General features: G+C 31.5%; 1 protein-coding gene across 1 annotated transcript; it reads left to right on the top strand.

Moving 5' to 3' along the window:
* Positions 1–9,940: 9,940 nt before the first annotated feature.
* LOC119611344 (calcium-transporting ATPase type 2C member 1-like) lies at positions 9,941–56,391 on the top strand. The gene is made up of 3 exons (XM_037966891.1): positions 9,941–11,655; positions 53,975–54,290; positions 54,356–56,391. The coding sequence occupies exons 1-3, from the start codon at positions 9,966–9,968 to the stop codon at positions 55,053–55,055; spliced, it is 2,706 nt and encodes a 901-aa protein (XP_037822819.1). The 5' UTR covers positions 9,941–9,965; the 3' UTR covers positions 55,056–56,391.
* Positions 56,392–72,089: the final 15,698 nt, after the last annotated feature.

Genomic DNA, 72,089 nt, shown 5'->3' on the forward strand with positions numbered 1-72,089 from the left:
CTGTTCTAGTTCTGTTCTGTTCTAGTTCTGTTCTAGTTCTGTTCTGTTCTGTTCTGTTCTGTTCTGTTCTGTCTGTCTGTTCTGTTCTGTTTGTTATGTTCTGTTCTAGTTCTGTTCTGTTCTGTTCGTTCTGTTCTGTTCTGTTCTGTTCTGTTCTAGTTCTGTTCTGTTCTAGTTCTGTTCTAGTTCTGTTCTAGTTCTGTTCTAGTTCGGTTCTAGTTCGGTTCTAGTTCTGTTCTAGTTCTGTTCTAGTTCTGTTCTAGTTCTGTTCTAGTTCTGTTCTAGTTCTGTTCTAGTTCTGTTCTAGTTCTGTTCTAGTTCTGTTCTGTTCTAGTTCTGTTCTAGTTCTGTTCTAGTTCTGTTCTAGTTCTGTTCTAGTTCTGTTCTAGTTCTGTTCTAGTTCTGTTCTAGTTCTGTTCTAGTTCTGTTCTAGTTCTGTTCTAGTTCTGTTCTAGTTCTGTTCTAGTTCTGTTCTAGTTCTGTTCTAGTTCTGTTCTAGTTCTGTTCTAGTTCTGTTCTAGTTCTGTTCTAGTTCTGTCCTAGTTCTGTTCTAGCTCTGTTCTAGTGCTGATCTAGTTTTGTTCTAGATCTGTTCTAGTTCTGTTCTAGTTCTGTTCTAGTTCTGTTCTAGTTCTGTTCTAGTTCTGTTCTAGTTCTGTTCTAGTTCGGTTCTAGTTCGGTACTAGTTCTGTTCTAGCTCTGTTCTAGTTCTGTTCTAGTTTTGTTCTAGTTCTGTTCTGTTCTAGTTCTGTTCTAGTTCTGTTCTAGTTCTGTTCTAGTTTTGTTCTAGTTCTGTTCTAGTTCTGTTCTAGTTCTGTCCTAGTTCTGTTCTAGCTCTGTTCTAGTGCTGTTCTAGTTTTGTTCTAGATCTGTTCTAGTTCTGTTCTAGATCTGTTCTAGATCTGTTCTAGTTCTGTTCTAGTTTTGTTCTAGATCTGTTCTAGTTCTGTTCTAGTTCTGTTCTAGTTCTGTTCTAGTTCTGTTCTAGTTTTGTTCTAATTTTGTTCTAGTTCTGTTCTAGTTCTGTTCTAGTTCTGTCCTAGTTCTGTCCTAGTTCTGTTCTAGCTCTGTTTTAGTGCTGTTCTAGTTTTGTTCTAGATCTGTTCTAGTTCTGTTCTAGTTCTGTTCTAGATCTGTTCTAGTTCTGTTCTAGTTCTGTTCTAGTTCTTTTCAAGTTCTGTTCTAGTTCTGTTCTATTCTAGTTTTGTTCTAGTTCTGCTCTAATTCTAATTTAATTATATGTAGTTCAGTTCAGTAGATTATAGACCTTCCTGCCTTCACTTTAACCAAATAGTTTAAAACAATAAGATTCTATTGAAAACCACCTTTCACTTCTTTCTTGCTTTAATAACTAATTGGCTTAAATAAGTTTAAATGTGTTTTAGTTTTCAAAGTTCTTTAATTAGTTAATTTTTGAAACACACAAGGTGGTTGTTTAGTCATTTATAGCTTTAGTTAAATATGTATAACATTCATTTCAGAAATTATAATTGATTGGTTTATATATCAATCAAACTTAATTTTATTCAATTTAAGAATATTCAAAATGCTTTATATTTCAATTAAATATTAAATTCTTTGTTTGTAACATAATATGTTTTGGATTATGTTTAAAGCAGCTATATAATTATAATATCATAGTAATAATAATAATATGTATTTATGTGATTGCTTAATATACATTTGTATGTATTTACGAGGCAAATTTACGATTTAATGCAACTGCAGTTTAGTTTTATTACAAAACTGTAACAGAAAATTAATTTAATTGCTTTTATTAGGTACAAAATATGCCTCCTATTACATTATGAATATAAAATTAATATTTACGTGTAATAAAATTATTAATAAATGAATGTTTGTTGAAAATAAAAACGCACATAAATATTAAATTGCTCGAACATTTAAAATGGTTTTTGAAGCTTTGTCAAATAACCTAGGGGTTTTAATTCTATGCAAACGACTAGTGCCAAAGGGAAGAACACAAACATAGTGATTTTAAGGAGTAAAAAGATTTTTTGTTATTAATCCACATCTAGTTCAGTTTTAGTGTAGTTCTAGGACAGTTCTAGTGCAAGCTCAGTTCTAAATCAATTCCAGATCAGTTTCAGTTCTGTTCTAGTTATGCACTAGTTCTGTTATAGATCAGTTCTGTTCAAGTTATGCACTAGTTCTGTTCTAGTTATGCACTAGTTTTGTTCTAGTCGTGTTCTAGTTCTGTTCTAGCTCTGTTCTAGTTCTGTTCTAGTTCTGTTCTAGTTCTGTTCTAGTTCTGTTCTAGTTCTGTTCTAGTTCTGTTCTAGTTCTGTTCTAGTTCTGTTCTAGTTCTGTTCTAGTTCTGTTCTAGTTCTGTTCTAGTTCTGTTCTAGTTCTGTTCTAGTTCTGTTCTAGTTCTGTTCTAGTTCTGTTCTAGTTCTGTTCTAGTTCTGTTCTAGTTCTGTTCTAGTTCTGTTCAAGTTTTGTTCTAGTTCTGTTCTAGTTCAGTTCTGTTTTACTTCTGTTCTAGTTCAGCTCTGTTCTAGCTCAGTTCTAGATGAGTTCTTGTTCAGTTCTAGTTCAGTTGTAGTTAATTTCTAGTTCTAGTTCAGTTCTAGTTTAGTTCTAGTTCAGTTCTAGTTCAGTTCTAGTTCAGTTCTAGTTCAGTTCTAGTTCAGTTCTAGTTCAGTTCTAGTTCAGTTCTAGTTCAGTTCTAGTTCAGTTCTAGTTCAGTTCTAGTTCAGTTCTAGTTCAGTGCTAGTTCAGTTCTAGTTCAGTTTTAGTTCAGCTCTAGTTGAGTTCTAGTTGAGTTCTAGTTCAGTTCTAGTTCAGTTCTAGTTCAGTTCTAGTTCAGTTCTAGTTCAGTTCTAGTTCAGTTCTAGTTCAGTTCTAGTTCAGTTCTAGTTCAGTTCTAGTTCAGTTCTAGTTCTAGTTCTGTTCTAGTTCAGTTCTAGTTCAGTTCTAGTTCAGTTCTAGTTAAGTTTAGTTCTAGTTCAGCTCTAGTTGAGTTCTAGTTCATTTCTAATTCTGTTCTAGTTCAGTTCTAGTTAAGTTCAGTTCTAGTTAAGTTCAGTTCTAGTTCAGCTCTAGATGAGTTCTAGTTCAGTTCTAGTTTAGTTCTAGTTCAGTTCTAGTTCAGTTCTAGTTCAGTTCTAGTTCAGTTCTAGTTCAGTTCTAGTTCAGTTCTAGTTCAGTTCTAGTTCAGTTCTAGTTCAGTTCTAGTTCAGTTCTAGTTCAGTTCTAGTTCAGTTCTAGTTCAGTTCTAGTTCAGTTCTAGTTCAGTTCTAGTTCAGTTCTAGTTCAGTTCTAGTTCAGTTCTAGTTCAGTTCTAGTTCACTTCCTGTTCAGTTCTAGTTTAGTTCTAGTTCAGTTCTAGTTCAGTTCTAGTTTAGTTCTAGTTCAGTTCTATTTGAGTTCTAGTTCAGTTCTAGTTCAGTTCTAGTTCAGTTCTAGTTCAGTTCTAGTTCAGTTCTAGTTCAGTTCTAGTTCAGTTCTAGTTCAGTTCTAGTTCAGTTCTAGTTCAGTTCTAGTTCAGTTCTCAGTTCTAGTTCAGTTCTAGTTCAGTTCTAGATTAGTTCTAGTTCAGTTCTAGTTCAGCTCTAGTTCAGTTCTAGTTCAGTTCTAGTTCAGTTCTAGTTCAGTTCTAGTTCAGTTCTAGTTCAGTTCTAGTTCCGTTCTAGTTCAGTTCTAGTTCTAGTTCAGTTCAAGTTCACTTCTAGTTCAGTTCTATTTCAGTTCTAGTTCAGTTCTAGTTCAGTTCTAGTTCAATTCAGCTCAGTTATATTTAAGTTCCCGTTCATTTCTATTATAGTTCTTTTCAGTTTCAATTCTTCTAGTTATCTTAAAGTTTGTGCAATTCATACATTTAGTATTCTGCCATCAAGAATCCCTTTAGGCTGTAAAATATTTTTTGTTGATTATTTAAAAAGATTTTATAACCGCTTTTAAATTGAGCATTTTAAAGATACAACAATAAATTATGAAACGATTTTTAATATCTAAATCTGTTGCACTTTTTTAAATATATTTCCTTGAGCCATTCCACACCGAGTAAATAAAATTGTATTTAAATATTTATTCATATATAAAATGTGTTTGTTTGCTAAAAGATTGTAAATTATTTATGTCAACATTAGACTTTTTACTTCAATATTTACAGAATAAAAACTTGTTAAAATCACTTGTCTCAATATTTAATCAAAATAATGAAAGATTCAAATTAAATTTTTTAATGAAAGAGTAAAAATACAACAGTTGCAGTTTATAAAAATAGAATAAGAAAAATTGAAATGCATTAAATTCAGAAGATTTCAATAAAACTTTCTAAAAGAAAATATTACCGTTTTGCTTCAGTCTACTTGGTTCGCTAAATATTTGATCAATATGACCATACTTAATGTAATATCACAAAATCGTTTCCACTAACCTGTCAGTCGACAAAATTTCAAAAACTACAAATTATACCTTTACTTTTGCTATGCTCTACTTAAAGTACATGAATTTTGTTAAAAAAAAGACTAGTCTAGTTATTAACGCATATCAAATGTTTACGAATTTATTTTTATATATTTAAACTTGTTTTATTTTATTTATAAAACAAACAGCATGAAATAACGTGAGTTTAAAATTGAAAATAAAACAAAAACTTGCTTAAATAAAATATTTATTCAAATGTTCTTTTGAATATCAATTTCAAATTGATTTAGCACAGTTGCAAACTGTTGGGTTTTAAATTTATAATGATTTAAAAGTAATTCAAAATAACATAAACACCTACTTGATACTACTGTATTAAAAATTTATGGAAATTTATGTATTTTGGATACTCGTAAATTATTCAAATATGTAATTAAAAAGACACTGAGAGAAATAATCGATCTAGTTTCATTACAGATTTAGTGCAGATTTTGCTCAGTTATTGTTTATTTTCAGTTCAGTAGTTGTTCAGTTCTAGGTCAATTATATTTTAGTTCTATGGTCTAGTATATAGTCTAGTCTATAGCCTAGTCTATAGTCTAGTCTATCGCCTAGTCTATAGTCTAGTCTATAGGCTGGTCTATAGTCTAGTGTATAGTCTAGTCTATAGCCTAGTCTATAGTCTAGTATATAGCCTAGTCTATAGTCTAGACTATAGACTAGGCAATAGTCTAGTCTATAGTTTAGTCTATAGCCTAGTCTATAGCCTAGTCTACAGTCTAGTATATGGCCTAGTCTATAGTCTAGACTATTGACTAGACTAGACTATAGCCTAGTCTATAGTCTAGTCTATAGTCTAGTCTATAGTCTAGTCTATAGTCTAGTCTATAGTCTAGTCTATAGTCTAGTCTATAGTCTAGTCTATAGTCTAGTCTATAGTCTAGTCTATAGTCTAGTCTATAGTCTAGTCTATAGTCTAGTCTATAGTCTAGTCTATAGTCTAGTCTATAGTCTAGTCTATAGTCTAGTCTATAGTCTAGTCTATAGTCTAGTCTATAGTCTAGTCTATAGTCTAGTCTATAGTCTAGTCTATAGTCTAGTCTATAGTCTAGTCTATAGTCTAGTCTATAGTCTAGTCTATAGTCTAGTCTAGTCTAGCCTAGTCTAGACTATAGACTAGACTATAGTCTAGTCTATAGTCTAGTCTATAGTCTAGTCTATAGTCTAGTCTATAGTCTAGTCTATAGTCTAGTCTATAGTCTAGTCTATAGACTAGTCTATAGTCTAGTCTATAGTCTAGTCTATAGTCTAGTCTATAGTCTAGTCTATAGTCTAGTCTATAGTCTAGTCTATAGTCTAGTCTATAGTCTAGTCTATAGTCTAGTCTATGGTCTAGTCTATAGTATAGTCTAGTCTATAGTCTAGTCTATAGTCTAGACTATAGTCTAGTCTATAGTCTAGTCTATAGTCTAGTCTATAGTCTAGTCTATAATCTAGTCTATAGTCTAGTCTATAGTCTAGTCTATAGTCTAGTCTATAGTCTAGTCTATAGTCTAGTCTATAGTCTAGTCTATAGTCTAGTTTATAGTCTATGCTATAGTCTATTCTATAGTGTAGTCTATATTCTAGTCTATAGTTTAGTCTATAATTTAGTCTATAATTTAGTCTATAGTTTAGTCTATAGCTTAGTCTATAGTTTAGGTTATAGTTTAGTCTATAGTGTAGTCTATAGTCTAGTCTATAGTCTAGTCTATAGTCTAGTCTATAGTCTAGTCTTTAGTCTAGTCTTTAGTCTAGTCTATAGTCTAGTCTAAAGTCCAGTCTACATTCTAGTTTGTAGTCTAGCCTATAGTCTGTTATATGGGTTAGTCTGTAATCTAGTATGTATCCAAGTTTATAGTTTAAACTGTAGTCTAGCCTAAAATATAGGCTGGATTATATAACTAAACAAATTAATTTCTAGTTCAGTTCTAGAAATTAATTTGTTCTATTCTATTTCTGTTCTAGTTCTGTTCTAGTTCTGTTCTAGTTCTGTTCTAGTTCTGTTCTAGTTCTGTTCTAGTTCTGTTCTAGTTCAGTTCTAGTTCTGTTCTAGTTCTGTTCTAGTTCTGTTCTGGATCTGTTCTAGTTCTTTTCGAGTTCAATTCTACTTTCTCATGTAGTTCTAGTTTAGTACTAGTTCTAATATAATTAATTCTTATTCAGTTCAATTGCTATTATTAGGGGCAGTAATTTGCAATACTTTTCATAAAATTTAAACTTCAAAAATTATGCTTTTAATTTACCTCTTTAAATGATTTCTTCATTACAAATTTAATTTATTTTTTATTACTTTACAACAGAGGAGCGCAAGATTGCCATTACATAGCACGCGTGATAGGGTAAGAAAATTCTGCTGACGCTAAGTTGATACACATACACTATAGGTTTAATTCTTCTTCTTTTTATAATGAGCAATATCAGTGGGTTTGCTCTCAACTTGAAAAACAAAATCAAATCAGTTGCTGATCAGCACTTGTCAAAGCAAGGTCTGTACGCGACGTTTTTAAAATACACACAGAAATACAACAACAAAATTTTGAGAAAGCCGAATTAATGTAGGAGAACATGAGAGAACAGTTGTTAGTTTTTTATATATAGACTTTGATATACGCTGGCTGTCAAAATCCATAATAAACATTTGACAGTTAGCATATACATTATAGTTTATAGTCATTTTATTAGTATACTTTTATTTTGAATTGAATTCTGTTCTCTGCTGCTTTACCAACACAAATAAAACTATGGTACTCTATGGTAGTATGTGTTTGAGCAACACTGCTTTACAACCACAAATAAATTTACAAATCTTTCAAATATTTTTTCTTCATTTTAACTTTTCATCAAAATCATTTGCAGTTCTATGTTGTAAAATATATTATACTCCATTTCTATAACTCTCTCACTCTCCCTAATATTATGCTACAATTATTTTCCTTAATGAAAAACCCCACAAACATATTAAAGTAATACATACATTTGGTATACAGAGACGAAAATGAAATAAAATGAATAAACAAATAAAAACTAGCCAGAATTGTAGGGAGAAAAAGTAAAGTAAAAGCTGCAAATGACAGCTTAACAAAATATCATTATTAACATTTTAGCAAACATACAAACAAACAGCAACAACATATTGCGTTGACAATTGCAAATTAGCCAAGACAACCACCAGCAAGCAAGTACCCAACAGCATCATTACCTCCATAGTCTCATGCTCATTGTTCTCATTTAAACTTAACACTTTTAAAGTTACAAATACGTTTACAATTGCTACAAAAACAACAAATGTGGTAATACTTTATATTACCACCCACTGTTTGAGTCTGCTAGGTGATGGATGTGGCAACAAAAACCATAGATACATCCATCCAACAGATGGTACAGATGGACATACAACTAGACATTCAAATGGCTCTGAAACAGATTCATTGAAGAGTTTTTTCTCTCTTATTTTTGACCAACCATTTTGCCAGTAATCATTTTCATTATCACCATAAAAAGCAAAACCAACTTGACTAAAAATAAGGGATGTGAGGTCTGATAGTCCTAAAGACCTTTAGTATGATATTAAAATATGTATATATTTAATTGTAATAAGTGAAAAAGGTGCCTAAGAGACATTTATTTAAAATAACTAAGAGACAAAATATGAACAAAACTTTAAACATGTTGAAAATGTAAATTGATTATAAAACCATAGATGTAAATTATTTTCTTTTAGAAAAAATTTGTCACTTGGAGCCCTTTTGCCCTTATCAGCACAATTGTTTATTTAGCTTTTTATTTTTATTTAAACAAAAAAACTAACAAAACTAAAGAACTCTGTATATATAGTTTTAGTATATAATGAAATGTTTTTATATGAAACTAATTAAAATAGATGATAATGTTGAACGAAGGTTAATTTTTGTATGCACTGTACTATTTTTTATATTCATTGTTTTTATAGCATTTGTAGTTTCTAGCAGCAGAAACTCCTGAGAGTATTTAGTTTTAATTAAGTCATTTTTATAATTTCCTGTATTTCTTAAAAAAAACCTTAACATGAGATTAAATAATTAGTAATAAAAACTAAAGCATAGTTTCAGGTAATATTAATATTCATTTCTGGTGGGTGTTTTTATTAAATTTAGTCACAAATTAAAAAAAAACTGAAACAGAACTAGAAAAGAATTGGAACAGAACTAGCACAGAACTAGAACAGAACCACAAAAGAACTACAAAAGAACTAGAACAGAACTAGAAAAGAATTAGAACAGAACTATAACAGCACTAGAACAGAACTAGAACAGAATCACAAAAGAACTACAAAAGAACTAGAACAGAACTAGAACAAAACTAGAACAGAACTAGAACAGAACTAGAACAGAAGTAGAACAAAACTAGAACAGAACTAGAACAGAACTAGAACAGAACTAGAACAGAACTAGAACAAAACTAGAACAGAACTACAAAGAACTAAAACAGAACTTGAAGAGAACTACAACAGAACTAGAACCAGAACTAGTTGTGAACTAGAACATAATATAATTAGAACAGAACGATATCCGTCTACCTATCTATCTACTATCTATCTATCTATCTATCTATATCTATCTATCTATCTATCTATCTATCTATCTATCTATCTATCTATCTATCTATCTATCTATCTATCTATCTATCTATCTATCTATCTATCTATCTATCTATCTATCTATCTATCTATCTATCTATCTATCTATCTATCTATCTATCTATCTATCTAGCTATCTATCTATCTATCTATCTATCTATCTATCTATCTATCTATCTATCTATCTATCTATCTATCTATCTATCTATCTATCTATCTATCTATCTATCTATCTATCTCTATCTATCTATCTATCTATCTATCTATCTATCTATCTATCTATCTATCTATCTATCTATCTATCTATCTATCTATCTATCTATCTATCTATCTATCTATCTATCTATCTATCTATCTATCTATCTATCTATCTATCTATCTATCTATCTATCTATCTATCTATCTATCTATCTATCTATCTATCTATCTATCTATCTATCTATCTATCTATCTATCTATCTATCTATCTATCTATCTATCTATCTATCTAATCTATCTATCTATCTATCTATCTATCTATCTATCTATCTATCTATCTATCTATCTATCTATCTATCTATCTATCTATCTATCTATCTATCTACTATCTATCTATTTATCTATCTATCTATCTATCTATCTATCTATCTATCTATCTATCTATCTATCTATCTATCTATCTATCTATCTATCTATCTATCTATCTGTGTTTTTTCGTTTTTTTCTAGCTGTACTTTGGCTGAAGACGGCGTTCAATCATAAGAAAGTCTGATCCATTTGTAGATTTTTTTGATCTTAAGATATTTTAGAAGAGTTGGTGCTTTTAATTCGGCTTTATATAATTTAACTATTTTAATAATTATTTTCTTAACTACATATGTTAACTGATTTTTTTTCATTACTCTCTTTCCAGACGGGTTCCACCATAACCCCTGAAATGTTATTAACCACAGCAGAATCCTCAACATTTAGTGCCTCTGAGGTGGCTGGTCGCTTACAAGTCGATGTACGCTCCGGACTCAAATGGACCGAAGCTAAATATCGCGCTAAAATTATTGGTCACAATGAACTCAATGTTATCGAAGAAGAACCTACCTGGAAGAAATATGCCGAACAATTTAAAAATCCTCTCATTTTATTACTATTGGGTTCAGCGGCCGTTTCGGTATTTATGAAACAGTTCGATGATGCTGTGAGCATAACAATCGCCATTATAATTGTGGTAACAGTAGCTTTTATACAAGAGTATAGATCAGAGAAGAGTTTAGAGGAATTAAAGAAATTAGTACCACCCGAGTGTCATTGTTTGAGAGAGGGTAGGCTGGAAACATTTCTGGCACGTGAACTGGTGCCGGGAGATGTGGTGTATCTGAATGTGGGCGATCGAGTGCCGGCCGATGTAAGGCTCTTCGATGCCATTGACTTGTCTATAGATGAGTCCAGTTTTACGGGTGAAACTGAACCGGCTAGAAAATGTACGGATTTGTTATTGAATAATACAGGGAATAAAGATCATACGAATATGAAAAATATAGCGTTTATGGGTACTTTAGTGCGTTGCGGCAATGGCAAAGGTATTGTGGTGAGTACCGGTGAAAGAAGCGAGTTTGGTGAAGTCTTCAAAATGATGCAAGCCGAAGAGGCACCCAAGACACCTTTACAAAAGTCTATGGATATTTTGGGAGCTCAATTAAGTTTCTACTCTTTTCTTATTATTGGTGTTATAATGCTATTGGGTTGGTTGCAGGGCAAACCCTTAACGGAAATGTTTAATATTTCCGTTTCCCTAGCAGTGGCAGCCATACCTGAGGGATTACCCATAGTGGTGACAGTTACCTTAGCCTTGGGGGTTATGCGCATGGCTAAACGCAATGCTATTGTTAAAAAACTACCCACAGTGGAAACTTTGGGTTGTGTTAATGTTATCTGCTCGGATAAGACAGGAACATTGACCAAAAACGAAATGACGGTGACAGTGATCATAACCTCCGATGCCTATATGGCAGATGTAACTGGAGCGGGCTATAATGATCAGGGTGAAATACATATACGCAATTGCAATAACATAGAAATGGCTAAAGCTAATATAACTAATCTCTTGGAAATTGGCGCTGTTTGCAATAATGCCTATATACAAAATGGCACCTTATTGGGACAACCTACCGAAGGTGCTCTCATTGCAGCTGCCATGAAAAATGGCATGTATGCTACCGCTGAAAACTATGTACGTATACAGGAATATCCCTTCTCATCCGATCAGAAAATGATGGCCGTTAAATGTATACACAAGTACAATAACAATAAAGAAGAAATCTATTTTGCTAAAGGCGCTCTAGATTATCTTTTGCCTCAGTGTACCAAATATCAATTTGGCACTCAAACTATGCCTTTGACTAAACAAAATGAAGCGGAATTTTTGGCCGAAGCTTATGAAATAGGACGTAAAGGTTTAAGAGTTTTAGCTTTGGCTAAGGGAAAAAATTTACAAGATCTTATATATTGCGGTTTGGTGGGCATAACAGATCCGCCAAGACCTTTGGTTAGGGAATCTATAGAGCTGTTAATGCAGAGCGGTGTGCGAGTGAAAATGGTGACTGGAGATGCTCAAGAGACAGCAATGGCAATTGGTAAGTGAATAATTTTATAAAAAAATCTTGAGACCCAGAAATATTAGACTATATTAACAATTGGATTAGACTTTTTTAGGCTCGTTTAATTTGTTACTTTTTAAATTTGTATTTTGAAAAAATTTTGAAAAATAACTTTTTCTTTTATTTAAAATAAACTGTTGAGAACAGAATCTTGAAAGTTTGGTACTTTTTATAAGAAAAAAGAGGGATTTTATTACCCTGTTTAAAGTAAGAATCATGTTTGAGCCTTTTTAAGTTAACATACTATTACAGAGTACTTTGCAAAAAAGTACTTTTCTTAAGGGATTTTAAAATTTTTTTTGTAAATGTACTTTTCTGAAAAATGTGCTTTCTTGAAAAGTACTTTTGTTATACTTTTCTAGTGCTACTTTACAAGTTCTCTTCCAAAAGTAGTTTTTCAATATTTTCCCCAAAAAAGTACTTTTTAAAATTTTTGTTAAAGTACTTTTTTGAACACTTTTTGTAAATATTATTTTCTTCAAAAATTTTCATAAAAAAGGTGCTTTTATGAAAAAAAAGTCTCAAAAAAGTACTTTCCAACATTTTCCTTAAATGACTTTATAACGCTTTTTGTAAATGTACTGAAAAATAGTACTTTTAGGGTACTTTTTCTAAAAGTATTTTTTTTTTTCACTATTTTACTAAAAATCAACGTTTCTGATACTAATTTTTAATACTAATCTTCAATACGTGTTTTTTAACCTTTTTCTACAAAAGTACTTTCTTGATACATTTCCTAAAATCATACATAATCAAATTTTCACTATCTGTCGGCATTGATTAACAGTAAGAATCATGTTTGAGCCTTTTTAAGTTAACATACTATTGCAGAGTACTTTGCGAAAAAGTACTTTTCTTAAGGGATTTTTAAAAATTTTTTTTGTAAATGTACTTTGCTGAAAAATGTGCTTTCTTGAAAAGTACTTTTGTTATACTTTTCTAGTGCTACTTTAGAACTTCTCTTCCAAAAGTAGTTTTTCAATATTTTCCAAAAAAAAAGTACTTTTTAAAATTTTCGTTAAAGTACTTTTTTGAACACTTTTTGTAAATATTATTTTCTTCAAAAATTTTCATAAAAAAGGTGCTTTTATGAAAAAAAAGTCTCAAAAAAGTACTTTCCAACATTTTCCTTAAATGACTTTATAACACTTTTTGTAAATGTACTGAAAAATAGTACTTTTAGGGTACTTTTTCTAAAAGTATTTTTTTTTTCACAATTTTACTAAAAATTAACTTTTCTGATACTAATCTTCAAAACGTGTTTTTTTAACCTTTTTCTACAAAAGTACTTTTTTGATACTTTTCCTAAAATCATACTTTTAACACTTTTTGCCTTAAATAGTACCTTCTCCGTACTTTTTCTAAAGGTGCTTATATCACTTTTTTTATTTTATAAAAAAGTACTTTTTTAACATATTATAAAGAAGTACTTTTCTAAAGCTTTACTTTATGTTTCCTAAAAATGCATTTTAGTACTTTTTCTAAAGCTATTTGGTACTTTTTCGAATAAGTTTCCAAAGTTATTGATTTCATATCAGATAGTTACTAGTTTTGACACTTTTATAAGGGATTTTTTTTATCATCAATTAGGTTTTTTGGCATTTCTTTGAAAAGTACTTTTTGGTACTTTTAGGGGAATTCCCTGTCTTTATTTGTTAGTACATTGATTTAGCTACTAAATTTAAATTTAAGAGCTTAACTTTATTTTAAGATTAAAATAAAAGATTTTCTTAAAGTTAAAAGTTTTTTAGATGGTACTTTTTATGGGACACTGGGCACTTTTTTTGGGGCACTTAAGTCAAAATTATGATTTAGTTTAAAAAAGGTTTTTAAATAACTTTTGTGCAATGTTTTGAAACTTTTTTGCTCTTTTTCTTTTTTTTTTTTTTGCATTTTTCTTGGTACTTTTTTTTTTTTGTGCTTATCTATGTCTAATTTTTCTTTCTATTGTCCTTTGTACCGTTTATATAAGAATTGTTGCTTTTGACTTTGTATGTAAATTTCCAAAAAAAACGATGGATGCAACGAACATGACATGTAACTTGATTGTTAAACATGTTGAAAATGCTAAAAGTTGACGTAAACGAAAAAGTACTTTTTCATGTACTAATACAACCAAACAACAATATATTGTAGGAGTTAAAAAGAAAACCAAAACTTTCTATTCAATCACCCATACATCCCCCCCCCCCGTCCCCCTTAAAAACAAATTCTATTCTTATCTTTTAACAGTAATGAACATCAGATTGTTGTTTTTTTTTAGTTGTTTTGCTAAATTTTTAGAGAAAAAAGTACTTTTTTATGTTTCTTTTGGTTTAAGGTTATAAGGGTTTATTTATTTCATTTATGCCACCACAAAGATTTATTACTCCCTAGAAAGCTTGAGTTATATATACAATTTTAAACTAAAACTGCTAAATTCCAAAACAAGAAAGAAACTCTAAATGTGTAGGAGTTTAGCTTAGAAGGACATGCTACTCTACCAACTCTATTTGGGGGAAACGCAAAAAAGACAGAGGGAAATTTGTAAAATATCTATTTGATATGCCCCTGATGTTGTTTGGTTGAATACAACTGACATGAAGTGAAGTTGCACTTCAAATAAATTTCTCGTTTGTATGTTTAAACAGACGGACGAAGGCATGGATGGATGGACGGACAGACAGACAGACTCCAGGCTAAAGTTGAATGTTAAAGGATATAATTCATTTTGTCTGGGCAACTAAGTGTTTTTTAGTTGCAACCATATACATATCTGCCACTTGGTTGTGCAAACACACAGAGAAAGGGAAAAAGTAAAAAAATGGTGTCCCTATACAAATACAAACAAAAATTTGCCGGAAATGCAAGAGCCAGTCAATATAGTGGGTGGTTAAACTAACAGTTTAAGCAAGCAACTTTATCGCTATAACGCAGACAACCCAATATCTCCATAAACCTGTCTGTACTGTCAGTAACTCTATGAGTAACATTGTGACTGTGGTTAATTATTTCTGCGAAGCCCCATAAAGACTTAAACTTGTACTCCAACCACTACCCCTAGAAATATAATGCTAAAGTCCCTTATCCTGTACCATACATATTCCTTATCTTGCAGTAATATACATTTTTTATTCGTACAATTTAATAATTGCTATATTGGTGTAACCCAAAAAGGTAATAAATGTTCTATAATGGTAAAATATTAAAAGTTGAAACGAAAAAAAAATTTTAAAAAATAATAACTGTTTTATCATCCTGGGACAGCAGCAGCAACATCATTTTGATCGTCCCTGCTCCATAACACAATATGTACAAGTTCAATGAGTTGGAAACATATAAGGATACACGTTTCGTTTTCTCTACTTGTTTGTGGGTAAAATTGTAATTATGATATGGTTACCCCCAAAAAAAAGAAGGAACCGAAAAAATCATATAAAATTGATATGAAATCAAGCATTACAATAAAACAAAATTTGAAAAAAGATTAAAGAAATAAATTGGTTGTATAGTTACAAGTAAAGAAATTATTAAAAATTTTAAGGAATTAAACTGATGAATTTAGTTCTGGCAAACATAGTTTTAAAAGAAAGATTTCTAGTTTCACGTTTTCTTTAAATAACCTAAAGCTTATTTGGATCTATTAGTGTCGGTCTAAGCTCTACTTAGTGCACTACATTAGCATTAGTCTTAGCTCAAACTAACGTCTTATATAAGATTTAAATGAAGCTTTACTCAGGGTCCCACATTAGCTCGAAATGCAGTTTGAGTTATAGCTCCACATAAGCTTTAATAGTGGCTCTGGATGTAGTAATAGTAAAGCTTAACTCAGAGCTTTAAATACGTTTTTAGTTTAGTTTTAATCGTTGTACTTTGTATTTTCAAGTTAAGCTTTAATTGTTTCATTAAATATAGTTCGATCTTTACATTTAGAAAATAAAGCTTAAATTTTGATTCATTTACAGCTCTAAATAAAGCTCTTTTTAGGTTCAATTGTAGTTCAAGGTAAAGACTTGTATCAGTATTAAACACAACTCAAAATATAGTCTCACATTAGCTTCAATCGTTAGGATAGTTTGAAGCTTTATTCTAAGCTTTTTATATTTACAAGTTAAACTTTAATTGTTTCCTTAAATATAGTCAGTTTTTAATATAAATTAGCTTCAATCATTGTTTTTATTAAGTTTGAAATATAGTCTAAGCTTAGTTTTAACTGTAGCTTAAAGCTTGGCTTCAATAACAGTTCTAAATAAGTCGCTATTTTCTTTCAATTGTAGCTTAAAATATGGTTTTACATTAGTATAAATCACAGCTCAACAATTATCTCACATTAGTTTTAACCGTTGTTATAAATGTATTAGCAGTTAAGCTTGCTCAAAGCTTTAATCGTAACACTTTGTATTTTTGAGCTTAGCTTTCAAAATAAAGTCCTATTTTGATTTAATCGTAGCCCAAAATATGGATTTGCAATAGCATTAATCACAGCTTTAAATATAGCTTCACATGGTCTTGGTTTAGTCTTAAAATTACCTTAAAGTATGGTCTAAGATTATCTTTGAACGAAGCTCGAAATATTAGTTTTGATTTAAAAGTAGCCCTAACTGTAACCTTAATTAAGCTCCAATTGCAGCCTGAGTTTTGCTTTTGTTGCTTTAAATAAAGATTAAGTTTGGAATATAAATAAAGCCTTAGTTTAGCATTAATCTTAGATTCATACTTTGCCCTACTTTATCCACAATTTAGCTTTAATCGTAGCTCCACATATAGACCTAGATCACCGGTAATAGGTGATTAAAATACAGTCCTAGTTTAGCTTTTATTATACCCTTAGTTTAGCTCTAATCCCACTTTATACATAACAATTCTGTTTAGGTTAAAAGTAGGTCCAAGCATAAGCTTTTATTTGTAGATCTAATTACAGGTCTATTTTAGCTTTAAAAACTGATTAACTGATTTTTCTTAGCTCTACATAAAGTCCTATCTTGGCTTTGCTTTTAATATAAGCTTAAAATAAAGTCCTAGTTTAGCTTTATTCCTATCTTGAAATGTAGACCTAGGTTTAGCTTTAAGCTTAACTCCAAGTTTAGCTTTAAGCGTAACTCTAAGTAGAATACTACTCCAGTTTCAAATGTAATCCATGTCTACTTTAGCTTTAATCATAGTTCAAAATATAATCCTAAATATGCTATAATTAAGTAAACGCTAATTAAGTTAACATTAAAGCTCTAAATGTAGCTCTAGTTTAGCTTTAATCGTTGCTTTAATTATAATATCAACTAAGCTTTAGTCCTAACTTTAAACACACTCCATGTATAGTTATAGGTTAGTTTGAAAGTCGAATGTATATTACATCAAATACATCTAACCCAGCATTTAAGCTATTAGTCACAAACCTTAAACAGCGATCTATGAAAGGTATTATCGTTCATAGAATATAGTCTATAAGCTTAGCTCAGTTTCAATCGTAAATCTTAATGAAGTCCTAGTAGCCTTATTAGCTTTGATAGTAGTCCTATAGTCCAGACTACAATATATATAGTAAATACTATAGTCTATCTATAGTACGGACTATAGTCTATCTACAGTGGTGGCCATGAGGTTAGCACATTTGGTATCTGTTAAATATAAAATCAAATATTTCCTATAGTTCTTAACTTTTTTAACAAATTCTTTTTTATGCGTAACACATGTCCTTCGAGGATCACGACACATTACATTTTGTTCCACTACTTTGTTGCAGATAGATTTCTTTCTTTCCAAAGTACATCTACCCCAAAAAAAATCTGGACATAAGTTTAGCACAAAATAAAAAAATCATTAAAAAATTAAAAATAAAGCAAAGAAACTGGATAATTTTATGTAATTTCACTTAAAATTTTATATTTTGTAGAATAGTTGCACATTTTGATAATATCATTTCTTCTCCTGGACATAATCTTCACCAGAACCCACTAGAAATTTCATGACATAAATTTTAACTTTCAGCCCATAAATAGGCAAAATTCTTAGGAATTTGTGTTTTATTTGTTGCACCATTTCGTTTAATATGTTCCCTATTGGATTGGGTTCTAGAAATTATTCTGGGGGCTGCAAACATGTCAATCTCGCTCGCTTCCAAGAAGCTCCTCTCTGTACTTTTAACATATTTTGGGTCATTGTCGACCAAAAAACGCCATTTAACTGAACTTTTGTCCACTCATTTTTTTACTAAAATATTTAAGAGTCTATTTTGATAGTCATACTGATCCATTTGTGCGTCCACCTTGCGTATAGAACCTCCACTAGCCCGGAAAACGCCTCCGAATTCGTCATATTTCACCCATTGTGTTTTATGGTTTTAAATGTACACTTTGGTTGTTGCTGCATGTTTGGAGTACAGCATAATTACATTTTTCCATCAAATTTGATCCTATTAATCTTCAACTAGTATCCTCCAATCATGCAGATAAAGCTAAAGTGTTCCAGAGAAATCATATATCACAATGGGGGGAAATTTCATGGTATTCATTGCATTTTCTTGGCATGCTGTTGGTCCTATATTGATGTTGGATGCAGAAGTGGATCCGTATGACTATCAAAATAGGATCTTAAATACTTTATTAAAAAAATCGGAGGACAAAGATGGCGTTTTTTGGTCGACATCGACCGTAAATATGCTAAAAGTGCTGAGATGAGCTGCTTGGAAGCGACCGGGATTGTCATGTTTGCAGTGCCCAGTATATTTTCTCGATTCCAATTCAATAGAGAACATATAACATAATATGGACCAACAAATAAAAGCAGAAATCACCAAGAATTTTGCCAATTTATGGGCTGAAATTTCTAGAGGGTTCTGGTGAAGATTATGTCCAGGAGGAGGAATGATATTATCAAAATCTGCAACTATTCCACAAAATATAAAATCTTAAGTGCAATAAGATAAATATAACCGGTTGTTTTGTTTTATTTTTAATATTTTAATGATTTTTTAATTTTGTGCTAAACTTATGTCCAGATTTTTTTGGGGGTAGATGTACTTTGGAAAGAAAAAAATCTACATGCAACAAAGTAGTGGAACAAAATGTAATGTGTCGTGATCCTCGAAGGACATGTGTTACGCATAAAAAAGAATTTGTTAAAAAAGTTAAGAACTATAGGAAATATTTGATTTTATATTTAACAGATACCAAATGTGCTAACCTCATGGCCACCACTGTATATTATATTCTATCTATAGCCCAGACTATAGTATATCTATAATCCAGACTATAGTCTATCTATAATCTAGGTTATAGTCTATCTATAGTCCAGACTATATTCTATCCATAGTCCAGACTATATTCTATCTATAGTCCAGACTATAGTCTATCTATAGTCCAGACTATAGTCTATCTATAGTACGGACTATAGTCTATTTGTAATCCAGACTACAGTCTATCTATAGTCCAGACTTTAGTCTATCTGTAATCCAGACTACAGTCTATCTATAGTCCAGACTATAGTCTATCTAAAGTCCAGACTATAGTCTATCTATAGTCCAGACTATAATCTATCTATAGTCCAGACTATAATCTATCTATAGTCCAGACTATAGTCTATCTATAGTCCAGACTATAGTCTATCTATAGTCCAGACTATAGTCTATCTATAGTCCAGACTATAGTCTATCTATAGTCCAGACTATAGTCTATCTATAGTCCAGACTATAGTCTATCTATAGTCCAGACTATAGTATATCTATAGTCCAGACTATAGTCTATCTATAGTCCAGACTATAGTCTATCTATAGTCCAGACTATAGTCTACCTATAGTCCAGACTATAGTCTATCTATAGTCCAGACTATAGTCTATCTATAGTCCAGACTATAGTCTATCTATAGTCCAGACTATAGTCTATCTATAGTCCAGACTATAGTCTATCTATAGTCCAGACTATAGTCTATCTATAGTCCAGACTATAGTCTATCTATAGTCCAGACTATAGTCTATCTATAGTCCAGACTATAGTCTATCTATAGTCCAGACTATAGTCTATCTATAGTCCAGACTATAGTCTATCTATAGTCCAGACTATAGTCTATCTATAGTCCAGACTATAGTCTATCTATAGTCTATGTATAGTCCAGACTATATTCTATCTATAGTCCAGACTATAGTCTATCTATAGTCCAGACTATAGTCTATCTATAGTCCAGACTATAGTCTATCTATAGTCCAGACTATAGTCTATCTATAATCCAGACTATAGTCTATGTATAGTCCAGACTATAGTCTGTCTGACTTTATTCTATCTATAAGCCAGACTCTAGTCTATCTATAGTCCACACGATAGTTTATCTATAGCCCAGATTATGAGAAAACCTTTACAATTAAAATGCTCGCAATATATGCTAATATTCCCATAATGTTGCCTACTTTTAAGCGTTACACAAACAAATATAATACTTAAAATTAATGAACAATTTTGAAATGTTACAAAAATGATAAACCTTAATTAGTACGTAATAATTATGCGCTCTATTACTTAAGCTTAAAACATATAAAACACTCTTAACGAGTAATAGTTAGAAATTAAGCTGCTTTTAATTAACTTTTTCTATTTTAGCAGTACTCAACTGAAATAGGCTAATTAAAGCATACTTTTAGGGTCTTTTTATTTTGTTGCAAATGCCAAGCTATAAAGTTAGTGTGCCATTATAATTGCCAGTATTTTAAAATCACATTAGCCACAAAATAAAAGGAGAAGATGAGAAGGAGAACACCACTAGAAATTCACAACTGGGTCACACAAACAAACAAAAAAAAAATATTGTGTAAATAAAATGCATAATTTAAGGATTGGTGTTTTTAGCTAAAATAGCAGCATACATTTGGTAGAAGTGGTAAAACTATACATATGGGATTATGGAATAAATTTGCAATAGAAATTTTTGTATATAATTTTAGTTGTTTAACAGAAAAGGGGTAATAAATATTTAAAGCATACCTAAGGGAGTATTAAATGTAGTTAAAATGTAGCATATTTTTGAAAAACAAACTTTTAAGTCTAAGTTTTTTTCAAAGGAAATGACAGAAAAACTTGTTTGTCAGACATATTTGTTAGAACATAAACTTTAGTTTACTGTAAACAGTATTAAACAAATATTAAGTATTCTTGTACGCCTTAAGCTAGGCTATAAACTTTGACAAATTAATCTACAAAGTGTTGAAAAACTTATGGAAAATAGAATGAAATTAAATGGCATGAGAAACCAAAATATACACAAAAATTATTAGATTGTGTCCTTAAGCCAGTCAAGCTGGCTGGCTGACAAAAAAAACTAAAGCATACTTTTAAGAGTAAGTTTTATATTTCTTAATTTACCCACCCAAAAACAAAAACTATAAGTTTTTAATGCAATTTATCTATTACCAACATCAGTGTTAAGTCAAATGACTTTAATAAACAACAATTTAAATAGGTTTTTGTTATTGCAATTTAAACCCTTCTTCTTTGGAATTTGTTACAATTTTCACTTTGCTAATTGTTTATCTGGAAGGTAAAAAATATTTTCTCATGCTGATACTTTTTTTTCGTTTCTTTGGCTCTAGGGGGGAAACTAGAAAAAAAATATACAATTACTTTGAATTAATTAAGCATAAAAGTGCAAAGTTGTTTGCTTCGTTTTTCCTTCTCTCTTGTGTTTCAACCTGTACGTATTTCAAACAATTTTGACTTTTTGGCCAAACAATGGGGTTAAAATTAAAGCCACTTTTCTGGTCTACTTTATGTCGATGTTGTGCATTAGTTAGTGTTAACGAAAATGCAAGGGGAAACACAACTGAGTAATTTGCTGCGAAATTATACAAAAGAAATAAACTAAGTTTTGCATAGTTTCTAGGTAAAACTTTTATTTGTTTTGGTAGTGTAGGGGGGGCGGAAACGTTTGAGTAATATGTAAATTTTGAAATGAATCGATAAAGGTTTTATTTTACAAAAAGAGATTAAAAGAACTTAAGAACATCAATAGTTTTTTAACTTTTCTTAAGAGAGGGAGTGAGAACTGTGATTAAAGCTAAACTCGGACTATAATTAGAGCAAAGCAAATTAAAGCTAAACTGGAACTAAATTTGAAACTATGATTAAACCTCAGTTAGGAACACAATCTATCTACAATCCAAACTAAATTCTATCTATTGTACAGACTATATATAGCCTGACTATATATAGCCTGACTATATATAGCCTGTCTATATTGGAGACTAGTCTGTCTAGTCTGATGATTATAGTCTGCCTATAGTGAAGACTATAGTCTGTCTATAGTGAAGTCTATAGTATGTCTATAGTGGAGGCTATAGTCTGTATATAGTAGAGACTATAGTCTGTCTATAATGCAGACTATAGTCTATGCAGACTATAGTCTGTCTGTAGTGTAGACTATAGTCTATCTATAGTGCAGACTATTGCCTGTTTATAATCTGTCTATAGTGCAGACTATAGTCTGTCTATAGTGCCGACTATAGTGTGTCTATAGTGCAGACTATAGTCTGTCTATAGTGCAGACTATAGTCTGTCTATAGTGCAGACTATAGTCTGTCTATGGTGCAGACTATTGTCTGTCTATAGTGCAGAATATAGTGTGTCTATAGTCCAGACTATAGTCTGTCTATATTTTAGGCTATATTCTGCCTATAGTCGAGACTTTAGTCTGTCTATAGTGCAGACTATAGTCTGTCTATAGTGCAGACTATAGTCTATCTATAGTGCAGACTATTGTGTGTTTATAGTCCAGACTATAGTCTGTCTATAGTGCAGACTATAGTCTATCTATAGTGCCGACTATAGTGTGTCTATAGTGCATACTTTAGTCTGTCTATAGTGCCGACTATAGTGTGTCTATAGTGCATACTTTAGTCTGTCTATAATGCAGACCATAGTCTGTCTATAGTCCAGACTATAGTCTGTCTATAGTGCCGACTATAGTGTGTCTATAGTGCATACTTTAGTCTGTCTATAATGCAGACTATAGTCTGTCTATATGGCAAACAATAGTCTGTCTATAGCGCAGACTATAGTCTGTCTATAGTACAGGCTATAGTCTGTCAAATAGTGCAGACTATAGTCTCTCTATAATGTCTATAGTGCAGAATATAGTATTTCTATAGTGCAGACTATAGTCTGTCTATAGTGCAGACTATGGTCTGTCTATAATGCAGTCTATAGTCTGTCTATAATGCAGTCTTATAGTCCAGACTTTAGTCTGTCTATAGTGCAGACTATAGTATGTCTATAGTGACGACTATAGTGTGTCTATAGTGCAGACTATAGTCTGTCTATAGTGCTGACAATAGTGTGTTTATAGTGCATACTTTAGTCTGTCTATAATGCAGACTATAGTCTGATTATAGTGCAGACTATAATCTGCCTATAGTGCAGACTATAGTCTGTCTATAGTGAAGACTATGATCTGTCTATATTGTAGACTATCTTCATTCTATAGCGCTATAGTACCGACTATAATCTGTCTATAGTGCTATGATAGTCTGTCTATAATACAGGCCATAGTCTGTCAAATAGTGCAGACTATAGTCTCTTTATAGTGCAGACTATAGTCTGTCTATAGCGCAGACTTTAGTCTGTCTATAGTGCCGACTATAGTGTGTGTATAGTGCCGACTACACTATGTCTACAGTGCATACTTTAGTCTGCCTATAATGCAGACTATAGTTCGTCTATAGCGCAGACTATAGTCTGTCTATAGCGCAAACTATGGTCTGTCTATAGTACAGGCTATAGTCTGTCAAATAGTGCAGACTATAGTCTCTCTATAATGTCTATAGTGCAGAATATAGTCTTTCTATAGTCTGTCTATAATGCAGACTATAGTCTGTCTATAGTCCAGACTATAGTCTGTCTATAGTCCAGACTATAGTCTGTCTATAGTCCAGACTATAGTCTGTCTATAGTCCAGACTATAGTCTGTCTATAGTCCAGACTATAGTCTGTCTATAGTCCAGACTATAGTCTGTCTATAGTCCAGTCTATAGTCCAGACTATAGTCTGTCTATAGTCCAGTCTATAGTCCAGACTATAGTCTGTCTATAGTCCAGACTATGATCTGTCTATATTTTAGCCTATATTCTGTCTATAGTCCAGACTATAGTCTGTCTATAGTCCAGACTATAGTCTGTCTACAATCCAGATTACAGTCTGTCTATAGCACAGCCTATAGTCTAGTCTTTCGATAGTCCAGATAATTAAAATCAAACTACTAACATTGTCCCTTATAATTCCTTTACTTCGAAGTACTGGCTGACCTAAACTTATTTTTTTAAAACATTTTCTTTTCTATTTTTAAATAACCTAAAAATAAGAAATAAATTTAACTTGACAAAATTTTCTAAAGAAAAAACATGAAGTTTTCTTCTATGAACTCAATTTTACAACAACATACTACTCTTACAAGTAGCTGCACTTTAAGTGTGTGTTAATGACTGTAAGAGATAACTAGATTTGTGTACCTTGAGTAATGTAGTAAGTAATGTGTGTATAAATTTTAATTAAAAACAAATGTTAAAAAAAAACTAAAACTTTCAGGGATTTTTTTCATACTATTAAGCAAACAATCAAAACAATGCAATGGTTTTTGGTTAGCAACAATTGTTGTTTTTAAATAAATATGGTAAATTTTGTTAAAATTTAAACAATTTTTTTATAACAATTAAAAAAAAATCAGCTTACTAATACAATTTAATGCTTTTATGCATTAAATTTTAATAAATTCATAAATCTTTTATTTATTGGTTTATGCCTAACGTTATGCTTTTAAATTTATGCCACCTCAACGATATGCTTTGGTTTTTCGGGTTAGCTAGCGGTTATGTTTAGTCAGTTGTGTGAATAAAATTTTTAAAATAAAAAAAACATAAATATAAAAATACATTTGAGGTTTTTATAAAGTGTATAAAGTAAAAAATATTTAGTTAACAATATTTCATATTTTTAGCAAATTTTTCGATTTTTTTATAATTTTAAATCTTTCTTATTCCTTTTAAATTTTAATTTATAATTTTTAGCTTTTGTTGCAGCTTTTTAAATTTGCTATAAATAACTTTCATTTATATTTGTTACTTTTGTTGACCTAAATGTATATATTTTTTAATATGTTTTGCAAATATTTTAATTTAATACTTTATGCATATGAAATTAATATTTTACCCTGGTTTAGATTTCGATTTAAATTATTCATTGAAGCCTAAATGTAGAGTTTTATATTTTCCATGTTATTTTGTGTATGCATTTGCAAGAGTAAAATTTATTTCTATTTAAATATTTGAAACGGTTGAAAGGATTATATTTATTTGATTTAAATATTAAGTAGGAATGAACTGAAATTATTATTTATATAGGTTCTTAAATAGATAGATAGATAGATAGATAGATAGATAGATAGATAGATAGATAGATAGATAGATAGATAGATAGATAGATAGATAGATAGATAGATAGATAGATAGATAGATAGATAGATAGATAGATAGATAGATAGATAGATAGATAGATAGATAGATAGATAGATAGATAGATAGACGGATAGACAGATAGATAGATAGATAGATAGATAGATAGATAGATAGATAGATAGATAGATAGATAGATAGATAGATAGATAGATAGATAGATAGATAGATAGATAGATAGATAGATAGATAGATAGATAGATAGATAGATAGATAGATAGATAGATAGATAGATAGATAGATAGATAGATAGATAGATAGATAGATAGATAGATAGATAGATAGATAGATAGATAGATAGATAGATAGATAGATAGATAGATAGATAGATAGATAGATAGATAGATAGATAGATAGATAGATAGATAGATAGATAGATAGATAGATAGATAGATAGATAGATAGATAGATAGATAGATAGATAGATAGATAGATAGATAGATAGATAGATAGATAGATAGATAGATAGATAGATAGATAGATAGATAGATAGATAGATAGATAGATAGATAGATAGATAGATAGATAGATAGATGATATATAGATAGATAGATAGATAGATAGATAGATAGATAGATAGATAGATAGATAGATAGATAGATAGATAGATAGATAGATAGATAGATAGATAGATAGATAGATAGATAGATAGATAGATAGATAGATAGATAGATAGATAGATAGATAGATAGATAGATAGATAGATAGATAGATAGATAGATAGATAGATAGATAGATAGATAGATAGATAGATAGATAGATAGATAGATAGATAGATAGAATAGATAGATAGATAGATAGATAGATAGATAGATAGATAGATAGATAGATAGATAGATAGATAGATAGATAGATAGATAGATAGATAGATAGATAGATAGATAGATAGATAGATAGATAGATAGATAGATAGATAGATAGATAGATAGATAGATAGATAGATAGATAGATAGATAGATAGATAGATAGATAGATAGATAGATAGATAGATAGATAGATAGATAGATAGATAGATAGATAGATAGATAGATAGATAGATAGATAGATAGATAGATAGATAGATAGATATATAGATAGATAGATAGATAGATAGATAGATAGATAGATAGATAGATAGATAGATAGATAGATAAACAGATAGATAGATAGATTAATTGTAGCTTAAATTGGAGTGGATAAAAATTGAATTCACATGAATCCAAAATTCAAATTGGGCATAATGAAAGCTTAATTGATTAGTATAAGAATCCGTAATATGATTTTATAATGATCAATAATTGTAGCTCAAATTGGACCATATGTGGAACAAGTACTGTAGCTCTATTTGTACTGCATATGTATCCACAAGTAGTGGTGAAATTGGAGTGTGTATAGAATTACAATTGAAGCTGGAAATGGCCTGTAGTAACTGAACTGAAAATTGACTATACAAAGGTATATGAATCAGGTGGAACTAGAACTGCAAAAATAATGATATTCTCTTAAACAAAAAACTTTTTACATCCAAGAAAATTCTTTAAAAAAAAGTTCCTAACATATCTTTTCAAAATTGTTTAACAAACATACTTTTTAATAATCATAATCCCCCAACAGTATTCATATCGTATAATTTATAACCTTTGATTGTAAAATTACTTACAACCAAACACTCCCACAACTCCCCAGATAACTCCCCATTGATTTACTAACAAATGCACAAACCTACAAAATTTATAGTTAGTTTATGCATACTAAAACATTGAAGAATTTCCAGCAAAATGCATTTTGTTATTTAAACTATCTATAAATAAGAACACACACATCTATTATATAAAATCACAAACAACTGAAAATTCTTACAACACAAATGCTTAGGAGTAAAACTACTTAAGATGAAAACCTAAGATGATGATGAGGATGATACTGATACTCAAACTGCTGCTGTGTTGCACTTTAAAAACACCTGACTGCTGTCTTGAAAAACGAAGACAAGGTAAATGTCATGGCAATGTTATCGAAGTCTAAAGCATATATCCTTGCTTATATGTATGTGTAAATGTTGATAGATATGTGAAACGGCACGTAAATACTAACATCCTTTTGGATATATATTTACAAACAATACATTCACCTTGAGTTTTGTATCGGGGGGCTTAGAATTACTACATCGAGTAGTAGTGTGTAGTAGTAGTTTTGGTAGTAAATCGACAGGAATTGTTGTAACATTCAAAGAAACGTTGAAAGACAATACAACAGGAATAGACAACAGAATGCAAGTATGCGTAGATCCTGTAGTAGTTTTGCAATGATTTTCAATGTTCGTTTATCTCAACAATGACATTTGAAACTATGAAATGATTTTTCATTTGTATGAATGATTTTGAATAGTTTGGTGAAGATGAAAGGCAAAAAAGAAGAAAAAGCATAAAATATCACCCTACATTGGTATTAAATTGTTAGATGCTAAGAGGTTGCAAAAATGTTTACACTGACAGTCTAACACAGCGCCATCTACAGTATGAACTGTTTTATCTTTTATTGCTTGCAGCTCTAAAAACTTCTCAATTTCTTTTCCTACCCTCGTATTTATAGATTTATTATTATTTAACATATTCTACTGTCATCTTTCTTTAGTTATCCTCCTGTTTTTTATGATGATTTCAATATCATTGTTAAAAAATACTTCTTAAGAAGACATTTTGCTATTTATGCGTTTGTAAAAGAAAACTTGCAAAAATTTATACATATTTTCCTGTTAAAAGATTTTTTTTTTTTAGATTTTCCCCTACTTATTTTACTCATAAACTGTGAAAAAGCCATTGAACCAACGTTGTGTTGTAAAAAAGCATCACATGTGTTAAAGTATTAAAAAAGAAACACAAATATTTATTTAAAAGTTATTGAATTATGAAGATTAAATGCATACAATAAAGCATCACATTTAGGGAGAGAAAATTTATGTTAAAATAAAAGCATACTTAAAGGGATAAGAAAATGCAAATTTGCGGAAATACTTTATTTAAACAAAAGGGAAGTGATAAAGATTAAGTTTTTATGTTTTAATTTTAGATATTTAGCTGTTCTTGTAGTAGTCGATGTTCTAGATGTAGCTGTAACACTTGATCCCATTACAATCCAATTTCAGCTTTAATTTTGGATCTCATTAAAAACAATTATTCAAATCAAACCAATCCTGGATTCCTGAAGAATCTATTCTATCTAGAAGAAGAAGAGTGAGAAGATAGAAGAGAGATGAGGAGCAGCAGGAGAGCGAGCGAGCGAGCGAGAGAGCGAGCGAGCGAGCGAGCGAGCGAGCGAGCGAGCGAGCGAGCGAGCGAGCGAGCGAGCGAGCGAGCGAGCGAGAGAGCGAGCGAGAGCGAGCGAGCGAGCGAGCGGGAGCGAGCGAGCGAGCGAGCGAGCAGCGAGCGAGCGAGCGAGCGAGCGAGCGAGCGAGCGAGCGAGCGAGAGAGCGAGCGAGCGAGCGAGCGAGCGAGCAGCGAGCGAGCGAGCGAGCGAGACGAGCGAGCGAGCGACGAGCGAGCGAGCGAGAGAGCGAGCGAGCGAGCGAGCGAGAGCGAGCGAGCGAGCGAGCGAGCGAGCGAGCGAGCGAGGAGCGAGCGGGCGCGAGCGAGCGAGAGCGAGCGAGCGAGCGCGCGAGCGAGCGAGCGAGCGAGCGAGCGAGCGAGCGAGAGCGAGCGAGCGAGGAGAGCGAGCACGAGCGAGAGAGCGAGCGAGCGAGCGAGCGAGCGAGCGAGCGAGCGAGCGAGCGAGCGAGCGAGCGAGCGAGAGCGAGCGAGCGGGAGCGAGCGAGCGAGCGAGCGAGCGAGCGAGCGAGCGAGCGAGCGAGCGAGCGAGCGAGCGAGCGAGCGAGCAGCGAGCGAGCGAGCGAGCAGCGAGCGAGCGAGCGAGCGAGCGAGCGAGCGAGCGAGCGAGCGAGCGAGGAGCGAGCGAGCGAGCGAGCGAGCGAGCGAGCGAGCGAGCGAGCGAGCGAGCGAGCGAGCGAGCGAGCGAGCGATCGAGCGAGCGGCGAGCGAGCGAGCGAGCGAGCGAGCGAGCGAGGAGCGAGCGAGCGAGCGAGCGAGCGAGGAGCGAGCGAGCGAGCGAGCGAGAGAGCGAGCGAGCGAGCGAGCGAGCGAGCGAGCGAGCGAGCGAGCGAGCGAGCGAGCGAGCGAGCGAGCGAGCGAGCGAGGAGCGAGCGAGCGAGCGAGCGAGCGAAGAGCGAGCGAGCGAGCGAGCGAGCGAGCGAGCGAGCGAGCGAGGAGAGAGCGGCGAGCGAGGAGCGAGGGGAGAGAGCGAGCGAGCGAGCGAGCGAGCGAGCGAGCGAGCGAGCGAGCGAGCGAGCGAGCGAGAGCGAGCGAGCGAGCGAGGAGCGAGCGAGCGAGCGAGCGAGCGAGCGAGCGAGGAGCGAGGAGCGAGCGAGCGAGCGAGCGAGAGCGAGCGAGCGAGCGAGGAGCGAGCGAGCGAGCGAGCGAGCGAGCGAGCGAGAGAGCGAGCGAGCGAGCGAGCGAGCGAGCGAGCGAGCGAGCGAGCGAGCAGCGCGAGCGAGCGAGCGAGCGAGCGAGCGAGCGAGCGAGCGAGCGAGAGAGCGAGGAGCGAGCGAGCGAGCGAGCGAGCGAGCGGCGAGCGATCGAGCGAGCGAGCGAGCGAGCGAGCGAGCGAGCGAGCGAGCGAGCGAGCGAGCGAGCGAGGGAGCGAGGGAGCGAGGAGCGAGCAGCGAGCGAGCGAGCGAGCGAGCGAGCGGCGAGCGAGCGAGCGAGCGAGCGAGCGAGGAGGAGCGAGCGAGCGAGCGAGCGAGCGAGCGAGCGACGAGCGAGCGAGAGCGAGCGAGCGAGCGAGCGAGCGAGCAGCGAGCGAGCGAGCGAGCGAGCGAGCGAGCGAGAGAGCGAGCGAGCGAGCGAGCGAGCGAGGAGAGCGAGCGCAGCGAGGAGCGAGCGAGCGAGCGAGCGAGCGCGCGAGAGAGCGAGCGAGCGAGCGAGCGAGCGAGAGCGAGCGATCTAGCTATCTATCTATCTATCTATCTATCTATCTATCTATCTATCTATCTATCCATCCATCTATCTATCTGTTTTTTATTTAATGTTCGTGTCATTTGATTTCAAAATCAAAGAAATCGGAACACCAACCTTGAATTTAAGTTTCTTTTTCTTACAAACAATATTAGTGTCAATATATTTCTCAATATAAATTACTCATCCATCAAAACTCTACGTCTTCCAAAGACTTCATTACTAATTATCAGAATTATTGCTAATTTTTTAATCATTCGCTTTACAATTTCAAAATATAAATTCACCAACACTGCAGACATCATTCAGGGCAACACGTCATTATCTTTACTATTCATCACGACGACGAAGTGATGAAATACACAACCCTCACTGCAGCAGTTGTCAGGAGGTCAATTATTTACTGTGTGCAGTAGCAGTGCATCACAATGAGTAACTATTATATTTTCATTTGTGGATTTTTTGCAACACAAAAAAATAGAAGAAAAAAAACAAAAAACCATGTACAATTCAATTATAATGTATTGTTGATGCAACATGTCAGTAGCTGAAACACTGCTGCCAAATGCACAGAAGAAGACAAACAGAATACAACACTAACAAATGCCAACTGTTTTTTGCAAAACAACACAGGCGTAGTTGGAAATTGCTGGCAAAGAATTGGAGTTCTTAAAGAGACACAGAAGTCCCTTTTGGAAAATGTTTGTCCCAAATATTTAACTTCTTATTTTAACTAAACTTATGTATCTTTAGGTCAGTCGAACCTTAACATTCCCTACGTAGCCTAAAATGTAGCCGCTTTACTATAAACGTCTCTGCTAGTTTTATTTTTATGCTGGTAATGAAATCACAATTAATTTATGAGGTTTTTGAGGTTAAGGGAAAATTTTTAATAGAATATTGTTGTTTGTGTTGGGGTTTTTTTTATATAATTTAAATTTTGATTTGTTTACATAATAATATTTTCCAGAAAAATAATTGTTTATTTTAGAGAATTATTTAAATCAATTAATTTTTACAATATTTAAAGATTGGTAATTAGTTTGCCAGACTAGTGGTAACCACTAATTATTGAGTTTTAATATTGGTTTTAAGTAATAGAAGGGATTTAAAGTTGAACATTATTTATACCACAATTTTAATGATAAAATTTAAATTTAAATGTTTTATAAAACACCACAAAGTTAAAATAGTCAAAGTTATGAAAAGAAAGCAAAAAATTATGTAGAACTGAACTACCACTGAACTAGAACTGAATCAGGGCTGAACTCTAAAGTAGAACTGAACTAGAACTAGAACCAAAACAGAACTGAACCACAACTGAACTAAGGTTGAGTTATAAATAAACTAGAACTGAACCAGAACTGAACTAGAACTGAACTAGAACTGAACTAGAACTGAACTAGAACTGAACTAGAACTGAACTAGAACTGAACTAGAACTGAACTAGAACTGAACTAGAACTGAACTAGAACTGAACTAGAACTGAACTAGAACTGAACTAGAACTGAACTAGAACTGAACTAGAACTGAAATAGAACTGAACTAGAACTGAACTAGAACTGAACTAGAACTGAACTAGAACTGAACTAGAACTGAACTAGAACTGAACTAGAACTGAACTAGAACTGAACTAGAACTGAACTAGAACTGAACTAGAACTGAACTAGAACTGAACTAGAACTGAACTAGAACTGAACTAGAACTGAACTAGAACTGAACTAGAACTGAACTAGAATTGAACTAGAACTGAACTAGAACTGAACTAGAACTGAACTAGAACTGAACTAAAACTGAACTGGAACTGAACTAGAACGGAAATAGAACTGAACTGAATTGAACCAGAACTGAACTAGAACTGAACTAGAACTGAACTAGAACTGAACTAGAACTAGAACTGAACTAGAACTGAACTAGAACTGAACCAGAACTGAACTAGAACTGAACTAGAACTACACTAGAACTGAAGTAGAACTGAATTAGAACTTAACTAGAACTGAACTAGAACTGAACTAGAACTGAACTAGAACAGAACTAGAACTGAACTAAAACTTTACTAGAACTGAACTAGAACTGAACTAAACTTTACTAGAACTGAGCTAGAACTGAACTAGAACTTAACTAGAATTGAACTAGAAATGGAACTAGAACTGAACTAGAACGACACTAGAACAAAACTAGAACAGAACTAGAAGTACACTAGAACTGAACTAAAACTGAATTAGAACTGAACTAAAACTGAATTAGAACTGAACTAGAACTGAATTAGAACTGAACTAGAACTGAACTAGAACTGAACTAGAACTGAACTAGAACTGAACTAGAACTGAACTGGAACTGAACTAGAACTGAACTAGAACAGAACTTGAACTTGAACTGAACTAAAACTGAAATAGAACTAGAATTTAACTAGAACTGAACTAGAACTGAAATAGTACTGAACTAGAACTTGAACTTACGTTGAACTGAACCTTGTTTGGATCTTGTTAAATTTAAAGTTTTCTTATAATTAAATATTTACATAAAAAAGCAAATTTTTCTTAAATTAAAACTTAGCTTATTTTTCATAACATTTTAAAATTTCTTAATTTTTTCCTTTCTATTATTTTTCTTAATTTGAATTATAATCTAAAAAAAAACAAAAGACAAAATTTATTCACATCTTTTTATTGTTTTAATGACATATTTTTCTGCACAATTAAATTTGAAATGTCTTTATTCTGAAAGAAAAAAAAAGAAATTCATTTCATTTACAGCTTTTCTTTCGAAAAACAAAAAAAAAAATGAAAACGAGAAAAAAATTTAGATTTAATCAACATCTGCATTCTTCTAGCAGACTATAAGACAAAAAATTTTAAACTCAAACCCTTTTTAACTGCTTTGTAAAAGAATCTAAAAGCAAAAACGGAGTCTTTTGTTAAAAAATTCTTTTTAAAAGTTTTTTTTTTTTTTGGAACTTTAATAAATACGTACCAAATTATAGTAGAAAAAACCATTTAAATAGTTTTTTACTCTTATTGTTGGTTGTTTATCCCTATATTTTTGTAGTTTTTGTATAATTTTTTTAGTTTTGACAACAACGTTAATAACAACAATGCCAAACGTAAAAAAATTTCAATGCAACAAAAGGACAATTGTTAATTCAACAACAATACAAGAGTACGTACTCTCGTCGTTTTCATCTTTAGTATAAAATAATAAAAACGAAAGAGTTAAACCAAACATACAAACAAACATTCCTCTATAGAGAATACACAAAACACAAGCACACTTTTACTTATTACTCCCACACATTAAAAAATAAAAACAGAAAGACAACGAGAGTAACTCAACAAACAAGCACACTCTCCAGCTACTTGCGCCTTTTTACATACTACACATTATTGCAAAACAAAGAATGCAGGTCAGGGATGGCAAAAAAAAAGCTATACACATACATATAAAAACAGATTTTCGCTTTAAAAATCAAGATTTTAAAAAATAATATTGAAATAAAATTAAACAAAAGTTAAAAAAATCTGTACCTGAACTAGAATTGAACTAAAACTAAACTAGAACTGAACTAGAACTGAACTAAAACTGAACTAGAACTGAACTAGAACTGAACTAGAACTGAACTAGAACTCACCTCGAACTGAACTAGAACTGAACTAGAACTGAACTAGAGATGAACTAGAACTGAACTAGAACTGAACTAAAACTGAACTAGAACTGAACTAAAACTGAATTAGAACTGAACTAGAACTAAATTAGAACTGAACTAGAACTAAACTAGAACTGAACTAGAACTAAACTAGAACTGAACTAAAACTGAACTAGAACTGAACTAGAACTGAACTAGAACTGAACTAGAACTGAACTAGAACTGAACTGAACTATAACTAAAGCAGAACTGAACTAGAACTGAACTAGAGATGAACTAGAACTGAACTAGAACTGAACTAGAACTGAGCTAGAACTGAACTAAAACTGAACTAAAACTGAACTAGAACTGAACTAAAACTGAATTAGAACTGAACTAGAACTGAACTAGAACTGAACTAGAACTGAATTAGAACTGAACTAGAACTGAACTATAACTAAAGTAGAACTGAACTAGAACTGAACTAGAACTGAACTAGAACTGAACTAGAACTGAACTAGAACTGAACTAGAACTGAACTAGAACTGAACTAGAACTGAACTAGAACTGAATTAGAACTTAACTAGAACTGAATTAGATCTGAACTAGAACTGAATTAGAACTGAACTATAACTAAAGCAGAACTGAACTAGAACTGAACTAGAACTGAACTAGAACTGAACTAGAACTGAACTAGAACTGAACTAGAACTGAAATAGAACTGAACTAGAACTGAACTAGACTGAACTAGAACTAGAACTAGACTGAACTAGACTGAACTAGAACTGAACTAGAACTGAACTAGAACTGAACTAGAACTGAACTAGAACTGAACTAGAACTGAACTAGAACTCAACTAGAACTCAACTAGAACTGAACTAGAACTGAACTAGAACTGAACTAGAACTGAACTAGAACTGAACTAGAACTGAACTAGAACTCAACTAGAACTCAACTAGAACTGAACTAGAACTGAACTAGAACTGAACTAGAACTGAACTGAACTGGAACTGAACTGGAACTGAACTAGAACTGAACTAGAACTGAACTAGAACTGAACTAGAACTGAACTAGAACTGAACTAGAACTGAACTAGAACTGAACTAGAACTGAACTAGAACTGAACTAGAACTGAACTAGAACTGAACTAGAACTGAACTAGAACTGAACTAGAACTGAACTAGAACTGAACTAAACTAGAACTGAACTAGAACTGAACTAGAACTGAACTAGAACTGAACTAGAACTGAAGTAGAACTGAACTAAAACTGAACTAGAACTATGCCGGAACTGAACTATGGCAGAACTGAACTGGAACAGAACTAGAACTGGAATTGAACTAGAACTAAACTAGAACTGAACTAGAACTGAACTAGAACTGAACTAGAACTGAACTAGAACTGAACTAGAACTGAACTAGAACTGAACTAGAACTGAACTAGAACTGAACTAGAGCTGAACTAGAGCTGAACTAGAACTGAACTAGAACTGAACTAGAACTACTAGAACTGAACTAGAACTGAACTAGAACTGAACTAGAACTGAACTAGAACTGAACTAGAACTGAACTAGAACTGAACTAGAACTGAACTAGAACTGAACTAGAACTGAACTAGAACTGAACTAGAACTGAACTAGAACTGAACTTGTAACGGACGAAATCGACTTCTACCTTCGAGAAAACTATTTGCTACCTATGGTTCCGGCTGTGCTCAGGGAAAATGGGGTGGAGAACTTGTTTTCCGAAAATAGACTACACATTACATTAATTTAAAGATATAGGTAGCTCTACAATTTCCAATATTGATACGAACTAAAACCGAATAAAACTAACACAAACAGAAAAACATACATAAAATAAATGAAAAGTTAACCATCGTGGAGTATAAGGAGAATGGGGAATAGGTATTGTTATCCCTTAAAGCTCTTAACCCAGCCCTACCTTTGCTATCTTTGCCCATTCCTATTATAAGATAACCCAATTTAATTTGTCTAGCTGAGTTTTAAATCTTTCGTGGAATTAAAACGTTAAATTTAAACATTATAAATGTTAAAGACATTTTATTTAATTATATTTAAGTTACAAAGAAAATTCATATTCAATGCAATGTTCATATCTCAAAATTGTTTGATGGATGGTAAAAACAAAAAAAAATAAACAAAGATTTAAAAATAATTGTTAAAATTTATGTTAAAGTTTTAACAGAAAATTATAGTGTAAGGTTTACAGTATATGTATAAAATAATCAAATGAATAATAGGATTTTGTGATTTAGTTTATTATGTTAACAACATGAATATGTTAGCATTTAAAATTTAATGATAACATATAGAAAAAATTATAGAATTTAAATTAATATGAAAATAGTAACAGTATGTTACTTTAACATTATTTGAAATTTTGTGTGATTATGTTTGTAAGTAAAAATGAGAAACAGAACATATTTAGATAAATAAAAGAAAATCACTCACCAATTTCGGATCCGATGATACAGCAGGCCTGTTGTCCATGGATGTAAAATGTTGGTATTTCGATGCAATCTTAAAGTTCCTTTCTCATTATGTAAAATTAGATATTATGTGTAATGTTAAGTTCAATATGAAAAATGTTAACAATATTTTTAACAGAGAAATATATAAACAAAATTCACAAAATGACAACAAAATTTAAATAAAACTAAAATTGAATTGATAAAAAAAAAAACAAATTATACAAACAAAATTGGTTATACAGAACAAAGGCATATGAGATTATAGACATTTAAGAGACATACTTCAAAGTTATTACCGATCTCTGTTGACCCATAAAGGTCATAACAGGTTAACATCAATAGTCACAAATATGAAAATATCCGTTATTAAAAAAAATAGATGTATTATAATAGATAAATCCTTCTAATATTCTCCAGAATTATCCTTTGAATAACGTGTAGGAAAATTTGATCGGATTTGACTTTGTAGGGTAAATATTCAGGTTCAAAATGAATTAAAATACAGGCATGCAGAATTAAATAAAATAATCTTCGACAAATATGAATTAATGATTTGGTCTCTGGACCAAACCAAACCCAATATGTATGATTGTCCAAATAAAGTATCAGCAAGAATTGTTAGATAATGCCTTTCCTGTTTCCTTTAACTAAAAACTGAATGTGCCTTCACTTGAAGGCGCTGATTCCCAATACTGAATGGAAAATCCCATCAAATGTAATCTGAAATTCGTAACGATATTTCTGAACAGTTAGTTAACTTAACAAAAGACTTTACAATTATCTTACCAACAACGAATTTAGATTCTTAACAATCTCGTTCCTTCCAATATTATTTCTTAAAACTTTTCAAAAATTAAAGGCAAAATCTCTATGGCAACTAATATGTTCAACAGAATGTTTTACAATGAAATTTTCCTACATTGAAATTTTTATTTTACAAATGACACTAAATTCAAAAGAGTGAAACTAAATAATATTTAGAATTTATTCAAACATATCTACCCAGAAAACATTTTGAACTATAACAGACCTCACAAAACTAATACTGCTTCGCTGAATTCCAGCAGATGAACAGGATTAGGAAAAGGTCAAAATAATTTACCAAATTGAATTAAACCCAAATATCCTTCGAGTGATAAACTCCAACATTGCCACTAACTACATCCTTTAGTTCATAATTCACGTTTCCTATTTTCCTCAACACCACTGCCTTAATTCCAACAGGTGCCAATTTCGAATTGAAGTTATCTACTTTTGAACTCTGGGTAAAGTTTCGCCTAATAACTTCCTGTCCTACATAAAAATTCTTATTTCTAGATCTCAAATTATAAATTCTCTGGTTCTTTTCATATGCTTGCTTCATTAAATTCCGAATATCATTTCTTAAAATCGAAAATCCGTCCTGTCTTTCAAGGTGTATGTCCGAATCTGCCAAAATATTTAATCTTTCCAAAAGTTTATAGTCCTGTCCGTGTGTTAACATAGTCTGTCCGAATACAATTTGGTATGGTGTTCTCCCAATCGTTTGATGTACGCTATTCCTTAGGAAACAGTTAATACTAGGAATATATTTATCCCATTCTCTTTGATCTCCTCTAATATAGGAACGCAATGCTTCATTTATTGAGCGATTAACGCGTTCGCTCGCATTTGCCTGAGGGCTGTAAACTGCAGTCAAAACATGTTGTATTCCAAATTTGGACAAAAGATTCTCGAACTCTTTGCATTTAAACTGCGTACCATTATCCGATACAAGAATTTCGGGAACTCCAAAGCAATTAAATATTTCCGTTTCCAAATATTGTATAATTAATTTAGAAGTAAATTTCCTTAAAACTTTCAAAAATGTAAATTTGGAAAAATGATCCAAAACAATCAAAATGCCAATGTTTCCATCTCTTGTCCTCGGAAAAGGTCCAATAAGGTCGACATAAAGTCGCTGGAAAGGTCTTTCGGAATTCACAATCTGTCCCATAGGTGGTCGTAAAGTAGTTGTAGGGGTCTTCGAAGTTTTGCATAACTCGCAATTTTGAATATAGTCACGTACGTCTGTCACCAATCTAGGCCAATAAAAGTATCGTCTTATCCGTTCTAAAGTCTTTGCAATTCCGCCGTGAGATGAGTTCGGAACGTCATGAGCAGCATATATTACGTCATGTCTGAGTTCAGAAGGTACTAACAATTTCCATAAGTCCGATTCGTCCGTCTGTCCAGTTGAAAATTCCGTCCGCTTATAAATATAGCCATCAACGACCTTAAAGTCAGGAACATCATCCGTTATAGAATCCCTTAATTTCGAATATTCGTCACTTTTAAACGCATTAGAATTTAAATCAATAGATGGTAAACATTCTATTTCTACAGAATCCACATAAACTTCACCCTCATGTGCTCTTGATAACACATCCGGGACAACATTATCTTTTCCTTTACGGTGTTCAATTTTAAAATTGAAACCTTGTAACTTAAGAGACCATCTTGCTAGTCTTCCGTTCAAGTCTCTTTGGCCCATAAGCCATTTCAGGCTAGCGTGGTCTGTCACTACCTTAAAATCTTGTCCCTCAATGTACGATCTAAATTTCTTAATGGCCATAACAACTGCTAAGCACTCAAGTTCAGATATGGTGTAGTTACGTTGAGCCTTATTCAATTTGTGTGACATATACGCTATGGGCTTTTCTACACCATTCTCGTCTTCTTGAGCCAAAACAGCTCCTATGCCACAAGTGCTAGCGTCACATTGTAGGATGAAAGTTTTTGAATAATCCGGATGGATAAGTAAAGGTGCTGTAGTCAATTTAATTTTCAAGTTGTCAAATGCTTTTTGTGCTAAGTCATTCCAAACAAAGGTCTTCTTCTTGGTCAAAAGTTCAGTAAGTGGAAATGTCAACGTCGAGTAGTCTTTAATGAATCTTCTGTACCAGCCGGTCATTCCAAGGAAACGTCTTAGGTGTCTTATAGATTTGGGTTGTGGAAAATCTCTGATTGCCTTTACCTTATCATCATCTACCTGTAGTGTACCATTCCCGACTATATATCCCAGATATTTAACTTTGCTTAAAGCAAAACTGCTCTTTTTAATATTAATGGTTAAACCAGCCATCCTCAACCTACATGCTACCTCGGCAAGATGTCTTAAATGTTCGTCAAAGTCCTTAGATACGATTAGTAAGTCGTCCAAATATACAAAAATATTAGTTTTTAAGTTAAACGGAATAACCATGTCCATCAGTCGGCACAACGTTTGTGGTGCGTTACATAGTCCAAACGGCATTCTTGTAAATTGATACAATGGCCGATTAGGGACTGTAAATGCTGTCTTAGGTCTCGAGGATTCCTCCAACTTGATCTGCCAAAAGGCATCTTTCAAGTCTATCTTTGAAATAAAATATACTGGAGGAAGTCTCGATATAATTCCGTCAATGTTCGGTATAGGGTACGCGTCTTTGATAGTCACAGAATTTAATTTACGACTGTCCACACACATTCTGATCTTGCCTGGTTTCACTACGACTACTGTTGGAGATGACCACGATGAGTTTGGTGCCTCCTCTATCACTCCTAAAGAAATCATTCGATCTAACTCTTGACATAATAACTTTTCAACGGCCGGTGAAATGGGGTAGTAACGCTGTTTAATTGGTTTTGCGTCCCCTGTGTCAATAACATGTTCCAACAGAGTTGTACATCCTAAACCCTCAACTTCCGAATCCGGAAACATTGACACTACCTTTCTAAGTTTCTCATTTTGTTCAAGAGTTAGCGAAATTTTATCTGGCTCTGTTTCACTACAACTAATTTCACCAATCTCTGGGCATGAAATCTTAAGGCCAAATGCAATCCAGAAATCGTAACCACAAATCAAATTTTGACAAATACTTGGTACAACTAAAAATTCAAAACGTCTTAATTGTCCTTGATAATTCACGTTCAAAGTCACTGTCCCTAGTACATGCTGTCTTTGTCCGTCCGCTGTCCGCACATTACCCAAAATTTTCTTAAAATCTGTCCAATTCTGTACATCTGTCGCTAACTTCCCTCCTATAACACTCTTGTTTGCTCCACTGTCCAAAAGAGCAAAATAGTTTTCCCCATTCACTTCCAAATTTATATAAGGTCTACTGTCTGATTCTCTCGAAACTATTGATGAAACAACGAATTTTCTGAACATTTTCAATTTATTATAAAAATCACGAATTCTCTTTGACGATCTATTTGCTTTCGTTTTATTGGTCTCATTAAATATCCTTGCCCTAACCTTTTCATAATTTGCCAACCGGATATGAAATGGACGTTGCAAAGGATGTATATTCAGTTTATTATCTACTATAGAATTTTCGCTAACACTGGATGCCCGCTCTACTTTCGTCGGACATCCTGAAGTCCGTTTCCCTGAGATCTAATTCTACATTTAGGGCAAGTAGGTTTGTAATTATCCTTAAGGCCACAACCGTAACAGAAAACACGCCTAACCTCCATACAATCCGTATACGTGTGCCCTGATTTTTCGCAATTCCAACAATTTGGAATATTCTGAATTGCACAAATATCACTATCTAAATTATCATTCAAATCCTCACAATTTTCCTGTACCAACAACTCTGTTATTCTAGCTTTTACTGGTTTTCGCTGCTCTGAATTATTCAAATCTTTCATGAATTTTTCGTGCTTACGAACTTCACGACGAAGATCCGAAACACTGGAAATATTCAGGTGTAACAATTCATGTCTTATTTCTAATTTTAAGTTGCGTATAATTGTCTCTACAAAGTCAGTCTCAGAAATAGGATTCCTCAATTTGTCACATAAAGCAGATATAATTTCGAAATAATCATCAAAATTTTCGTTCAATTTTTGCTTCCGCTTACGAATGTCATCTAAAATGTCATAATCACTATACTCGGTCTTATATTGTCTACGTAAAGCGTTTGTTAGGGAAACCCAATCCAGGTCATTGTCCTGTCTATGGTACCGCCAATACCACTCTAATGCCTTCCCTTCGAACAAAATGTGGGCGTGTTTGCACAATAGACTAAAGTCACCTCTCAATGTATTGGTAGTCAAAACATTAATACGATATACAAACTCGTCAACCGAAATCGTATCATTATGTCCCATAAACTTTATCCTCCAATTCCGAATGATGTTGAGAACTTTTTCCGCATAAAGCGGCTCTACTGAATTTTCAGGATTTGGATTAGGAGAAGTGTTTAAAGAATTATTAGGGTTGTCATTATTTAAATTATTTGAAAAATTAATGTTCCGCAACAATGTACTTAGTTGATCGGAAATCACACTAGTCATTTCTTCCCGGAAACTACTCAAAGAGTTATTAATCAATTGTCGAATTCTAGTATCATTGTCATTGTTCGTATTATGCGAAGCGTTAGTTTGAGGCCTATTTTTAGGTCGAGCTCCTGTTTGAGATCTTGTTTGTATATTTGATTCTGTCCCTAAATCAACTGTAAAGCTAACGTTAGATGGTTCGTCCATCTGTGCCAAGTTTTCCATGCTTCGTGTCAAAGGCATTATTAATTGAAATATTTATAATTAAAAAAAAATCAATAAGTATATTCAAAATTCCACTACTCGATTTAAAACAACAGCTAGCAAAAAAAAATATAAAAAAAATAGACATATACTCCACGAAAACAAAACACAACTAAACAAAATCAAAATTTAATGGTCGAATATCAATCTGGTATATTATACGTACGTCATACGTATTTATAAAATCCAAAATTGATACTCAAGCTAAAAGGATCCAAGTTATACATGTGAGTATCTAATCGATAAAAACCAAATAGATAAATCTCAAACACATATTAACTTAAACGAATAAAACAAAACAAAGTATTAGAATTTGCGAGTAAGTTATCGATAAATACCAATAACAAAAATCTCAAACAAATTTCCAACACAAAATAAATAAAATTCCCTCTATTTAGGTATAAAATTCGCCATTTCAGACAAAAGTTAAAATTCCAAAAATATCAGATCATTCAAGAAAATATAAAACCAAAAAACAAATAAATAAAAGTACCAATATCACAACAATGTTTTGAAGCTTCAGCTAGATGTAGATAGATTTTCATATTTTAAAACAGATAATTAAGAAAACAAAACGCTGAGGCCCCACGTTGGGCGCCATTTAAATATTATGTAACGGACGAAATCGACTTCTACCTTCGAGAAAACTATTTGCTACCTATGGTTCCGGCTGTGCTCAGGGAAAATGGGGTGGAGAACTTGTTTTCCGAAAATAGACTACACATTACATTAATTTAAAGATATAGGTAGCTCTACAATTTCCAATATTGATACGAACTAAAACCGAATAAAACTAACACAAACAGAAAAACATACATAAAATAAATGAAAAGTTAACCATCGTGGAGTATAAGGAGAATGGGGAATAGGTATTGTTATCCCTTAAAGCTCTTAACCCAGCCCTACCTTTGCTATCTTTGCCCATTCCTATTATAAGATAACCCAATTTAATTTGTCTAGCTGAGTTTTAAATCTTTCGTGGAATTAAAACGTTAAATTTAAAACATTATAAATGTTAAAGACATTTTATTTAATTATATTTAAGTTACAAAGAAAATTCATATTCAATGCAATGTTCATATCTCAAAATTGTTTGATGGATGGTAAAAACAAAAAAAAATAAACAAAGATTTAAAAATAATTGTTAAAATTTATGTTAAAGTTTTAACAGAAAATTATAGTGTAAGGTTTACAGTATATGTATAAAATAATCAAATGAATAATAGGATTTTGTGATTTAGTTTATTATGTTAACAACATGAATATGTTAGCATTTAAAATTTAATGATAACATATAGAAAAAATTATAGAATTTAAATTAATATGAAAAATAGTAACAGTATGTTACTTTAACATTATTTGAAATTTTGTGTGATTATGTTTGTAAGTAAAAATGAGAAACAGAACATATTTAGATAAATAAAAGAAAATCACTCACCAATTTCGGATCCGATGATACAGCAGGCCTGTTGTCCATGGATGTAAAATGTTGGTATTTCGATGCAATCTTAAAGTTCCTTTCTCATTATGTAAAATTAGATATTATGTGTAATGTTAAGTTCAATATGAAAAATGTTAACAATATTTTTAACAGAGAAATATATAAACAAAATTCACAAAATGACAACAAAATTTAAATAAAACTAAAATTGAATTGATAAAAAAAAAACAAATTATACAAACAAAATTGGTTATACAGAACAAAGGCATATGAGATTATAGACATTTAAGAGACATACTTCAAAGTTATTACCGATCTCTGTTGACCCATAAAGGTCATAACAGGTTAACATCAATAGTCACAAATATGAAAATATCCGTTATTAAAAAAAATAGATGTATTATAATAGATAAATCCTTCTAATATTCTCCAGAATTATCCTTTGAATAACGTGTAGGAAAATTTGATCGGATTTGACTTTGTAGGGTAAATATTCAGGTTCAAAATGAATTAAAATACAGGCATGCAGAATTAAATAAAATAATCTTCGACAAATATGAATTAATGATTTGGTCTCTGGACCAAACCAAACCCAATATGTATGATTGTCCAAATAAAGTATCAGCAAGAATTGTTAGATAATGCCTTTCCTGTTTCCTTTAACTAAAAACTGAATGTGCCTTCACTTGAAGGCGCTGATTCCCAATACTGAATGGAAAATCCCATCAAATGTAATCTGAAATTCGTAACGATATTTCTGAACAGTTAGTTAACTTAACAAAAGACTTTACAATTATCTTACCAACAACGAATTTAGATTCTTAACAATCTCGTTCCTTCCAATATTATTTCTTAAAACTTTTCAAAAATTAAAGGCAAAATCTCTATGGCAACTAATATGTTCAACAGAATGTTTTACAATGAAATTTTCCTACATTGAAATTTTTATTTTACAAATGACACTAAATTCAAAAGAGTGAAACTAAATAATATTTAGAATTTATTCAAACATATCTACCCAGAAAACATTTTGAACTATAACAGACCTCACAAACTAGAACTGAACTAGAACTGAACTAGAACTGAACTAGAACTGAACTAGAACTGAACTAGAACTGAGCTAGAACTGAACTAGAGCTGAACTAGGACTGAACTAGAATTGAATTAAAACTGAATTAGAACTGAACTAGATCTAAACTACAACTGAACTTAAAAGTTAATTTTCCATCCCTGTTGCCTTAGGAGCAAGTTTGCATGTAGCTTTACCCAAGTTTCTTTATGATTTGTTTTCTTCGTTCAGTTGCTTTCTTTTTTTCTAATACTTTTTTCAAAATAAATATAAAAACAATAATAAACTAGTCAAAACTATAAATGAAGAAAAAACTCTCCCACACACACTCACCACTACATAGAAAACGATCCTTTCAGTTTTTACGTTTTTTTTTTATGAGAAATAAACCTTCATTTGTTATTTTAGTTTTTGTTAAAATACACAAATAAAACAATAAACTAAAAATTGTTCCTTGGTAAGAATTCTTACTTTAGAAGAGCAAATTTGTTTTTGTTAGCTTTATTAAAAACTGTTGTTGCATTGCACTTTATGCAAGACACAAACCCTTTTGTTTTTATTTTCTGCTATAGCTGTTGATAGTCACTATATGTAGCACTACAATTACAACTACTGCTGTGCTGCTGTCATAAGTACCTAAAACTGATGGCTGTTATTAACAACACAAACTGCTGCAAAAGCAACAAGGACGACAACAATATCCAGCACACGTTATTGAGCAAAAGTACCGATGATGAGTGGTAGTAGTATTTTATTTAAAGGGCTCCAAAAAAAAAAAAAAAAAAAAAAAAAAAAACAAGCAAAAAGTATAAAAAGCTAGATTTTTTTTATGTTATCATCTACACTTTGACTGTGCTGCAGCAGTTTATTTGTAATGTGTGAGAGAAAATGAGCTGTTGTTTTATTTTTCTCATTTTTCTTCCTGGTACGCTTGCTGCTGTTTTCTTTCAATGCACTTTTTCCTTTATTTTTTGCTTAATTTATATTTTTTCAAACTTCCGATAAAAACATATACAGCATCTTAGCACGAATAGTATTTTTTGAAAAGTTCTTAGAGTAGAGTTTAGGTGGCCAGCTGAAACTGAACTAGAACTGGACTAGAACTAAACTAAAACGGAACTAGAACTAAAACGGAACTAGGACTAAACTAGAACTAAACTAGAACTGAACTAGAACTGAACTAGAACTGAACTAGAACTGAACTAGAACTGAACTAGAACTGAACTAGAACTGAACTAGAACTGAAGTAGAACTGAACTAGAACTGAACTAGAACTGAACTAGAACTGAACTAGAACTGAACTAGAACTGAACTAGAACTGAACTAGAACTGAACAAGAACGGAACTAGAACTGAGCTAGAACTGAACTAGAGCTGAACTAGCACAGAACTAGAACTGAACTAGAACTCAACTAGAACTGAACTAGAACTGAACTAGAACTGAACTAGAACTGAACTAGAACTGAACTAGAACTGAACTAGAACTGAAGTAGAACTGAACTAGAACTGAACTAGAACTGAACTAGAACTGAACTAGAACTGAACTAGAACTGAACTATAACTGAACTGAACTAGAACTAGAACTGAACAGAACTGAACTGAACTGAACTAGAACTGAACTAGAACTAGAACTAAACTAGAACTGAAATAGAACTGAAATAGAACTGAAATAGAACTGAAATAGAACTGAACTAGAACTAAACCAGAACTGAACTAGAACTGAACTAGAACTGAACTAGAACTGAACTAGAACTGAACTAGAACTGAACTAGAACTGAACTAGAACTGAACTAGAACTGAACTAGAACTGAACTAGAACTGAACTAGAACTAAACTAGAACTAAACTAGAACTGAACTAGAACTGAACTAGAACTGAACTAGAACTGAACTAGAACTAAACAGGAACTGTACGAAATCTGAATTAAATACAAGTTTTTTTTTAACTTATCATATTATACCTTGATCTCTGGTCACCTTTTCTTTGATTTCATTATAAAAACTCAAGCACTCTTCTTGTTTTATTTATTATCAAACAGAAAATACAAATTATTCTTTATTTCAAAGAATTCTTCTGTATTTAGCGTTTATTTTCATTATAGTATAAGTACGTATTTTCTATAATATATTTTCAATATATTATTTTTCTTAACAATTTTCACAATTTCATTTGCTCTCAAACAGTTTCTTCTTACATCATAAAAATTCTTTACTGATTGCAAAAATAATTACTTGTTTTTTTTTCTAACTGAGGAAAAGCAGAGAAGGATGTTTAGTTATGTGCGTTTAAGTTTTTGAGAAATTTCAAGTATTTTTTTCTTTCTTTATCAAAGAAAAAACTAAGTATGTATCTCATGTTGCAAGTTTAGCAAATCTGAAAATAATGTTCAACATAAAAACTTCAATTAAACAAGCTCATGAACTGATAAAATGAATAGTTTGAGCGTTAAAGGTTATAGGGAAAAGGTTGTTATATAAGAAAAGGACATGAGGAGTATTTTTGTTAGAAACTTTAAGAAGATATTGAAAACTAAATTTTAAAGACTTTGCTTAGAAGAACTAAACTAAAGCTCAACTATTACTGATCTAGAATGGAATTAGAACAGAACTAGATCTGAATTAGAACAGAACTAGATCTGAACTAGAACTGAACTAGAACTGAACTAGAAGAACTAGAACTGAACTAGAACTGAACTAGAAATGAACTACAACTGAACTACAACTGAACTACAACTGAACTACAACTGAACTAGAACTGAACTAGAACTGAACTAGAACTGAACTAGAACTGAACTAGAACTGAAATAGAACTGAACTAGAACTGAACTAGAACTGAACTAGAACTGAACTAGAACTGAACTAGAACTGAACTAGAACTCAACTAGAACTCAACTAGAACTGAACTAGAACTGAACTAGAACTGAACTAGAACTGAACTAGAACTGAACTAGAACTGAACTAGAACTGAACTAGAACTGAACTAGAACTGAACTAGAACTGAACTGAACTAGAACTGAACTAGAACTGAACTAGAACTGAACTAGAACTAGAACTGAACTAAAACTGAACTAGAACTGAACTAAACTGAACTAGAACTGAACTAGAACTGAACTAGAACTGAACTAGAACTGAACTAGAACTGAACTAGAACTGAACTAGAACTGAACTAGAACTAGAACTGAACTAGAACTGAACTAGACTGAAACTAGAACTGAACTAGAACTGACTAGAACTAGAACTAGAACTGAACTAGATCTGAACTAGAAACTGAACTAGAATCTGAACTAGAACTGAACTAGAACTAGAACTAGAACTAGAACAGAACTAGAACTAGAACTGAACTAGAACAGAACTAGAACAGAACTAGAACTGAACTAGAACTAGAACAGAACTAGAAACTGAACTAGAACTGAACTGGAACTGAACAGACTAGAACTAGAACTAGAACTGAACTAGAACTGAACTAGAACTGAACTAGAACTGAACTAGAACTGAACTAGAACTGAACTAGAAATGAACTAGAACTGAACTAGAACTGAACTAGACTGAACTAGAACTGAACTAGAACTGAACTAGAACTGAACTAGAACTGAACTAGAACTGAAACTAGAACTGAACTAGAACTGAACTAGAACTGAACTAGAACTGAACTAGAACTGAACTAGAACTGAACTAGAACTGAACTAGAACTGAACTAGAACTGAACTAGAACTGACTAGAACTGAACTAGAACTGAACTAGAACTGAACTAGAACTGAACTAGAACTGAACTAGAACTGAACTAGAACTGAATTAGAACTGAAATATAACTAAACTAGAACTATACTAGGACTGAACTAGAACTAAACTAGAATTTTTAATCCACTAAAAGACATGTTAAAGTATTTAACTTTTACATAAATTCCTGCAATTTTATTCTAAATATCCTAACACACGTCATCTCACAAAGTTACGTGTAACAAAAATTAACACGTAAAAAACAACATTAAAGAAATTTAGCTAGAAACATATCTTGACAAAAATTTAAAAATCTAAAAAAAAACTAAAATACAAAAACCAAAGGAAACCCCTGAGTGCCAACGAAACAGGAAATATGTATTACATCCGTTCGTGATGGCATGTTGTAGCAATAGCAGCAACAGCAATAGTTGCACCAGTAACAATTACTGCAAAAAAAAAACTGTGAAATAAAAAACTGGAAAAACATAATACGCGAATAAAAGACGGTGGTGTACCCCAAATAAAAAAAAACTCATACAATCGTATAAAATATCACGTAAATATTGTTTGTCCTCTTTTTTTAAGCTTTTATTTTTATCCTGGTAGTCTTTATGTTTATTCTGCTCCTTTTTTCCAAAACGAATTGTGTTGAAACCCAATATTTGTTATTACAGAAGCATACATGTTCTCTTTTATATATGAAATTGCTGTTGATTTTCACCTTTAACAAAAGAAATTTTTGGTTTGAAGTGTTTGCTGTAAAAATGACAAACCAAATTTAACCAATGACAACAATATGTGAGGGAATAAAAAACTTTATTAAAATTACAGGCAACTGAAAGTAGAGCTACGAAAAATGTGCTGTGTTTAAATATACATATACATATGTAGACATTCAAAAGGACATGCAAATATTGTATGAGTATTCGAGAAGGACCTCAAGCAAATACTGATAGTTCAGTAAAAAGAACTTGTAATCATTTGGAAAATTTTTTTTTTTTCTCAACGAAAACGAAGATTAAAAGTGAATTGATAAGAATTTAAATACTTAGGAATTAAAGCTATACACAGATTCTGAAATTATTATTTGATTTTTGTTTTACTTCAGTCCTAGTTCAGTTCTAGCTCAGTTCTAGTTCTGTTCTAGTTCTGTTCTAGTTCTGTTCTAGTTCTGTTCTAGTTCTGTTCTAGTTCTGCTCTAGTTCTGTTCTAGTTCTGTTCTAGTTCTGTTCTAGTTCTGTTCTAGTTCTGTTCTTGTTCTGTTAAGTTCTAGTTCAGTTCTAGTTTAGTTCAGTTCTAGTTCAGTTCAGTTCAGTTCTAGTTCAGTTCTAGTTCAGTTCTAGTTCAGTTCTAGTTCAGTTCTAGTTCAGTTCTAGTTCAGTTCTAGTTCAGTTCTAGTTCAGTTCTAGTTCAGTTCTAGTTCAGTTCTAGTTCAGTTCTAGTTCAGTTCTAGTTTAGTTCAGTTCTAGCTCAGTTCTAGTTCAGTTCTAGCTCAGTTCTAGCTCAGTTCTAGCTCAGTTCTAGCTCAGTTCAAGTTCTGTTCTGTTCTAGTTCTGTTCTAGTTCTAGTTCTGTTCTAGCTCTGTTCTGTTCTAATTCTATTCTAGTTCTGTTCTAGTTCTGTTCTAGTTCTGTTCTAGTTCTGTTCTAGTTCTGTTCTAGTTCTGTTCTAGTTCTGTTCTAGTTCTGTTCTAGTTCTGTTCTAGTTCTGTTCTAGTTCTGTTCTAGTTCTGTTCTAGTTCTGTTCTAGTTCTGTTCTAGTTCTGTTCTAGTTCTGTTCTAGTTCTGTTCTAGTTCTGTTCTAGTTCTGTTCTAGTTCTGTTCTAGTTCTGTTCTAGTTCTGTTCTAGTTCTGTTCTAGTTCTGTTCTAGTTCTGTTCTAGTTCTGTTCTAGTTCTGTTCTAGTTCTGTTCTAGTTCTGTTCTAGTTCTGTTCAAGTTCTGTTCTAGTTCTGTTCTAGGTCTATTCTAGTTCTGTTCTAATTCAGTTCCTTTTCAGGTCTAGTTTACTTCAATTATAGTAAAATGTTTGTTTTAATTTTCAAGCTTTTACATACTTCTATTTTTCCATTAAAACTTGGTCTTTATGACATATATCATTCCTCCATATTATCCCATTACCCCACTCCCTAAGTTCTCAGTTTGCCATCCACCTTTTCAATTATTAACACAATTCTCTATGATGAGAATGCTGATGATTGTCAGTCACTTTTGTGTTGTTGTGTTTTTTTGTTTTTACTTCTCTACTTTTTGTACTCAATATATTTAGAATACATATTGATGATGATGAGATACAGATACATTTATACTGGTATTGACACAGTACAAACAATAATCATCAGGGGCAAATATAAACAAAATTAAATACACACTCGATAAGCAAACAAATAAATATACATAAAGACAAACATGCATAATTGTAATAAATTTGTAACATTTTAATTGAAAATGAATTGAGTTTGATATGTGAAAAGTATGACTAAACTAAATAATAATAATATATTCAATCCAAACCCCGCTGTCACTACAATAACATTTTACTAAACACAATAATATATTGAACATAAATAAGGAAAATTTGAAACACAAACAAAAATGGGTGGCTTATAATAATTATTAAAAGGACCGGGGGCGGAAATAAATGGAAAATTTTTTTTAAACAGCAAAATGTAGATATATTTATGTTAAATTAAATACAGCTACATAAACTAAATTAACTGCGAAAAGGCTGTAAGTTTCGGAAAAAGGATACGGAAGTAATAATTAGATTTGTTGCCAAAAAAAAAGGATAACAGATATTTTTGCACACAAAAATCTAAAATTTCACAGAAACCCCACCTTTTTAGTAAGGTTTTAAAGTATAAAAATACAGATAAAATTTGTATCTATAGGGTTAGTCTCTATATATATTTTTCAATATTTTTCTCTTTTTCCTGTATTTTTTTTAATTCCTTTCTTATACCTTTATTTTGCTTTGGTAGAAATGTATATAAACCTCGTTATCCTTTTATAATGTTGTTTTACATTTTAAATTAAAGTTGTCATCATTAGTTGTTTGTAGCTGTTGCTGATGTTCACTGTTTCTGTTTGATGTCGTCTGCAAATTTCTTTCAAGTACCCTATTCTAAGGAAAACGGAAACTAAACCAACATAAAGGTTTTAAACACTCTAAAATCATTAGCCGAAATATTTACTTAAATCATTCCTAAAAACTCCTTAGTTCAAGATAAATTACAGTTCAGTTCTAGTTCAGTAATAATTCAGTTTTAGTTCATTTCTAATTCAGCTCTAGTTCAGTTCTAGTTCAGTTCTAGTTCAGTTTTAGTTCAGTTCTAGTTCAGTTCTAGTTCAGTTCTAGTTCAGTTCTAATTCAGTTCTAGTTCAGTTCTAGTTCAGTTCTACTTCAATTTTAGTTCAGTTCTAGTTCAGTTCTAGTTCAATTTTAGTTCAGTTCTAGTTCAGTTCTAGTTCAGTTCTAGTTCAGTTCTAGTTCAGTTCTAGTTCAGTTCTAGTTCAGTTCTAGTTCAGTTCTAGTTCAGTTCTAGTTCAGTTCTAGTTCAGTTCTAGTTCAGTTCTAGTTCAGTTCTAGTTCAGTTCTAGTTCAGTTCTAGTTCAGTTCTAGTTCAGTTCTAGTTCAGTTCTAGTTCAGTTCTAGTTCAGTTCTAGTTCAGTTCTAGTTCAGTTCTAGTTCAGTTCTAGTTCAGTTCTAGTTCAGTTCTAGTTCAGTTCTGGTTCGTTCTAGTTCAGTTCTAGTTCAGTTCTAGTTCAGTTCTAGTTCAGTTCTAGTTCAGTTCTAGTTCAGTTCTAGTTCAGTTCTGGTTCAGTTCTGGTTCAGTTCTGGTTCAGTTCAGTTCTAGTTCAATTCTAGTTCAGTTCTAGTTCAGTTCTAGTTTGTTCTAGTTCAGTTCTAGTTCAGTTCTAGTTCAGTTCTAGTTCAGTTCTAGTTCAGTTCTAGTTCAGTTCTATTCAGTTCTAGTTCAGTTCTAGTTCAGTTCTAGTTCAGTTCTAGTTCAGTTCTAGTTCAGTTCTAGTTCAGTTCTAGTTCAGTTCTAGTTCAGTTCTAGTTCAGTTCTAGTTCAGTCTAGTTCATTCTAGTTCAGTTCTAGTTCAGTTCTAGTTCAGTTCTAGTTCAGTTCTAGTTCTAGTTCAGTTCTAGTTCAGTTCTAGTTCAGTTCTAGTTCAGTTCTAGTTTAGTTCTAGTTTAGTTCTAGTTCAGTTCTAGTTCATTTCTAGTTTAGTTCAGTTCTAGTTAAGTTCTAGTTCAGTTTTGGTTTAGTAAGTTATATCTTTATCCTTATAAGGCCTCTTAAAGTCGTTGTTATTAAACTTTAAACTCCCAGGGTTTTCAAACCTCTTTTTTCTATATCGTACTAAAACTCCTGATGTCAATTGTTGATTTTTTTCGCTTTGTCTCCACTCGTAGCTTTTCTCCTTTAAATAATCATCCTTGCAACAACATACTTTGTAGTTTTACCATATTAATACAGTTTTTTGCATTGTAGTTCTTGGTTTTTTTTTTTGCTCATCTATCCGACTACGTAATCTTTGTGTTATGTCTTTGTTTACTTTATAATGTTTGGTTAAGTTTCCTGTATCCAGTCCCTCGAGACATCATTACTAGGTGGGTGTACACGTAAACCGTGTAACCTTAACGAACGAAATCGATTATGGTAATAAAATATTTTTCATTTTTCTTGCAGTTTTTTTTCTATTACTGTGGATGTCACAGTCAGAACAATGCTAATAGAAATCATAATGTTAGATGTATACATATATAAAGAATAGGAAAAAGGTGTAATTGAAAGTAAAGAAGGAAAAGGAAGGAAAACTAACTGAAACAAAAAGACCGAGTTTTATAAATAAAACTATTTAAAGACCTTAAATTTTTACTAAAATATAATAATTCAATTCTAAATCAATTCAGTTTTAGCTCAGTTATAGTTCAATTTTAGTTCAGTTCTATTTCAGATTTTGTTCAGTACTTGTTCAGTTTTAGTTCAGTTCTAGTTTAGTTCAGTTCTAGTTCAGTTCTAGTTCTAGTTCTAGTTCAGTTCTAGTTCAGTTCTAGTTCAGTTCTAGTTCAGTTCTAGTTCAGTTCTAGTTCAGTTCTAGTTCAGTTCTAATTCAGTTCTAGTTCAGTTCTAGTTCAGTTCTAGTTCAGTTCTAGTTCAGTTCTAGTTCAGTTCTAGTTCAGTTCTAGTTCAGTTCTAATTCAGTTCTAGTTCTGTTCTAGTTCAGTTCTAGTTCTATTTCTGTTCTAGTTTAGTTCTAGTTCAGTTCTAGTTCAGTTCTAGTTCAGTTCTAGTTCAGTTCTAGTTCAGTACTAGTTCAGTTCTAGTTCAGTTCTAGTTCAGTTCTAGTTCAGTTCTAGTTCAGTTCCAGTTCAGTTCTAGTTCAGTTCTAGTTCAGTTCTAGTTCAGTTCTAGTTCAGTTCTAGTTCAGTTCTAGTTCAGTTCTAGTTCAGTTCTAGTTAAGTTCTAGTTCAGTTCTAGTTCCAATCTAGTTCAGTTCTAGTTCAGTTCTAGTTCAATTCTAGTTCAGTTCTAGTTCAATTCTAGTTCCGTTCTAGTTCAGTTCTAGTTCAATTCTAGGTTAGTTTTAGTTCAGTTCTACTTCAGTTTCTAATTCAGTTTTAGTTCAGTTCTAGTTCATTTCTAATTAAGTTTCAGTTCAGTTCTAGTTCTCTTATTGTTCAGTTCTAGTGCAGTTTTAGTACAGTTCTAATTCATTTCAAGTTCTATTTCAGTTTTAGTTCAGTTCTAGTTTAGTTTTAGTTCAATTCTAATACAATTCTAGCTAGTTCTTGTTCAGTTCCGTTCTAGTTTATTTCCTTTCTAGTTCCGTTCAAGTTCTGCTCTAATCCAGTTTTATAGTCACATTCTATTTCAATTCTAGTTCAGTTCTGGTTCAGTTCTAGTTGTACTTCAGTTCTAATAAATTTCTTTTCTTCTTTCTCTTTTTAGCCAGTCTCATTGGTATCGATACCATACACCATCAAACACTCTCGGGTCAAGAAATGGATCAAATGAACGAACATCAATTAGACAAAGTCGCCAATAATGTGAGTGTATTCTATCGTGTATCACCCAGACATAAATTGGCAATTGTAAAGTCATTGCAAAGGACTGGAAATATAGTGGGCATGACTGGTGATGGTGTAAATGATGGAGTGGCCTTGAAGAAAGCCGATATTGGTATAGCCATGGGTAAAAATGGTACTGATGTGTGTAAAGAAGCGGCCGACATGATATTGGTCAATGATGATTTTCACACTATAATGTAAGTAGAGGTAGGGACTTAAAGTAAGGATTTTTTATAATGTGTTCTCTTTTTTGTGATTTTAGAGCTGCTATAGAGGAAGGCAAAGCTATATTCTATAATATACGCAACTTTGTAAGATTTCAATTGAGTACTTCTATTGCTGCCCTTTCCCTTATAGCCTTGGCCACCCTAATGGGCATAGCTAATCCTTTAAATGCCATGCAGATACTATGGATCAATATTATAATGGATGGACCACCAGCCCAAAGTTTAGGTGTGGAACCCGTAGATCATGATGTCTTAAAGCAGAAACCACGTAATGTTAAACAACCCATGATTACCAAATCGGTGATAGTTAATGTTTTACTAAGTGCCAGCATTATTATCTTGGGCACCTTGTGGGTATTCCAAAGAGAAATGGTGGATGGTTCTTTGGGTAAGACAAAGCGTGACACAACTATGACCTTTACCTGTTTTGTATTCTTCGATATGTTTAATGCTCTCTCCTGCCGCTCACAAACTAAAAGTGTTTTCACTATAGGCCTAACTTCTAATAAAATGTTCCTATTGGCTGTGGGCTTTTCCATAATTGGCCAAATGTTGGTCATCTATTTCCCCCCTTTACAAATGGTATTTCAAACTGAGGCCTTATCGGCCTATGATATATTATTTTTACTCTCGCTTACCTCGTCAGTGCTAATTGTGGCCGAGATTAAGAAATGGTTCGAAAGGACAATGGAACGTAAAATGTATAAAACACGTTCCGAGTTGGATTTCGTATGACAAAACGAAAGCGCTGGAAGATTGTTGAATAAAAAATCTAATTAAATTTCTTTAGACTAAAATAATACAAATAAAAACAAGTAATAAAACGTATTTAAATAAAATTTAAACATAATTAAACAATTTTGAGTTCTTGATAAGAAAATAGGAGGAGTTTTTTTTTTACAAAACAAAAGAAAATTTTGAAAAAAATGAGCGAGCAAGCAAAGGAACATACGTGAAAGCAAATGAGTGAGTGAGCAAGCAAGCAGAGAGCATTTATTTAATAAAAATCTATTCAGTTCATTTGTTAAGTTATTGTTTTTATAATAATTTGTTGTTTTTATAAAAAGACCAAATAGTAAAAGAGATGAAAAACAAACGCAAAAACCCGAGAGAGCATAAATTATGTTTGTTTAAATGTAAATTTTTTTTTCTTATAAATTCTATTTGTTTAAATTTAATTTAATGTACTAATAACTAATTTAAGGCAAACTTATTTTAAAACAAAATTTTCTGGGTTTGCAACATCTTTGTAATTTATTTATTAAGTTAATGTGAAAAAAAGAGAGCAATGTTTTTTTTTAATAATTTGCCTTTTTGTTTCTTTGTTTATTATACTTAAATTTATTTAATTTTTTTATTTATATTTCTCTTTTTTTCAGTTTTTAAGTTTAATTTTTAAGTAGACCATTTTTTGTTTAATTTAAATTATTTGCTTTAATTATAAAGAAAGTAATAAAAAAACCTAAATTTAAAGGCAGTTTTGTAATAGCAGTTACTTGACATTTTAAGATCTACTTCTTGAGATTTATAAAATCTCGTTTTCTAAAAATCATTTTAAGGTTTATAATAAAAATCAACGTTTTCTGGACTTACCTTTTAAAGGGATTCGGCTTTTTCATAAAACCTGCAACGAAAGGAAAATAAAAAAAATTAAAAAATATTTAAAGGAAAAGTTTTTCTAGAAGTTGGTCCAAACTAGATCTAGTTTTTATAGAAAACAATGTTCCGTAGAAGAGCAAGTTTTTATAGAAAACTTTGGCTCCATACTAGAGCAAAGTGTAGAGGAAGTTTTTTTTAAGTAAAACTTGCTCTCGACTAGAGGAAGTTTTTGTCGAAAATGTTACTCTAGATTACAGGAAGTTTTTATAGGAAATGTTGCTCCAGACTAGAGGATGTTTTTATAAGAAATGAGAGGAAGTTTTTATACGTAAACTTGCTCTGGACTAGAGAAAGTTTTTATAGAAAAACTTGCTCTAGTCTTGAGGAAGTTTTTATAGGAAAACTTGCTCTAAACTAGAGGCAGTTTTTATAGGAAAACTTGGTTAGAGGCTAGAGGCAGTTTTTATAGGAAAACTTGCTCTAGACTAGAGGAGGTTTTAATAGGAAAACTTGCTCTAGACTAGAGAAGGTTTTTATAGGAAAATTTGCTCTAGACTAGAGGAAGTTTTTATAGGAAAACTTGCTCTAGACTAGAGGAAGTTTTTATAGGAAAACTTGCTCTAGACTAGAGGAAGTTTTTATAGGAAAACTTGCTTTAGACCAGAGGAAGTTTTTATAGGAAAACTTGCTTTAGACTAGAGGAAGTTTTTATAGGAAAACTTGCTCTAGACTAGAGGAAGATTTTATAGGAAAACTTGCTCTAGACTAGAGCAGGTTTTTATTGGAAAACTTGCTCTAGACTAGAGGAAGTTTTCATAGAAAAAGTTGCTCTAGTTTTCAGCAAGTTTTTTTTTTTGCTCTAATCCAGAGCAAGTTTTTTATAGAAAAAGTTGCTCTAGTCTAGAGCAAGTTTTTTATAAAAAAAGTTGCTCTAGTCTAGAGCAACTTTTTTATCGAAAAAGTTGCTCTTGTCTAGAGCAAGTTTTTATAGAAAAAGTTGCTCTAATCTAGAGCAAGTTTTTATAGAAAAAGTTGTTCTAGTTTAGAGCAAGTTTTTATAGAAAAAGTTGCTCTAGTCTAGAGCAAGGTTTTATAGAAATTTGCTCTAGTTTAAAGCAAGTTTTTATAGAAAAGGTTACTCTAGTCTAGATCAAGTTTTTATAGAAAAAGCTGCTCTCTAGTCTAGAGCAAGTTTTTATAGAAAAAGTTGCTCTAGTCTAGAGCAAGTTTTTATAGAAAAAGTTGCTCTAGTCTAGAGCAAGTTTTTATAGAAAAAGTTGCTCTAGTCTAGAGCAAGTTTTTATAGAAAAAGTTGCTCTAGTCTAGAGCAAGTTTTTAAGAAAAAAGTTTTTTAAAGAAAAAGTTGCTCTAGTCTAGAACAAGTTTTTATAGAAAAGTTGCTCTTGTCTAGAGCTAGTTAGAAAAAGTTGTTCTAGTCTAGAGCAAGTTTTTATAGAAAAAGTTGCTTTAGTCTACAGCAAGTTTTTATAGAAAAAGTTGCTTTAGTCTACAGCAAGTTTTTATAGAAAAAGTTGCTCTAGTCTAGAGCAAGTTTTTTATAGAAAAAGTTGCTCTAGTCTAGAGCAAGTCTTTTATAGAAAAAGTTGCTCTAGTCAAGAGCAAGTCTTTTATAGAAAAAGTTGCTCTAGTCTAGAGCAAGTTTTTATAGAAAAAGTTGCTCTAGTCTAGAGCAAGTTTTTTATAGAAAAAGTTGCTCTAGTCTAGAGCAAGTTTTTTATAGAAAAAGTTGCTCTAGTCTAGAGCAATTTTTTTATAGAAAAAGTTGCTCTAGTCTAGAGCAAGTTTTTTATAGAAAAAGTTGCTCTAGTCTAGAGCAAGTTTTTAATAGGAAAAGTTGCTCTAATCTAGAACAAGTTGCTCTAGTCGAGAGCAAGTTTTTATAGAAAAAGTTGCTCTAGTTTAGAGCAAGTTTTTAAAGAAAAAGTTGCTATAGTTTAGATCAAGTATTTATAGAAAAAGTTGCTCTAGTCTACAGCAATTTGTTATAGAAAAAGTTGTTCTAGTCTAGAGCAGGTTTTAATAGAAAAAGTTGCTCTAGTCTAGAGAAAGTTTTTATAGAAAAAGTTACTCTTGTCTAGATCAAGTTCTTATAGAAAAAGCTGCTCTCTAGTCTAGAGCAAGTTTTTATAGAAGAAGTTGCTCTATTCTAGAGCAAGTTTTTATAGAAAAGGTTGCTCTAGTTTAGAACAAGTTTTTATAGAAAAAGTGGCTCTAGTTTAGAGCAAGTTTTTATAGAAAAATATGCTGTAGTTTAGACTAAGTTTTTATAGAACAAGTTTTTGTAGAAAAAGTTGCTCTAGTGTAGAGCAAGTTTTTATAGAAAAAGTTGCTCTAGTCTAGAGCAAGTTTTTATAGAAAAAGTTGCTCTAGTCTAGAGCAAGTTTTTATAGAAAAAGTTGCTCTAGTTTAGATCGAGTTTTTATAGAAAAAGTTGCTCTAGTTTAGAGCGAGTTTTTATAGAAAAAGTTGCTCTAGTCTAGAGCAAGTTTTTATGGAAAAAGTTGCTCTAGTTTAGAGCAAGTTTTTTAAAGAAAAAGTTGCTCTAGTCTAGAGCAAGTTTTTATGGAAAAAGTTGCTCTTGTCTAGAGCAAGTTTTTATATAAAAAGCTGCTCTCTAGTCTAGAGCAAGTTTTTATAGAAAAAGCTGCTCTCTAGTCTAGTTTTTGTAGAAAAAGATGCTCTAGTCTAGAAGTTTAAAACCACATTCCATCAGCAATTATTGAAAAAGGACACATATTTTTTTTACACATTAAAACAAAACTTCATTGATTTAAACACAACATAAAAACGACAACTTTTTTTAATTAATAATTTGTGATATAATTTTAAGTTGAACAAAACCAACACAAATAAAAAACCATTATAAAAACTTGTATGATTTGTACTTTTAGTTTAAATAAAGTTTATTTAAAAAGCACTTGTTATAAAATTGTTTTATTTATTTTTACTTTTTGTTTTTTTAGCAAATATTTGTTTTAGTTTTTATTAGTTTATTGAATTAAAACTTTATTTTATTGATTTATGTTTAGGATTTGGCAAAAAAAAAAAAAAAAGACTCAAAATACTTAATTAATGTTAAAAAAAAAGAAAAATTTGTTTAATTATTTTAGAACAGAAATCAACAATACAAAAAAATCTTCTAGCGCTAAAAAGAAGCCCAAAAAATAATTTTGTGGAAATATAGACAATTTGTGAAAGAAACAAAAAAAAAAAATAAAAAATTAATAAAAATTATTTCAAAAAGAAAAATTTAAAAACAATTTTTAATAGTTTTTAAAAGAAATAAATTAAGTTTTTGAACTTTAAACTAAAGTTAATATTAAAAAAAAACAAAACCTATTAAAGGAAAACAAAATATTTAAAAATAAATTTTAAAAGCACTTTAAAGAAAAGCACCTAAAAAAACAGCAAAAGAAAACCAATTTAAGCACTTAAAGCCAATCAACCGCAGGTTTTACAAAAAAAGTTTAATTAAATAAATAATTTAAAACAATAAAGCATTAAGAAAACACCAATTTACACTGCAAATGAAAAATAGGTTTTCAAGAAATTTCTTTGTAGTAGAAATTTTTTCATAAAAAAGCTTTAACAAAAAAGTGCTTAAAACTTTCATAAAATATTTCACTTTTTCCCACTTTTTTAATAAAACAACAAATAACTAAAGACCACTTAAACACATTTTAAAAAAAACTACCAATTTGAAAAAAATTACCATAAAATCCCTCCCTTTTTAGACTTAAAACAATTAAAACTATTTGACTTTATTAAAAAAATAATTAAATGTTTTAGATTTAATTGTCATATTTATTAATAAAAAAAGGTTAAAGAATTTTAATAATACATTAAAAAAACAATAACTAGTTTTAAAAACCTTAAATGGTAAAAAAAAGTAAATTTAAAAATCAGTAACAAACTAATATTCAAGATTTTAAAAGCTTTTCAAATTCATATTCAAAATTCATTCAAACATTCATTAAGCTTTAAACTCACTTTCCACGAACATCCTTAATATTTAACACAATGCATACATGAACAACCTTAATTATAATTCACAAGATCATTAACATCCAGGGAAAAGTTACGAAAGGAAATGAAAACAATAGAAAGCTTTGCTCTACACAATAGAAAGTTTTTATAGATAACTTTGGCTCTAGACTAGAGCTCCAGTTTAAATAAATTTTCTATAGGAAAAGTTGCTTTAGTCTAGAGCAATTTTCTATAGGAAAAGTTGCTTTAGTCTAGAGCAATTTTCTATAGGAAAAGTTGATCTAATCTAGATCAATTTTCTATAGGAAAATTTGATCTAGTCTATAGCAATTTTCTATTGGAAAAGTTGCTTTAGTCTAGAGCGATTTTCTAGAGCAATTTTCTATAGGAAAACTTGCTCTAGTCTAGAGTAAGTTTCTATAGGAAAACTTGCTCTAGTCTAGAGTAAGTTTCTATAGGAAAACTTGCTCTAGTCTAGAGTAAGTTTCTATAGGAAAACTTGCTCTAGTCTAGAGTAAGTTTCTATAGGAAAACTTGCTCTAGTCTAGAGTAAGTTTCTATAGGAAAACTTGCTCTAGTCTAGAGTAAGTTTCTATAGGAAAACTTGCTCTAGTCTAGAGTAAGTTTCTATAGGAAAACTTGCTCTAGTCTAGAGTAAGTTTCTATAGGAAAACTTGCTCTAGTCTAGTCTAGAGTAAGTTTCTATAGGAAAACTTGCTCTAGTCTAGAGTAAGTTTCTATAGGAAAACTTGCTCTAGTCTAGAGTAAGTTTCTATAGGAAAACTTGCTCTAGTCTAGAGTAAGTTTCTATAGGAAAACTTGCTCTAGTCTAGAGTAAGTTTCTATAGGAAAACTTGCTCTAGTCTAGAGTAAGTTTCTATAGGAAAACTTGCTCTAGTCTAGAGTAAGTTTCTATAGGAAAACTTGCTCTAGTCTAGAGTAAGTTTCTATAGGAAAACTTGCTCTAGTCTAGAGTTAGTTTCTATAGGAAAACTTGCTCTAGTCTAGAGTAAGTTTCTATAGGAAAATTTGTTCTAGTCTAGAGCAATTTTCTATGGAAAACTTGCTCTAGTCTAGAGTAAGTTTCTATAGAAAAACTTTCTCCAGTCTAGAGTAAGTTTCTATAGGAAAATTTGTTCTAGTCTAGAGTAAGTTTCTATAGAAAAACTTGCTCTAGTCTAGAGTAAGTTTCTATAGAAAAACTTGCTCTAGTCTAGAGTAAGTTTCTATAGAAAAACTTGCTCTAGTCTAGAGTAAGTTTCTATAGAAAAACTTGCTCTAGTCTAGAGTAAGTTTCTATAGGAAAACTTGCTCTAGTCTAGAGTAAGTTTCTATAGGAAAACTTGCTCTAGTCTAGAGTAAGTTTCTATAGGAAAATTTGCTCTAGTCTAGAGTAAGTTTCTATACAAAAACTTGCTCTAGTCTAGAGTAAGTTTCTATTGGAAAACTTGCTCTAGTCTAGAGTAAGTTTCTATAGAAAAACTTGCTCTAGTCTAGATTAAGTTTCTATAGGAAAACTTGCTCTAGTCTAGAGTAAGTTTCTATTGGAAAACTTGCTCTAGTCTAGAGTAAGTTTCTATAGGAAAACTTGCTCTATTCTAGATTAAGTTTCTATTGGAAAACTAAAGTAAGTTTCTATAGGAAAAGTTGCTTTAGTCTATAGGAAAACTTGCTCTGGTCTAAAGTAAGTTTCTATAGGAAAACTTGCTCTAGTCTAGAGTAAGTTTCTATAGGAAAACTTGCTCTAGTCTAGAGTAAGTTTCTATAGGAAATCTTGCTCTAGTCTAGAGTAAGTTTCTATAGGAAAACTTGCTCTAGTCTAGAGTAAGTTTCTATAGGAAAACTTGCTCTAGTTTAGAGTAAGTTTCTATAGGAAAACTTGCTCTAGTCTAGTGTAAGTTTCTATAGGAAAACTTGCTCTAGTCTAGAGTAAGTTTCTATAGGAAAACTTGCTCTAGTCTAGAGTAAGTTTCTATAGGAAAACTTGCTCTAGTCTAGAGTAAGTTTCTATAGGAAAACTTGCTCTAGTCTAGAGTAAGTTTCTATAGGAAAACTTGCTCTAGTCTAGAGTAAGTTTCTATAGGAAAACTTGCTCTAGTCTAGAGTAAGTTTCTATAGGAAAACTTGCTCTAGTCTAGAGTTAGTTTCTATAGGAAAACTTGCTCTAGTCTAGAGTAAGTTTCTATAGGAAAATTTGTTCTAGTCTAGAGCAATTTTCTATGGGAAAACTTGCTCTAGTCTAGAGTAAGTTTCTATAGAAAAACTTTCTCCAGTCTAGAGTAAGTTTCTATAGGAAAATTTGTTCTAGTCTAGAGTAAGTTTCTATAGAAAAACTTGCTCTAGTCTAGAGTAAGTTTCTATAGAAAAACTTGCTCTAGTCTAGAGTAAGTTTCTATAGAAAAACTTGCTCTAGTCTAGAGTAAGTTTCTATAGAAAACTTGCTCTAGTCTAGAGTAAGTTTCTATAGGAAAACTTGCTCTAGTCTAGAGTAAGTTTCTATAGGAAAACTTGCTCTAGTCTAGAGTAAGTTTCTATAGGAAAATTTGCTCTAGTCTAGAGTAAGTTTCTATACAAAAACTTGCTCTAGTCTAGAGTAAGTTTCTATTGGAAAACTTGCTCTAGTCTAGAGTAAGTTTCTATAGAAAAACTTGCTCTAGTCTAGATTAAGTTTCTATAGGAAAACTTGCTCTAGTCTAGAGTAAGTTTCTATTGGAAAACTTGCTCTAGTCTAGAGTAAGTTTCTATAGGAAAACTTGCTCTATTCTAGATTAAGTTTCTATTGGAAAACTAAAGTAAGTTTCTATAGGAAAAGTTGCTTTAGTCTATAGGAAAACTTGCTCTGGTCTAAAGTAAGTTTCTATAGGAAAACTTGCTCTAGTCTAGAGTAAGTTTCTATAGGAAAACTTGCTCTAGTCTAGAGTAAGTTTCTATAGGAAATCTTGCTCTAGTCTAGAGTAAGTTTCTATAGAAAAACTTGCTCTAGTCTAGAGTAAGTTTCTATAGGAAAACTTGCTCTAGTTTAGAGTAAGTTTCTATAGGAAAACTTGCTCTAGTCTAGTGTAAGTTTCTATAGGAAAACTTGCTCTAGTCTAGAGTAAGTTTCTATAGGAAAACTTGCTCTAGTCTAGAGTAAGTTTCTATAGGAAAACTTGCTCTAGTCTAGAGTAAGTTTCTATAGGAAAACTTGCTCTAGTCTAGAGTAAGTTTCTATAGGAAAACTTGCCCTAGTCTAGAGTAAGTTTCTATAGGAAAACTTGCTCTAGTCTAGAGTAAGTTTCTATAGGAAAACTTGCTCTAGTCTAGAGTAACTTTCTATAGGAAAACTTGCTCTAGTCTAAAGTAAGTTTCTATAGGAAAAGTTGCTTTAGTCTATAGGAAAACTTGCTCTGGTCTAAAGTAAGTTTCTATAGGAAAAGTTGCTCTAGTCTAGAGTAAGTTTCTATAGGAAAACTTGCTCTAGTCTAGAGTAAGTTTCTATAGGAAAACTTGCTCTAGTCTAGAGTAAGTTTCTATAGGAAAACTTGCTCTAGTCTAGAGTAAGTTTCTATAGGAAAACTTGCTTTAATCTAGAGCAAGTTTTTATAGAAAAAGTTGCTTTAGTCTAGAGCAAGTTTTTCTAGTCTGGAGCAAGTTTTTAAAGAAAATATTGTTTATTTTCTTTCGAAAACGGTATTAATTCCTTAAAGCGCTTAAAAGTCATCTATCGATCTAGGAAAACTCTAACCTAAAATTGTTTTATAAAAATCACAGTTATCAGTTATAGTCGATAACAAAAATCCACAATATTTCTGAAAGCTTGGTCCGTTAGTATCTGAACAATTATTTTTTTAGAAAGAAATGATATAATTACATCATTATTTGGTTTTAAACATTAGGTATACTCACAGTTTGTTGTACAATTTACATTTTTAAAAAGTAGTAATGCTTAGTTTCATTTGTTACTTAAATATAATAATTTTTTTTTTAAATTTAAAGCATTTTTTAAGGTTAATCTTTCTTTTGCAAAAACTGTGATTACCCTTAATATTTAACCATCCATGTCATTTAAATCCTTATTAACTTATATATGAAAAAAAATCATTGCTCAATATCATTTTCGCAATCACAAATTAAATCCTTTAATAATAAACATATAATTTCAGTTCATTTTAATCTATATTGTTATCACATGCTCTCATATATAAAATAAGCCACAAGCAAAAAAAAATCTCTATATAAAAAATCATTATAAAAAAGTTCTGCATTAAAATATCATTAAAAATTATATCATCTCATGCATCATAAATATTGCAAAAAGCTAAAAAAAATACTATTTTTATTACAAAAAAAACACAAACAAATTTAAATTTAATATTAAATAATAAACTAATAACAAATAAACGGCATCTTTAAATAATAAAATAAATTAATATTAACGATATGATAATTAAACACAAATTTAACACGAATTCATATCAAAAACTCAACCATTTTTTCTAGAAATTTTCCCCTTAAAATTCCCCTTTAAAAACCCCCATTTCATTAAAAAAATCCCCCAATTCAAATCATAATTATTCTACATTTCACACATCATCTCATCCACAAAGGTAACAATAATTAGTAATTTAAGTAATATTTATTATAACTAAATAAGTATATTAATTAAAAAAATAAACAATAATTACCTAAAAAAAAACAAAAACATTTACAATTTAAAACGTAAAATATTACCAAAAAAAAAAGTATTTGTATTCAAAATTGCTCTATGATTTTCTTAGAAAAATAATCTTTAAATTTGTAATAAATTATAAAAAAAAATAATTATTACAACTACAAAAACAAAAAACTTTGCTTATTTTTATCAAAAAACTTTGTAAATATTTATTTGCCACCATTATTATAGAAGAGAGCTAGAAGCTTAATTGTAATAACCAAAACAAAAAAAAGTACCTTTTAATGGTACCTTAAAGTTAGTAAAAGTTAATAGAAGAAAAAAGTACCACCAGTTTAAAGTAACAAACACAACAAAGCATGTGATTGAGTTCTAGTTCTATTCTGTGATTAATTTTTAAATATTTATTTTTAAGCTCTAAAATAAAAAACGCTAAAGCAACTGGTACAATAGAGAAATATATTGTAAAGGAATTTTTTTAGTACCTTTTATCTTAAATTAATTTCTTAATTTCACTGTTAACCAAATTGCTTGCTCTGTCTATGATTTATACCTAAAATTGCTTAAGACCAAAACAACTAATCCCATAGGAAATTGCTCTAGACCAGAGCAACTTATCCTATAGAAAATTGTTGTTGGCTAGAGCAACTTTCCCTATAGCAAATAACTCTAGACTAGAGCAACTTTCGAAATAGGGAATTGCTCTAGACAAAAGCAATTCTTCCTATAAAAAAATTGCTCTAGCCCAGAGCAACTTTTCCTATAGAAAATTGCTCTAGACTAGAGCAACCTTTCCAACAGAAAATAGCTCTAGACTAGAGCAACCTTTCCAACAGAAAATAGCTCTAGACTAGAGCAACCTTTCCAACAGAAAATAGCTCTAGACTAGAGCTTTTCCTACAGAAAATTGCTCTAGACTAGAGCAACTTTCCTACAGAAAATTGCTCTAGACTAGAGCAACTTTTCCTACAGAAAATTGCTCTAGACTAGAGCAACTTTTCCTATAGAAAATTGCTCTAGACTAGAGCAACTTTTCCTACAGAAAATTGCTCTAGACTAGAGCAACTTTTCCTATAGAAAATTGCTCTAGACTAGAACAACTTTTCCTACAGAAAATTGCTCTAGACTAGAGCAACTTTTCCTACAGAAAATTTCTCTAGACTAGAGCAACTTTTCCTACAGAAAATTTCTCTAAACTAGAGCAACTTTTCCTACAGAAAATTTCTCTAGACTAGAGCAACTTTTCCTACAGAAAATTTCTCTCTAGACTAGAGCAACTTTTCCTACAGAAAATTGCTCTAGACTAGAGCAAGCTTTCCTATAGAAAATTGCTCTAGACTAGAGCAAGCTTTCCTATAGAAAATTGCTCTAGATTAGATTAGTTTTCCTATAGAAACTTACTCTAAACTAGAGCAAGTTTTACTGTAGAAACTTACTCTAGACTAGAGCAAGTTTTCCTATAGAAAATTGCTCTACACTAGGGCAAGTTTTCCTATAGAAAATTGCTCTAGACTAGAGCAAGCTTTCCTATAGAAAATTGTTCTAGACTAGAGCAAGCTTTCCTTTAGAAAATTGTTCTAGACTAGAGCAAGTTTTCCTATAGAAAATTGCTCTAGATTAGAGCAAGTTTTCCTATAGAAAATTGCTCTTGATTAGAGCAAGTTTTCCTATAGAAAATTGCTATAGATTAGAGCAAGTTTTCCTATAGAAAATTGCTATAGATTAGAGCAAGTTTTCCTATAGAAAATTGCTCTTGATTAGAGCAAGTTTTCCTATAGAAAATTGCTCTAGATTAGAGCAAGTTTTCCTATAGAAAATTGCTCTAGATTAGAGCAAGTTTTCCTATAGAAAATTTCTATATAAACTTGTAAGCTTCTATAGGAAAACTTGCTCTAGTCTAGAGTAAGTTTCTATAGGAAAACTTGTTCTAGTCTAGAGTAAATTTCTAGAGGAAAACTTGCTCTAGTCTAGAGTAACTTTCTATAGGAAAACTTGCTCTAGTCTAGAGTAAGTTTCTAGAGGAAAACTTGTTCTAGTCAAGAGTAAGTTTCTAGAGGAAAACTTGCTCTAGTCTAGAGTAAGTTTCTATAGAAAAACTTTCTCTAGTCTAGAGTAAGTTTCTATAGGAAAACTTGCTCTAGTCTAGAGTAAGTTTCTATAGGAAAACTTGTTCTAGTCTAGAGTAAGTTTCTATAGGAAAACTTGCTCTAGTCTAGCGTAAGTTTCTATAGGAAAACTTGCTCTAGTCTAGAGTAAGTTTCTATAGGAAAACTTGCTCTAGTCTAGAGTAAGTTTCTATAGGAAAACTTGCTCTAGTCTAGCGTAAGTTTTATAGGAAAACTTGCTCTAGTCTAGAGTAAGTTTCTATAGGAAAACTTGCTCTAATCTAGAGTAAATTTCTATAGGAAAACTTGCTCTAGTCTAGAGTAAGTTTCTATAGGAAAACTTGCTTTAGTCTAGAGTAAGTTTCTATAGGAAAACTTGCTCTAGTCTAGAATAAGTTTCTATAGGAAAAATTGCTCTAGTCTAGAGTAAGTTTCTATAGGTAAATTATTTTAATCTGGGGAAAGTTTTGCTTCAAAAAGTAAATTATGTTATATAATTTGCTATATTGTTTAATTTACAATAAACAAATTAATTCTTAACTAAAAAAAATATCTGTGCTATTATTATATAAGCTTACAAAATATTAATAATTTAACACTTATTTTTATTATTTATTTAAATAATTATTATAACAAAAAATAAAAAAAAAGACGGAGATAAAAAGTTATAAGAAAAAACACTATATATTGTTTAAGTACTCGTATACTAATTGTTCATTAAACTATTAAATTAAAACAAAACAGTAATAATAATAATAATTATATAAAAATTGTAAATTTATTTTCCATTTATTTAAATTTGAATGATGAAAAGAAAAAACACACACAAACACTTACAAATTAAACTCATAAATCTACAAACCAAAACTTAAATGTCTCTATTAAACACGTACACTGGCATAAATAAATAAAACAAAAAATAAGAAAAAACTTTATAAAATATTTATACAATTAATAAACATAATTTAAAATAAAATAAAAATCTATATATATTACAATTGATGGATAAATTAATTAATGAAAAAAGAAAAATTATACATATATAACATTAAAAATCATGTCACAATAATAATGAAAAATACATAAATAAAATGAAATTTTATGTAGTAATAGAAAAATAACTAAAAACAGAGTTTTATTTATATTTGCACACTTGGGGGGTGGGAAATTACTATAAGGTATAGTTTTAGGTCATGAGAGGTTGTCAGAAAATAGTTGGAAACAATTTATTCCCATACGAAAATTAATGAGGTCTTTAAAACTAACAGAAAACACATTTTTTTTAAAATTCATTGTAACGGTTTCCTATTGTAACTTTAGCAAATCCACGAACCTTTTATATAATGTCAAATATATCTGAAACAGACTGTTGCTAACAGATATTTATCGATAACAAAACACAAACACATCTTTATCAGAAAATGTAACAGAGGTTTTATAATCAGTGTTGACAACATCTATTTTTTATAAACTGGACTAGACTAGAGCAAGTATTCCTATAGAAACTTACTCTAGACTAGAGCAAGTTTTCCTATAGAAACTTACTCTAGACTAGAGCAAGTTTTCCTATAGAAACTTACTCTACACTAGAGCAAGTTTTCCTATAGAAACTTACTCTAGACTAGAGCAAGTTTTCCTATAGAAACTTACTCTAGACTAGAGCAAGTTTTCCTATAGAAACTTACTCTACACTAGAGCAAGTTTTTCTATAGAAACTTACTTTAGACTAGAGCAAGTTTTCCTACAGAAACTTACTCTAGACTAGAGCAAGCTTCCCTATAGAAACTTACTCTATACTAAAGCAAGTTTTCCTACAGAAACTTACTCTAGACTAGAGCAAGTTTTCCTATAAAAACTTCCTCTAGTCTAGAGCAAGTTTTCCTATAAAAACTTCCTCTAGTCTAGAGCAAGTCTTCCTATAAAAACTTCCTCTAGTCTAGAGCAAGTTTTCCTATAAAAACTTCCTCTAGTCTAGAGCAAGTCTTCCTATAAAAACTTCCTCTAGTCTAGAGCAAGTTTTACTATAAAAACTTCCTCTAGTCTAGAGCAAGTTTTCCTATAAAAACTTCCTCTAGTCTAGAGCAAGTTTTCCTATAAAAACTTCCTCTAGTCTAGAGCAAGTTTTCCTATAAAAACTTCCTCTAGTCTAGAGCAAGTTTTCCTATAAAAACTTCCTCTAGTCTAGAGCAAGTTTTCCTATAAAAACTTCCTCTAGTCTAGAGCAAGTTTTCCTATAAAAACTTCCTCTAGTCTAGAGCAAGTTTTCCTATAAAAACTTCCTCTAGTCTAGAGCAAGTTTTCCTATAAAAACTTCCTCTAGTCTAGAGCAAGTTTTCCTATAAAAACTTCCTCTAGTCTAGAGCAAGTTTTCCTATAAAAACTTCCTCTAGTCTAGAGCAAGTTTTCCTATAAAAACTTCCTCTAGTCTAGAGCAAGTTTTCCTATAAAAACTTCCTCTAGTCTAGAGCAAGTTTTCCTATAAAAACTTCCTCTAGTCTAGAGCAAGTTTTCCTATAAAAACTTCCTCTAGTCTAGAGCAAGTTTTCCTATAAAAACTTCCTCTAGTCTAGAGCAAGTTTTCCTATAAAAACTTCCTCTAGTCTAGAGCAAGTTTTCCTATAAAAACTTCCTCTAGTCTAGAGCAAGTTTTCCTATAAAAACTTCCTCTAGTCTAGAGCAAGTTTTCCTATAAAAACTTCCTCTAGTCTAGAGCAAGTTTTCCTATAAAAACTTCCTCTAGTCTAGAGCAAGTTTTCCTATAAAAACTTCCTCTAGTCTAGAGCAAGTTTTCCTATAAAAACTTCCTCTAGTCTAGAGCAAGTTTTCCTATAAAAACTTCCTCTAGTCTAGAGCAAGTTTTCCTATAAAAACTTCCTCTAGTCTAGAGCAAGTTTTCCTATAAAAACTTCCTCTAGTCTAGAGCAAGTTTTCCTATAAAAACTTCCTCTAGTCTAGAGCAAGTTTTCCTATAAAAACTTCCTCTAGTCTAGAGCAAGTTTTCCTATAAAAACTTCCTTAGTGTAGAGCAAGTTTTTCTATAAAAACTTCCTCTAGTCTAGAGCAAGTTTTCCTATAAAAACTTCCTCTAGTCTAGAGCAAGTTTTCCTATAAAAACTTCCTCTAGTCTAGAGCAAGTTTTCCTATAAAAACTTCCTCTAGTCTAGAGCAAGTTTTCCTATAAAAAGTTCCTCTAGTCTAGAGCAAGTTTTCCTATAAAAACTTCCTCTAGTCTAGAGCAAGTTTTCCTATAGAAACTTCCTCTAGTCTAGAGCAAGTTTTCCTATAGAAACTTCCTCTAGTCTGGAGCAAGTTTTCCTATAGAAACTTCCTCTAGTCTGGAGCAATTTTTCCTATAGAAACTTCCTCTAGTCTGGAGCAATTTTTCATATTTAAACTCTGTTTAATGTAGAGCAAGTTTTTCTATAAAAACTTTCTCTAGTGTAGAGCAAGTTTTTCTATAAAAAACTTTCTCTAGTGTAGAGCAAGTTTTTCTATAAAAAACTTTCTCTAGTGTAGAGCAAGTTTTTCTATAAAAAACTTTCTCTAGTGTAGAGCAAGTTTTTCTATAAAAACTTCCTTTGGTGTATAGCAAGTTTTTCTATAAAAACTTTCTCTAGTGTAGAACAAGTTTTTCTATAAAAACTTTCTCTAGTGTAGAGCAAGTTTTTCTATAAAAACTTTCTCTAGTGTAGAGCAAGTTTTTCTATAAAAACTTTCTCTAGTGTAGAGCAAGTTTTTCTATAAAAACTTTCTCTAGTGTAGAGCAAGTTTTTCTATAAAAACTTTCTCTAGTGTAGAGCAAGTTTTTCTATAAAAACTTTCTCTAGTGTAGAGCAAGTTTTTCTATAAAAACTTTCTCTAGTGTAGAGCAATTTTTCTATAAAAACTTTCTCTAGTGTAGAGCAAGTTTTTCTATAAAAACTTTCTCTAGTGTAGAGCAAGTTTTCCTATAAAAACTTCCTCTAGTCTAGAGCAAGTTTTCCTATAAAAACTTCCTCTAGTCTAGAGCAAGGTTTCCTATAGAAATTTACTCTATTCTAGAGCAAGTTTTCCTATAGAAACTTCCTCTAGTGTAGAGAAAGTATATATATATATATATATATATATATATATATATATATATATATATATATATATATAAACTTTCTCTTGTGTAGAGCAAGTTTATCTATAAAAACTTTCTCTAGTGTAGTGTTTATCTAAAAAAATTAATCTAGTGTAGAGCAAGGTTTTTCTACAAAAACTTCCTTTGGTGTAGAGCAAGTTTTCATATTTAAACTTTGTTTAATGTAGAGCAAGTTTTTCTATAAAAACTTCTTCTAATGTAGAGAAAGTTTTTATATTAAAATTTTGTTCAGTCTAGAGCAAGTTTTTCTATAAAAACTGACTCTAGTGTAGAGCAAGTTTTTCTATACAAACTTCGTCTAGTCTAGAGCAAGTTCTTAGTCCACATTTTTCGAATAAAACACATATTTTTTTTATATTACAAGATTCACTTTATTTGTAATTTCACTTTTTTTTTTTGTTTTTTTCTTGTATAATAATATAATTTTTATTTTATTTTTTGGATTTAGCAATAATATTGCATACTTTTTGGGGAGTTTGTATTTTTATTTATTTTTTTTTTTCTTGGAGATTTCAAAAATGTAATATTTTTATTTTTCGTATGTTTTTTTTTGTTTGTTTTATTTTTTCATTAATATACCACGTTACAATATGTTTTTGTTAATTTCATTATTTTTTTTGGATGTGATTTGGTGTGTGTGTTGAAGTGTGTTTTTTTTTTTTTGTTTAAATATTTATATATTTTTAATATAATTATTACAAAAAAAGTTAAAAAAAAATGTTTACGACATTAAACTAGATGCATATGATTTTGTATTTTTTTATATTTTTTATGTTTTTTTTTTTAATATTAATATTATAATATGTTGTTAATTTAGAGTTTTATTTGTTGTTTTTTATAAAATTTCGGTATCTGAAATTTGGACAAAATATGTGTTTGTTTTTTTTTTTAATTTTTATTAAAATTTTTTTTGTAACAAAATGATGCTTAAAATCTAAACCAATGAAAAAAGGAGTACAGTTTCTTTTCTGTTTATTTTGCAAGAAAATTAATTTTCAAAAATTTCTTTGGAAGTTTTTTTTTGTTTTGGTTTTTCTTTAAAATATTTATGTATTTTTGGAGTTAGTTTGGTTATTTTTATTGGTGGAATTATAGTTTTAATTACAACAAATATAAATTTTGAATTTTGTTTTTTTTTTTTTGTAAGTCAAAATTTTACATTTTCTTTTTTTTTGGAGGGGGGGATTTTTGTTTATAATTTTAATGTTTTTTTTTTTTAATTTTAGATTTTAAGACCTAAAAGTTTATATTAATTTTTAAATTTGTTTTTTTGTAATATT

Source organism: Lucilia sericata, unplaced genomic scaffold (assembly GCF_015586225.1).
Source record: "Lucilia sericata isolate MDLA Ls3-8-SP2 unplaced genomic scaffold, ASM1558622v1 Contig001424F_arrow, whole genome shotgun sequence".
In the NCBI taxonomy this organism is placed as follows: domain Eukaryota; kingdom Metazoa; phylum Arthropoda; class Insecta; order Diptera; family Calliphoridae; genus Lucilia; species Lucilia sericata.

Bases quoted from the DNA above. Each gene is read 5' to 3' on its own strand.
- LOC119611344 (XM_037966891.1), top strand. From the start codon at position 9,966: ATGTTATTAACCACAGCAGAATCCTCAACATTTAGTGCCTCTGAGGTG. The intron at 11,656-53,974 runs GTAAGTGAATAA...TTCTCTTTTTAG, and splicing joins AGAGACAGCAATGGCAATTG to CCAGTCTCATTGGTATCGAT. The intron at 54,291-54,355 runs GTAAGTAGAGGT...TTGTGATTTTAG, and splicing joins GATGATTTTCACACTATAAT to AGCTGCTATAGAGGAAGGCA.